At 38.1% G+C, this 72,089-nt stretch overlaps 1 protein-coding gene, 1 non-coding gene and 1 pseudogene across 2 annotated transcripts; 2 read left to right on the top strand and 1 right to left on the bottom strand.

Annotated features, from left to right (window-relative positions):
• The first annotated feature begins 14,885 nt into the window (after positions 1–14,885).
• On the top strand, positions 14,886–53,609 carry LOC139727829 (ATP-dependent 6-phosphofructokinase, muscle type-like; annotated as a pseudogene).
• A 7,015-nt stretch (positions 53,610–60,624) lies between these two features.
• LOC139727842 (splicing factor 3B subunit 6-like) lies at positions 60,625–67,050 on the bottom strand. The gene is made up of 4 exons (XM_071638815.1): positions 67,017–67,050; positions 64,943–65,061; positions 61,619–61,757; positions 60,625–61,246 (listed from the first exon to the last, which is right to left on the bottom strand). The coding sequence occupies exons 1-4, from the start codon at positions 67,044–67,046 to the stop codon at positions 61,157–61,159; spliced, it is 378 nt and encodes a 125-aa protein (XP_071494916.1). The 5' UTR covers positions 67,047–67,050; the 3' UTR covers positions 60,625–61,156.
• LOC139727861 (U6atac minor spliceosomal RNA) lies at positions 62,841–62,966 on the top strand. The gene has a single exon (XR_011710772.1). It is a non-coding gene; the product is annotated as a U6atac minor spliceosomal RNA (small nuclear RNA).
• Positions 67,051–72,089: the final 5,039 nt, after the last annotated feature.

Here is a 72,089-nt window from a genome sequence, read left to right as displayed (position 1 = left end):
GATGCCGGAGGCATTATGTTTTCGGGTTGTCCGTCCGTCCGTCCGTCTGTCCTCCCGTCCGTCCGTCCGTCTGTCCGTCCGTCCGTCCTTCCGTCCTTCCGTTCGTCCGTAATGAATTTTGTGGACAGGGTAACTATCAAAACCTTTTGAGGTATCCTAATGAAACTTGGCATGTATGTGTATTAGGGGGTGAAGTTGTGCCTATCAACTTTTGGGTGCACATGCTCAAGGTCAAAGGGCAAAAGGTCAAGGTCAAATACATAAAATTTAAGTATTTCCAATGCCTGAAGATAGTTTCTTGAAACCTAGTGTACACATGTATTACCCAATTAAGATTCTCTGGTGAAAGTTTGGGTCATGAGGTCAAAGGTCAAAGGTCAAAAGGTCAAGTGAAAATATTAAAACTTCACCTTTTTCTCTGTACCTTGGAAATTGTTCAAGGTATCTTCATTGAACATAGTATATAATTATACATGTACTGACTGGCAGTTTAGGGTTCATGGGATCAAAGGTCAGGGGTCAAAGGTCAAGGGAAACACTTCAAAATTTTACTATTTCCGTCATGTTTATGCAGTGCTGGCTGGATTATCATTTTTTGACACTTGGTGTATGCATGCATAACCTAATAGAGATTTTTTGGAAAGTTTTTTGTTTCTTTTATTTTTGCCGCAAAGGTCAAAAGGTCAAAGATCAAGTGATAGTGCTGAACTAAGCTTTTCCTCCATAACTCAGAAGTGGCTCAAGTTATCTTGAAACGTACTACATATTATTTATGCATGTTCTGCCTGACAGTGATTATTTTATGAATTTTAGGGTCAAAGGACAGATGAAAATGGTAACAATTTACTATTCAATACAGAAATTGCACTTTTTCTCCGTACCTTGAAAATAACTCAATGGATAAACATGTGGGTCAAAGTCAAGTTAAAGTCCTTAACTCCCAAATACATGCTCTCCTATTCATCCAATTAAACCTAGGTCAAGGAAGGTGAACATTTAACACATTTGTGACAAACTTGTCGTTTTAATATTTTGCCAATTTTGTGAAAATGTAATCACACATTGTCCACATGTACTATCTGGACCTATTAGGAGAATCATGCATTATGGCCGAGGCATACCAGTCGCCATGATAGCGACATTTCTATTTAAGCTCTGCTTTTTGTGCAAGTTCCCTCCATATCAATATCCCCATATTCTTTATACGAGGGCTATTTAAACCCACAGTGAATTAATGATGATTATATAGATATGCAAATCATGTGTATTTATAATGTTAGGGAAAATTAAAATTGTCTGGAAATACCGACTTGCTAAAAATTAGACTCGCAAAATTTATGTCGTATACATAAAGTACTTTTAGTCCTGTTTGATTCTATTCATGTCAAAGACGTCTTCCTTAGTCGTGGAAATAAAATTCAAAATTGAAGAATATGAAGGCATGATTACTTTAGTATAACACTTACTTTTCTGAATGTAGGCCTACTGGTACCGCATTAACTTCCAACTCTCCCTTTTGAAAAGGTTCCGATCACAAGTGACAATGACGGCCACCCCCTGCGGATCACCTAACTTGTGAAGTCTCACCTATATATAAGTGAATAGTTTTATGTTTCGTTATAATTGTATATGCTTTGATTCATTTACCTCTTCTTTTTCTTGTTTGTTTTTTGTTTGTTTGTTTGTTTGTTTGTTTATTTGTTTGTTTGTTTGTTTGTTTGTTTGGGGTTGCCACGGGGAAGATATTTCGAATTCAATACCTGTTATCTCGGCTGTGGTACAATCTAAACAATAAGAACACAGTATACGTACGTACGGAAGAGTATTGTGTTCGCGCTTATGAAATAAAATGTGAAATCATACGAAAATTAAGCAGGACAGTGAATTATTGGGTATAGTGACTGAATCAATTGTCAGCGCATTCCGACCTATAGGCCTATGCACTGGTTTTATAAATTTCTTCTGAGCTAACTTGCAACAGGATCTGTGACGAGTGAAATCACGTCCAAGTTCTTCGGCTGGTGCAGTGAAAAAAAAAATCTAAAGTTAATATTTCTGGTGGCACTTCTGGGTTTCATTCACTATCATTGGCAAAGAAAAATACATGTAAATAGATAAATTCAGGCCTTCAGTGCAACTTTCTGGTGCCACTTCGGATTTCTTCAGCTGACACACGCCAAAACAAAACAACAACAACAACAACAACAAAAACAAAAACAAGAACCTATGGTACACCGGCATGCAATCACCTTCGAATCGATAAACAACGACAAACAAGTTAAATAACAAAAAAAGTCTTTGTTTTTGGTCGGGTGACACTTCCAGTGTAAACAAAAACTACAAAAATATAAAAGTGGGACCCCAAGTGGTTACACCATATTCCTATGTACTGGCATTGCAATGAAAAATCCCCCTCCCCAGAGCTACCAAGTCTCACGCATTCTGCGTGAGACTCAAGCATTTAGGGTCTGTCTCACGATCTCACGCATGGCACCCATTTTTCTCACGCATTTGGCGAAGTCGGCAACTTGAGCCTATAATATGGAGCATATAGCTGAAAAGATTAAAGTGATAGTTGCAATTGAAGGTATATTTCCCTTACGTCTTTCAAAATAAGTAAAAATTGATCACTTTAATTGAAAAAGCTCCCTACCGTGGGAGGCCACAGGGGGAAAAAACCCCTCCTACATCCTCGCTTGCGCTCACATTCGCGCGCCGAGATGCCGAGCGATGCAGAGTCATGAAAATCTCACTCATAATTTTTTTTTTGAACTTGGCATCCCTGCCTCCCTATTGCGCTTCGAGTCCTGATTGAGGCCCGATTAGTCTATATTACAGCAAATCCGTTTATAATGTTAAAACGATTCTAACATGTAGGGAAACATAGGAGTGTCGTTGTTATGATAGTACATTGCGGCATATGGACAGTAACTCATTATTTTCCTTTAAATTAGAATTGGAGTGGTGATTTTGCCAACCCAGCCCCAGTTTCATATATGCCCAATATTATGGGCACTCGAACTGATCGAGTAATCAGCTTCTACGGGGCGGCATCATCATGCCTACTAGTAGGCCTACGATAATTATGTGTAACAAATCTATGGGTTCTGATGTGAGAAAATCTACGTAGTGTGAACTGGATGAGGAAGTTTGTTTGGTGTTTTTTTTTTATCAGCAGAGTGGTTGACATTGTGATATTCTCTTCCAGAAAATTTAGTGTCATCATGCTCTGTCTATGCCTTTAAGAATACCAGGTAAGCAATTAAAGGACAAGTTGCACCTTCATAGACATGTGGGTTGAGTGAATGCAGCAATATTTGTAGAGCACATCATTGAGGGTTTGAGGAAAATCGGACAATCCGTTCAAAAGTTATGAATTTTTGAAGTTTCTGCTCACTCAAGGCAGGATGAGAAGACTACTATAGCTTGTGATGTCACATGAGTACAACGATATAAAGAAAGAATTCAACATATTTTCACTTTTCTCGCATAACAAAAGAACACTTGACTTCTCTCTTTCAGAAGGCAGGAGGAATAATATTACCCTTAACATATGTCAGTAACAAGTCGAAGAAATGTGCACTTTATTCAAAAAGTCAAATTTTGTGAAATTCTCTTTTTATTTTCTTTATTACGGTTGTACGCATATGACATCATACACTGTAGAAGTCTTCCCATCCAGCAGTGACTACGCACATACTTTAAAAATACATAACTTTTGAACGGATTGTCCGATTTTCCCCAAACTTTCACTGATGTGTTCTACTAATATTGCTGCATTCACTCAATCCACATGTTTATAATGGTGGACTTGTCCTTTAAAATAAACACTGGTCGGCTCACATAACACCCCTCCTTGCAATGTGTAAGTTCCGTAATTTTAGGATCCTGAGGATTAATTTATTATGCGAAGTTCTGTATTTGAATGTGATTATACATGTATAGCGCATAAATTGGAAGCTATAGGATCGACAGGATTACTGTAGTATACCCCAAACTCATCGATGAACAGGCCCTTTCCTTTACCATTATGTCGGAAAAGTACGTGAAGTATAACTACGTGAAGTAGAATCGTCAATGATGATCCTGCTCTATAAACACAGTAGGGCCTACCAAGAGCGTAGGCCCCTGATACCCTGCACGCTGGCTGGCTCGCTCCCGCGCTTGGGACCGAGGCGAGAGTTGGTATCCATTTAGCTGTATGGAGATCAGTCCAAGGGTGGTTATTACAATGACCTCTCTGTGTGCGCACAATGTTCAAAAAGGCCCTGGGGGGCGTTTCATAAAGCTGTTCGTAAAGTTACGAACGTCTTACGAGCGACTGGTGATCAGTTGTGATGTGCTATACATATCAGAATTGCCATAATTCAGCACAAGAACTGATCACCAGTCGCTCGTAAGATGTTCGTAACTTTACGAACAGCTTTATGAAACACCCCCCTGGTATAACAGCTGTATGCATCGCTGAATGGCGAGCGCACAATCTCTTTTTGTGCGGCTTATGCTAGACATTCGAGTCGCGGGGCGCGGCGCAAAGCTGAAGTGCGCTGCGGCGTCAGCAGGCGCAGGCAGTGCCACAAGCCAGTGCATGTACCATGTGGTGTACAGCAGAAGGAAAGGTTCACATCCGTTGACCCATTTGCGAGCTAGCCAGGAGAAACGACCTTCTTCAAGCTCCCTTTTCACAGAAAATATATTCCACCTCAAGCTGCAGTGTATCGTCTTGAATCGTACTGTTGTTGGCAGGTATGGTATAAACGTGTATGTGTAGACGGTGCATGCAGAATGCCACTTTTCCGAGAACTTTGTGCTGACTTAATTGGATTCATTGTTGACTGTGGGTGATATGGGAATGTGACTCTGTATAAGGTGTGAAGGCTTACGGTGTACTGAGAATATCCACAACCATACCATGTCCATGATCCAAAGAGATCATACCAAAGAAACACCAACCGGAGAAAGCTATAGTTGCACTATACACTGCATATGACGACAGGAAAGCGTTGTTGTTGTTGTTGTTGTTGTTGTTGAGTTTTTTGGCGCTTTTCAGTCAGACTTTACTATTTTACGCCACTCTGTCCGTACTGGTCCGTACGGCCTACGGTGCGTTTTTTGTGCTTGTAGTGCAGCTAGCTATGCAGAGCGAGCGCGCGCAATGTGCAGGCGCATGGCACCGGCTGAACATGACGACTCGACTGGGCTGAGCTATGGGCCATGTAGTCTGGTTTCCAGACCCCTTGCCAACTGGACTCCGCGGCGACGAAGTCGCCGCCCCTCGACGAAGTCGCTGCCTTTGTCAAAGGCAAAGGCCTCTGCGGGACAAAATCAACACTTAGATACACTTGGTTTGCGGTTTACCATGTATGTATAGTCCTTAGAAGGACTGTTGAAACGACAGGAGAAAGATAGAAAGAAAGGTTGGATGAGAGGTGAGAAATTAAGTAAGAGTATTCATTCTTTCTGGAGTGAGTATAGTCCTGAAAAGGACTGATATACTTCCTTGGTTCACGGTCCTTTTCAGGACTACACTCACTCCAGAAAGAATGAATACTCTTACTTAATTTCTCACCTCTCATCCAACCTTTCTTTCTATCTTTCTCCTGTCATTTCAACAGTCCTTCTAAGGACTATACATACATGGTGAACCGCAAACCAAGTGTATCTTATATACATGTACCACGCCATGCAAACACCTTCTCTCAAAAATCATCTGAAAATCAACACTTTAAACTTTTACTATTTCCCTCATATTTATGCAGTGGCAGCAGGATTATTATTATTTTTGTACACTTGGTGTATGCATGTATAACCTAATGGAGATTCTCTGGAAACTTTCTTTTTTCTTTTTTCTTTTTTTTTTTGCCTCAAAGGTCAAAAAGGTCAAAGATCAAGGGAAAGTGCTGAACTAACTTTTTCCTCCATATCTCGGAAGTGGCTCAAGTTATACGAAACTTACTACATATTTATGCATGTTCTGCCTGACAGTGATTATCCGAGATGAATTTTAGGGTCAAAGGCCAGATGAAAATGGTAACAATGTACCGGTGCAAAAATATAATCCTGAGGTCCAACAAAACGAAGCATGTAATGTGTAGGGATGAATTTTGACCAGATTTGATCCCCTGAAAGCACAAGACCAATCAAAAATTCGGTCACGTATCTGTGGTAACGTATCTGTGGTAACGTATATGGTCGATCATGTTATTATGAGAGCGATATCTACCGAATATTTCTCACTTGTACTAAACTTTAATGTTGAATCGATACGTCATTCCGAGGAGTATTGTATAATATACAATTTGTCTGACATTGCAATATCTGTCGCAGTGGGTGGCGTGAAATGTATGTAACGTATCTGTCCAAATAAAAACGTAGAAAACCGGTATTTCAAACATTGTATCGTATTCTCAATAAAAAGCTGTTGCACAAAAAATGTAAGTACTTGCAATGTATGAAGTATATCCTCATGGTTTTATATACACAGGGTCATTGCATAGTCTTGTTATTTTCGCAATGCTGTAACACTAAAGAAACTGGTGACGTATCTGGCGGTGAACTTGGCGACAGGTGTCAAAAGGCTATAAAAAAGAAGTCAATAAAAATTTTGGAACTTTTCGAGTATTGTGATTACCACATAATTATGATATGCTCATCGTCCATGCAAATGGTACAGTGTATTTGGAAAGTGTGTTTGTGGACGGAGAGGAGCAATAAAACATACTAGTAATTCTAAAATAGCCGGCGACACTGCGTTTTGGGGGTCTTAACGAAGTTTAACAGCAAAATTTTTATACAAAAAGGCAGACAACCGCATTTGATCGTGTTTATTTTTAACAAATAAAGTCTTCGTGATATATTATAAACATTTAAATAGTATCTAATAGGTTTCAGGGGACCGCACACTGGCGTAGCCGGGGGGGGGGGGGGGGGATGGGGGCGGTCGCCCCCCCCCCCCCCCCCCCCCCCCCCCCAAGATTTGGACCGGGGATTTGGGAGGCGGAAAAAAAGTGCGTGTATACTGTATGCATGCACATGAAGCGGGTCTCCTTTGCAACCTTTCATCAAATAAGATATTTTTTTTTAATATTTCACTCAAAGTGTGCACCAGATCGTTGAATTTCAATTCAAAAATATGCAAAAATCTCTCGTGCTTGGGAGGGGGTATCCCCTCCCCAAACCCTCCCCCTCTCTGCCTCTTTCCCTAGCTTAGTACACTTTTTAGATTTACAAAAATTTGTTGAATAATTCTGAGTGCACAAGACTATTATTAAGATATTCCGAAAACTCAAGGTTCCCTCATGTATATGGGTCATTTCCCCTTTTAATCGACCCTTTCCTCCCTCAGTCCCCCCCCCCCCCCCCCATCATTTTTTTTTTTTTTTTTTGATTTCCCAAATGTTGATTCCATCAAATATGCGTATACGAGATGTCTCAATTCAACCTTAAAAAGGCAAAAGCTCCATCGGAAGGGAAGGGTGGAGATAACACTCGCCACGCCTTCTCCCTGCTCGCCCGCCCCTCCCCCCCCCCCCCCTTCCGCCATGCATAGAAGTAGACTGTGGCTATACCCAGATCGCTTTATTTCGATTCTAAAAACGCAAAAGCTCAGCGAGCGGGAGGGGGAATCCCCCTTCCCCTAAGCTCTACCTCACTAGACTTTATACATACACACAGATGGTGCACATTCGGAATAAGAGCTAAATTCTTTGATTTTAACACTTCGATGAAAAAGTATTGTACCAAAAATTTGCACCAGATCGCTGAATTTCAGGTCTGAAAATGCAAAATCACCTTCGTGTTGGAGGGGAAGTATGCCCCTACCTACACCCTCGTGTGCATGCTTTTTCTGTTTGATTGCTGAACAGACAGTGTTCATGATAATATTCAGTGTAAGAATTACAAGAAGATTATTTAAATGGCCATTTTATAGGCAAATTGTTCAATAATAATCTACACCAAAATATACTGCAACCTTAATCAAGTGGGACTGTTTCAACTCGTTAAAACATGCAAAAACATGCAGCATTGCACCATTTGCAACATCAAAATGCAAAATTCTCACGTGGGAGGGGAGACACCCCCTCCCACCCCCTCCCCTCCCCCTTCGCTCGCTCCGCTCGCTCGGGTTCAGTCGCGTTCATGATATTCAGTGAAAAGAATTTATACAAGAAGATTATTTAAATGATACAATATTTTATAGGCAAATTGTTCAATAATAATCTACATCAAAATATACTGCTTCCTTAAACAAGTGTTACTGTTTCACGTCGATAAAACGCGCAAAAACATGCATCAAATTGCACCATTTGCAACATCAAAATGCAAAAAGTTCTCACCGTGCCCCCTCCCTTACCCTCCCCTCCCCCCTCGCTCGCTCCGCTCGCTCGGGTTCAGTCGCGTTCATGATATTCAGTAAAAAGAATTAATACAAGAAGTGTATTTAAATCATACCATATTATACGCAAGTTGTTCAATGATAATCTACATCAAAATATACTGCAACCTTAATTAAGTGGGACTGTTTCAACTCGTCAAAACACGCAAAAACGTGCATCAAATTGCACCCTTGCGTTTGCAACATCAAAATGCAAAAAGTTCTCACCCTGAGAGGGGGACACGCCCCCCCCCCCCCCCCCCACACCCTCCCCTCCCCCTTCGCTCGTTCCGCTCGCTCGGGTTCAATCGCGTTCATGATATTCAGTGAGAAGAATAAATACAAGAAGTGTATCTAAATTATACCATTTTATAGGCAAATTGTTCAATAATAAGCTATCTAACCTGCTACCTTAAACAAATGGAACTGTTTCACGTCGATAAAACGCGCAAAAACATGTATCAAATTGCACCATTTGCAACATCAAAATGCAAAAAGTTCTTGCCGTGGGAGGGGGGACACACCCTCCCCCCCCCCCCCCCAAGATGAAAAAAAACAAATAAAACAAAAAAAAGTTCTTACGGGGGGGGGGGGGGGGGACACCCCCCCCCCCCCCCCCAAGATGAAATCCTGGCTACGCCGTTGGAACCGCAAACTGCCATGGAATGTCGGCGACACTTTTACTGAGAATGGGCCTTTCAGTCTTTTTTCCCTAGCAGCATAATCCAACGTTCTATAAAGTACAGTGTACTTGGCAGGTATTTCTACCAGTGTGATGGAATATGTAAATGGACACCATGCCCCCATTCTCAAAGCTATACCCCCACCATAAGTTTCCAATGTTCTCAGGTAAGAGTCTGCAAGAATGCATGGAAGGTGAACTTGCGATATACTCAGGTGAGCGCGGACCCCCGGGTCTCTTGTTGAAAATCGGTAAGATATTACTATATGTAACGAGTAATTTGAAAGTGGAATATGATAAGTGATTTTATTTACAGAATCGTAATATATAGACACAGGGAGAAGGATAAGAATAACAGATAATTCTATAGGAGAGCATGCATTGCAGGGACCGAGACTGGCAAATAGAGTGTATGATTCTATTTTTGGACACGATTGATGCATTTACTGGGTAATGCGTGATTATAACATTTAAAACAGACAACGATAACAAAATGCTCCCATTCAAGTCGTAGCATTTACTATAGGCATTTCAGGATCATCTTAACCCTAACTTACCTGGGGGGGGGGGGGGCATAATGCCCCCCCCCCCCCGACACTTCGCGCGATATCTCCGCAACGCGAGAACCCATCCACACGGCGATTGGTGACAATTTACCTTGAAGCCTTGCGCAACTTTTAAGACCAAATTTGCGACGTCCGGGTAGGCGGTTCCGAAGTTACGCAATCTTACTGGTGCATGTCAGACCGAAAATTGCTCAAAAACGTGATTTTGTGTAAAAAACCAACGCAAATTAGGTTTCTATCTCAAAATCACCATTGTATCATTATTTTTACTTTTAGTGATAAAAAGCAATTAATTTTTTGTTTCTTATGATTGAAATGGTGTCGCCAAAGATTCCCATTGAAAAAAAACAATAAAATACAAAAAGTGAAAAAGCAGGGAAATACATAAGAAATTATAAAAACAATAAAATACATAAGAAATGAAAATTGATACACTGCAAAAAGTCCGATGTTAAATATGAAACACGGAGCTTGTGTTAAATTTTCGATGCTCATTTATGGTGTCAAATTAACACCCCCGGGTGTCATTTCAAAATATAAAACTGTTTTTTGAAGAGTTTCTTAGCAACTGCACTTCTTGTTCATTTTGAACTTAAACAAGACGATCAAGAATTTCCCGATAAAATACTTGATTTTTGAAAAAATGTGTGAACACATTTACACCACAGTATAAACCTGTTGGTGTGGTCTCCTATTGAAGCTGGACGGGTGTTATACCATTGATATTAACACCAGCAATATCAAATCAACACCATGCGGTGTCACTATTGAATAAACACCAGTACAGTGTCAAAATATCACCAGATACAGTGTCAAATTAACACCATGAAGTGCCAGGTGAACACTTTTCAACACCATCACAATACATTTTCTACACCTGTGGGTGTGGTCCTGTGTTAACACTTGGTCGGTGTTCATCCACACCCATGGCGTTAAATCTGACACCGATGTTTTACAGTGTACCAATTTTTTTTTTCAACCTAATCAGAGTTCACCAGAGTTCAAGCAAAAAATTTAGAAGTTTGGGGGCTTTATTTAATGATTTACAGCCCAATTCTAATTTCATGCATGAATTAACATAATTAATTCATATAAAATAAAATACATGTAGAGTGATTTATTGAAATTTATCCTCACAGCGTAGTAGATTGCATCATGAGTGACTCGCGTGCCAATTTTCGTAACGAACGCGCGATCCGCGGCCGAGATCATAGGGGGGGGGGGGGGCATGATCCCCCCCCCCCCCAGGACTTTAAAGCTCACAAAATAGCCCAGGTAAGTTAGGGTTAACGGAAGGTGAGCCATGAACACCAACACTGCTTCAAAGGAATACATGAATACGAATCGAAGACAGTTGAAAAATTATTGAATAGTTTTCTGTGTTGCACCTCAAAGTATTGGCCAGTTTGTATTATTTCATTTCGTATTGGTGTATGACTCCGTCGCAGCGAAATGAGTATACACAATTATAACAAAGGACGTTATAGAACAAACTATAGACAACTGCATACAATCCATGTCCGATTTGCATGTCCGCTTTCTTACCTTTATACTGTTGCTGAATATTATTATGTGAGCTTTGACACAATGAGGCTAACAATATAGACCAATTTTTTTTGTAATTATCATTTCAAGTCTTTGCTGAAATGTCTTATAGCCATTTTGTTTTTATCAATAAAAAAGAACAACTTTGATGACGCATTATGGCTCATTAAAGCTTAAGTCGCATTGCATATTAATAAAAGCATCCTTTGTTCTGTATTCGTCGGACGTCTCTGATAACCTGTTTGCATAATAGAAGCAGTTAGGGGGGTACATGTATAAAATATACTTTTGTTATAAGTACATTTAAAAGAGAGATTATATACCATTCGTTCCATCTGATGCTAGACTACAGAAATTCTTCATCTTCTCCGCCCTTTCAGTTCAACCAAGAAACACAGGCAGCATGACGAAACGATCTTTCTCGGCAGCGTTCAAGCTCTCGATGGTAGAGTACGCAGAGAAGTTCGGAAACCGTGCAGCTGGACGTCGCTGCAGGATCGACGAATCTACGATCCGACGATGGCGCGCCGATAAGCCCAAACTTGAGTCGATGCCCAAGCATATGAAGTCGAGAATGTCGGCCCGTTGGCCGGCATTGGAGGAGAAGCTCCTTAGATGGGTGAAGGAGAGACAGGCGGCGGGACATGCAGTGTCTACAAAGGCTCTTCGAAATCAAGCTATGGTGATTGCCAAAGAGACGAATGCGACGAAATTTCTTGGGAGCGTTTCGTGGATTTTCCATTTTGTGCACAAGTACAACCTGCCCTCCATCGGCAAGCATAGCCACAACATTGGCAAACCACAGCGCAAGTGCGGCACCGAAGATGACAACAGTGAAGATGTCGCACCCGACTCTGATGACGACCCCAACAGTGACGAGGATGAATTGGCATGTATGTGGAGATGATTGAATGTGCTTGGTCTTACGTTTCCTCAGAGTTAGCTATTGGGTGAATTTAGTCTCCACATAGTTGGGTCATTCTTTTGTAGGACAACACAGGTAATTTTCATGAAGTAATATGAACATCAATACATTATTGATATGCATGGCTCGACATTAGATGTGGCCCGTGGCCACCAGAAAGTGCCGCCAGAAAAAGTTGTGGAGGCTTCACTTTCATAGAAAGATATGTTTCAGTGAGTGACGTGATAAGGCCACCCAAAGATTCATTCAGAATAAATGAGAATAAGTCGGCTCAATCCGTAATAACTGCAGGCACATTTCAGGTTAGCCAGATTGCTGCTAGTCTTCATAAAGCCACACAGTGCATAGTCAGTCATTTTCTGCCACATTTTAGTCACTCTATTTCTTTTTCCTTACGGCAAAATTTTGTCTATCCTTCAAAAAGAACTGGGTATACATCCATATATGCTAGATACATTGTATAACTATTTCATGAATATGTGGTGTCCGGTGGAAAATAAGGTTATACCACTATTCAATTCCATTGAATATGTCAAGGCATATAATACAGTTACATCAGTATGATGATGTGGTATTTGAAGACCTTTGTATACCTCCTTCCAATTTTAATGTATAATTACCATGTTTTTAATTATTTTAGGCTTTTGTTTTGCTTTTAAAAATGTTTCTTCTTCTTAGTCACAATGTGTTTGAGATATTTGAAGAAACATGTGAACTTTATCTTATCTGTCAATTTTCTGATAATTGCATTGCAAAGTTTTATTAAATGATTAATCTTTCAAAGCTTTTCTTTTGGGGGGAACCAAATAATATCACTGTCGGGCTTCCAAGAATAAATGAATAGTGTCGAGCGTAATTGTTACATGAATAAATCACACACGTAATAAAAGAACATTGATCCTCTCATCCCTGCACTTGCACTGTAAACCTGTCTTTTCTCTACTTCCACTAATTACTGATTATGATATGAACATTCTTCTGATAACAGCATTGGCCATACAGTGTATATACTGCTCACACACGTTCCCTTAATCTCTAGGGTGTACTTTTCGTGCAACGGAATTTGAACCGAGACTATAAGGGGTTTGTTCGACTTCTCTTTCCCTCTGTCTTTCGCTTTGGACTGCTCAGAAATGTTTTAACATAGGTCACAAAATGTCTTTTAAATCCTAGAGATTTGATCGAATTCCCGGGATATCCTCTGTATTCACAATATGATTCAATTTTGAAAAGTGGAAACATTAACCCGTCTCAGTCTCTACCCTATAACGCCCGTACCTTATCTGGAAAGAACGAAATAAAAACAAGCCACAAGTAAATTACAGACTAGCACTATCGTTTTATGCACCGTTTTATCAACAGATAAAATTGATTTTAAATGTCCTTACCACACAGGCTGCCATAGACTTGCAGTTTAAATCAACGATAATCAATTTTAACTCCTCATAAAACAGGGCCCAGCCCTGTCAAGCAGTATTATGCTGTTGAAATTATTTTCTATGAACGGTTCTGTAACTTCTGTTTTCTAACGAGTAAAGTTTAAAGTTAGTGCATTGTGTTAAATACCTGCTTGCATGAGATGGGGGAGAAGCGTTTGCTCTGATTAAAGCTCACCTTCAGGGGAGGGGAACGCCCGGTGCGCTCCCCTGGATCTGCCACTGCTCTTGTGCTTTGTGGTCACAATGATGCTGCTATACAAAAACTTCCTTCATTAAATCTTTGTACACTTTTGACGCTGTTTCCTGGTTCGATGGATCGGGGCATGAGTTATTGAGTATAGATAATGTAACGATGTAGGCCGGTATTGGTCATGATACAACTAGTCTATCAGTACTTTGTACTGATAAAAAAAAAAACGCGATTATTTCTGTAAGATGGGTTTAAAGGAATCATACAGTTTTGGTTGAGACCTAATTTCAGGTTTCTAACACTTTTTGGTGAAATAGAAATAATGAGAAACCTCTTCTAAAATATGAAAGAGCATGTAATTCTATGAGGAATTCAACGTTATTTGATGAAAATTGGTTTTGAAATGGCTGAGATATCCAAAAAAGAGCGATTCTAATAAAGTGTGGGACCCACCCTTTATTACGATCGCTTTGTTTTACTTTGTTTTTGGATGTTCAGTCATTCCAAACCCGATTTTCATCAAATAAACCTTGAATTCCTCTTAAAATGGTATGCTCTGTACTGTATCATAAGTGTTTTCTTGGTATCTCGCAAAAAGTTAAAAGCTCAATTTTCATCTCCACCAATACTGTACCATCCCTTTAAACAACAATGGAGAGGCACAACAACAATGTTCCCATTCACGTTGTAACATTAACTACGTGTATTTATTCAGGATCATCTTAACGAAAGGTGAGTCATGAACACCAACACTGCTTCAAAGAAATACGAATCGAAGACAATTGGAATTTGAATACTGCGTTACGCCTCAAAGTATTGGCCAGTTTGAGGTTTGTTTGTTGTTTTCTCATACACTATACTTTATGACTCCGCCACAGCAAAATGAGTAAATATCCCAAAAGAATCTGGAACAAATTACTACGTATATATAAGTGCATACAACCCATGTCCGATTTATTACGTTTATACTGAGGCTGAATATTTGTGTGAGCTTTGACACAATGAAGCTAACAATTAAGACCATTTTTTTTTTTCATTATCATTTCGAATCTTTGCTGAAATGTCTTATAACCATTTTGTTTTGATCAATAAATATCATGGAAAGAAACATAAATGACACATCTCGTCCAAGCTATAGTCGCATTGGATATTGCTAAAAGTATCTATGTTATTCAATTATGCAACGGAAGTCTCTCATAAGCTTACTACTAAGTGTTACTTTGCCTAGAGGCAATTAGGAAAGTTTAAAAGAGAGATCACCATTCGTTCAATTTGGTGCTAGACTACGGCAATTCTACTCATCTTCTCTGCCCTTTCAGTTCAACCAAAAAAGACAGGCAGCATGACCAGACGATCTTTCACGGCAGCGTTCAAGCTCTCGGTGTTCGCGTACGCAGAGAAGTTCGGAAACCGTGCGGCTGGACGTCGCTTCGGGGTTAACGAATCTACAATCCGACGATGGCGCGGCGATAAGGCTTTACTTGAGTCGATGCCCAAGTATAAGAAGGCGAGTAGGGGCAAAGTGGCGCGTTGGCCGGCATTGGAGAAGAAGCTCCTTAAATGGGTGAAGGAGAGACAGGCGGCGGGACACGCAGTGTCTACAAAGGCTCTTCGAAATCAAGCTATGGTGATTGCCAAAGAGACGAATGCGACGAACTTTGGTGGGAGCATCTCGTGGATTTTCCGGTTTGTGCACAAGTACGACCTGTCCTCCATCGGCAAACATGGCCGTAACATTGGCAACCCACAGCGCAAGTGCGGCAACGAAGATGACAACTTTGAAGACGTTGTCGCACCTGACCCTGATGACGATGCCGCACCTGACCCTGATGACGATGCCGCACCTGACCCTGATGACGATGCCGACTATGACGAGGATGAATTGGCATGTATGTGGAGATGATTGAATGTGCATGCTTTGTCTTACGGGTCGTGAGAGTTAGCTATTGGGTGAAGTCTCCACTCACCTGGGTCATTCTTTTGTAGGACGAACAGGTCATGTTCATAAAGTAAACGTCTTTTACATTATTAGTGGCGGATCCAGGGGAGCGGATCGGGTGCTTCCCTCCCCCTTATTTATTTATTTTTTTTTTTTTTGGCAAAAAAAAAAAAAAAGGAAATGAAAAAAAATTGATCCGCCCCTGTTTATCAATATGCAAGGCTCGGCATTAAATGTGGTGTGGGGCCACGACAAAGTGCCACCAGAAAATGTTGTGGAGGAACCACTTTTATAAAATTTTATGTTTCAGTGACGTGATCAGGCTACCCAAAAATTTACGATGCCAACATTCCTTTTCTCATTCAGAATAGATGAGAATAGCTCTTGGCTCATTCAGTCAGCAGCCATTTCAGCTAAGTGCTGCGACTCGTCAGGTAAGCCAGATTGCTGCTAGTCTTCAAGCCACACAGTCCGTAGTCAGTACATTTTCCGCCACATTTTGACCAAACAGTATACAGTATATTAAGATATATACAGATTTGATACTGCAAATATGATTTTGTTGTTGGTATTGTATGATTATCATACATTTTTGTGTTTATTTGTATGTATGTGTTCATGCAGGGCCTCCAAGAACAACAGTGTTTAACCCACTGATAGAGCCACCCTGTGAAAATAAAACATATAAATAAGATAAAAATAAAAAAGCTATATTTCTCTTTTCTTACGGCAAAATTTTGTCCATCTCCAAAGGATGCACATTCTGAAGCTCAAAAGGTAAAGGTTAAATGCTCAAAATTTTACTATTTCCCCCATATCTATGCAATGCCTAAAGATATTTTCTTGAAACTTAGTTTATACATCTTCTACCAAATGACGATTCTCCAGAGAGAGTTTTCATGGAACGTAGTACATAGGCCTTCCATCCATACGTATTGACTGGCAGTGATTATCAAGGGAATTTTGGGTCATGGGTCAATGTCACTGGGGTCAAGGGTGAAGGTCAACTCCTAAAAAATTTCATTGTTTCCCCTCATATTTATGCCGCAATGCCCGCAGCATTTTTGTTGAAACTATACCCAACAGAGATTCTCTTGGGTACAAGTTTCTTGCTAAATGGTCTAAGGTCAAGTGAAAGTGCTAAATCTCACTTCTTCCTCCGTATCTCGAAAGTGACTCAAGATATCACCATGAAACTTAGTACATTGTACATACTTATGCATGTTCTACCTGACAGTGATTGTTAAGGAAATTATAGGGCCATGGGATCAACGGTCAAGGGTTAAAGGCCAGGTTAAAATGCTGTCATTTTACTAATACTGAAATTACATTGAGTTTTCCAATGCCTTGAAAGTCGTAGACATAGAATAACCATTCGTCCAATTAAATCTACAAGCTGTAGTTCAAGGAAAGTAAAAATTCAACACATCTGTGACAAACCTGTCATTTTGCTATTTTACTAAACATGCGTAACTGTTATCAAACATTGTCAAGACGTACTATAGACCTATTAGGAGAACCCTGCATTATAGTGGAGGCATACCAGTCGCCATAGCGACATTTTTAGTTGTTGGCTGTTTTTTGTTTTGTTTTGTTTTGTTTTGTTATGTTTTGTTTTGTTTTGTTTTGTTTTTGTTTTGTTTGGGGTTTTTTTGTGTGTGTGAGTGCAGGGATGCCAAGTTCAAAAAAGTTTTATGAGTGAGATTTTCATGACTCGGCATCTTGGCGAGCGAATGCGCGCGCGAGCGAGGGTGTGGGAGGGGTTTCCCCCCCCCCCCCCCCCCCCGTGGCCTCCCACGGTAGGGAGCTTTTTCAATTTTTCGCTCTTAATGATGCGACCAGGTGCATACTTAAGTGACTATTTTCTACTTATTTTGAAAGACAAAAGGAAAATATACCTTCAATTGCAACTATCATCTTAATCTTTTGAGCTATGCTCATTATTATAGGCCCAAGTTGCAGACTTGGCCCGATGCGTGAGAAAAATGGGTGCCATGCGTGAGATCGTGAGACGGCCCCTAAATGCTTGAGTCTCACGCAGAATGCGTGAGACTTGGTAGCTCTGTGAGTGGGGGGGGGGGGGGGGGGGGGATGTTCGGGGACTGAGGCTCCTAACGGTGGTCTGAGATCTACGCTTTGCAACCACGGGAATGCGCTTGTCATCGGCCGCGGATGGGCCGCCCTCTGGATCATCACCTCCCTCCCTCAGGATGTGGTCATATCTGTGCCGCATGCGCATTCCTAATTTTTGCGGGAAAGGGGCATAGGCCTATTTCAGGAGCTCTAATCACGAAAATTCGCTGAAGTAGGGGTAATTAGAGGTGATTACCACAATATTCCCCAAATATTCCTGAAATAGGGTTCCGAATGTGGGAGTGTTTCAAACCATTTTTTTTTTTTTTTTTTTTTTTTTTTTAGAAAACCGAACATGCATTCCTATTTTTCTGTAAATATCTTTTTTTGTGCCTCCGCCACGAAGTGTCGCCGGAGGCATTACGTTTTCGGGTTATCCGTCCTTCCGTCCGTCCGTAATGAATTTTGTGGACAGCGTAACTAAAAAACCGTTTGAGGTATCCTAATGAGACTGATAATATGTTTATACATGAGTGGACAGAGTTGAGCCTATCAACGTTTGGGTGCTCATGATTAAAGTCAAAGGTCAAGAGGTCAAGGTCAAATGTTTACAATTTCACTATTTTCCCCATAGGCCTATCTATGCAACGCCTGAAAGTTTTTTTTTTTCCTTGAAACTTGGTGTATATAATACCAAATAAAGATTCTCCACAGAGTTTCCAGCCATTAGGTCGAAGATCAAAGGTCAGAGGTCAAGTTAAAATGTTTTAATTTCACTTTAACTTTTTTTTTTTCACTTTAGCTCTCTTTAACTGGGCCTTTAAAAAAAAATGTATAGTAGTAGCCAATATAGGCTTCTCTATATTGTTGAAAAGGTTGAGAAGCACTGATCTATATAGGGCATAATACCTGAAGTTCCTGATCTCGTGGCGTCCAGATGCGGACACCTGAAATCTCGACATTTAATGAGTTTGTACATGTTATGTACTTTTAAGTTTGTTGTCAGATTTTAAATGTTTCGGGAGTTTCTCTCAAGCAGTGCTCCACTTCGTCGTAGTTACTTCCGTTCAGTATTTTTACGTTTTTTCACTGAAACTGCTGTTCTTCAGGTCAGTTCTTCAAGGTTATGTCCGGATCCCGCTGTACAGCATCGTCGTCCAAAGGTAGGCTTATACATCTGTAGTGCTTCTTCTGATGTGCATGCTCCGTGTATATTATGAAATGAGATGATTGTTTTTTTAATGTTAATCGATATTAATGATAGTTGATCATAATGTTTGCAGGGCTGTCAACTCTCACACATTGAGCGTGTGAGACGCACACAATTCGCCGAGTTCTGACTGCCTCAATGTGCAAAAATGAATTCTTACGCCGAATCCCAGGAAGCATAAACACAAATATCCTTAAAACTTATACCAGTAATAACAATGAAACGTGAATGCATGTATTTTTTTTTCCAAATTCATTTTAGTACATCAATGTTGCTTCTATGTCAGATGTGTGTTGAAACCATGCATGGCTTGATACTCGTAGTATACCTAGACTGCACCATTGAAATGTAAGTTTGTCAAAGCTCCCTGACCTTGGCAGGGAAAAGCCCCCTTCCACACCCGAGGTCACCCTCCACACCCGAGGTCCCCCCCCCCCAAAAAAAAAGAAAACAAACAAATAAAAACAAAACCGAAAACAAAAACAAAACAAAACAAAACAACCCAACACAAAAAACGGTCGCTTCTCTCCCTCGCAAGGGTCTCACCAAGGTTGGCAGCCCTGTGTTTGATGTTATAACCGTTATTCATTTGACTGAACGAAGTCACATTTGGATGTGTTACATTTCTTACTATCTCCAGGATTTTGTTTACATCATTGAGCGGACGGTCCTGCAGGGCGGTGTTGTTACATATGCCATGGCATTATGTAAACCTAAAAAATGTATAGTTCTCTTGTCGATATTTCCCCACTGAAAACAAAACAGACAGCAACATTGATTCTCGGTTTCGAGATTAACTCCCATCATAATATTCTCGTGCATAACTTAATAAGGGTTGAAACTTATCTGCCATCCATCTGCCTTGTTAATTGGGCTTTATGATGTCTTCTTGGAGTAATTTCAAATTGATGAAATTTTTGCGTCGAGGTGCTACAGCTTATTAAAGTGTATCTTTCTTTTTGTTGTTGTTTTAAACAATATATTTCGATTCCATCATTCTTCCTTAATTACAATTGAACATTTAGTTATTGTTTGCTAGCTGTGTGACATTTCAAACATATTATAGAATGTTACAAATTCAATGATTCTTGGGACTGTCGTGTCAAATTTCTAATCATAAGGTCTACAATACACAAAATACACAGTAATTACATTCATATTGGCCCCGCAATAATTATTAAATGTTATATGTAATCAATTCTTGATAATATGTACAATAAAGGCCCTACAATACAAAAATAATACCCGTAAACTGCATCCATACACTCGTGAAAGTGGTCAACAAAAAGCCTACAAAATGTACATGATCAATGTCTGTACAAAATGTCCATACCTATACAAAACATTACCCCTTCAACGCTCACCCGGACCACCTCACCTCATCTTATTCCCACTCATAAGGAATACTTCACTCTATTCAGCTCTTTGGGTTCTCCGATTGATAGAAATACAGTACATCACATGCATCTGCAAAAAGCTTCACACGGGCGCTACGTACTGTAGTACACGTACTGTGAACCATTTCCCCCATATCGTTAATACAGGGTAGAAACATCAACATCTGTAAACTATTCAACTAAACAGAACAAAGACGAAAAGGACCATTTTTCGTCACTTTTCGTTTGTTTGAACATTCTAGTTCAGGTTTGAGGACTGAGATCAACGTCTATAGAACACCAGCGCGTTCGTGTGTACGTGCATGAACTCTCCCTGCGCTTGACCCGTGAGGAGATTTCCAGGTCAGCGCCGGGCCGATTTTATAGGCATGCGTACCGTACGCACAAACAGTTTGTTGTAGCTGTGTGTTTTCATCGCGGCGGCGACTGTCGGTATCAAAGGGTTCGGCGAGAAATATCAGCAAAGTCATTCGAAAAAATCATGCGATGTTCATAATATACGGCTTTGTGTATTCAACCACTTGATTTTTGCTAAACTTTATTTGAATTCTAGCCGTTTTTATCTCCAAATTGAAGATACCATGTCCAGCTTTCAGTCGCCGAACAAGCGGGTGAGGGCGGATGCGACACCCGAGGGTAGCCCGAGTACGTCTAGTAGTAGTGCGCAGTTGGCTGGAGGGGGCAGCGACGTGTTTGCCAGCCCGGGGGCAGCAGGGAGTTCGCCCGCCTACGACCGCGCCAACCAGCATGCCTTGCTTCAACGCCGGTTCACGATGTCGGGGGAAGAAATGGTGGATTCTGTCAGTAGATTGGCAGAAAGAGGTGAAGGCTTTGGAATGGTTGGAGAGGGCAAATGTATCGCCGTGTTCACAAGCGGTGGTGATTCACAAGGTGAGTGGAGCTAGAAGTCTAGGTGTAGGCAAAGTGGGGTGGACCCCCATCATCATCATTATCCATCAATCATCATATCATTATCATCATCAGTATACAGAAGTAGTCTAGCAGTAGGTAGTCCTGTGAAGACTTTCAGTCGTTACGTTCCTTCATATCGTGTAGAACATGATCTCATTCACAGTAATACACACTGCATTTATAATACAGTGTATATTCCTACTTTACTGTAAAATTTAATAGTGATCGTATACGGTACATAAACATGATTTTAAAAAGGCATGTGAATTATAGTTTCATACCATTACTTTAAAGCATCAACTAGTATTCAGTAACACAAAGGAGTATGTAGACTGCTTTTCATTAAAAGCAAAAGATGAATTTTTGTGGAATTCTCTTTAGATTCTTTTTTGTTGTCTATCTGTGACATCACCAAGACCGTGGACACTCCAGTGATGGGATGGAGTGGGGGCACCAAAATTTGTAACTTTTGAATATGTATTGTCCAATTTTCCTTAAACTTCACCAAGTGATGTGTTCTAGATTATACTCGTAGTAGTTTATACCAGTACTGACTGTATTGCCACATTCACTCAATCGATTAACATACACTTTGTACCGGTGTTGGATTTCATTTCAGGGGTGGGAAGTATAGAAGAGTTGATTCATCTTCCATCTTGGTCGTATAGAATATACAGTGTACAAGAATGTAATTGTGTTTGTGGTTGCATATTATTATTTTATCAGGTATGAATGCGGCAGTGCGAGCAGTGGTTCGAATGGGTATCTATGTTGGCTTCAAAGTGTACGCCATACATGAGGTGAGACAATAAACTTACTTCAACTTGGTCTTGGGTATACATGTAGGCCGATACATGTGTACATTTGTGCCTGCAATATGATACAATGTCACTGCAACATACTATGAATTTCGAGGTGTGTTGAAGGATTGCATTGTACAGTTTACTGCACTAACAAACAGACTCTACATTCTGTAACAAGGAATTGCTTAATTGCTCAGGAACAGGCCTACATATGTGCTTGTTGGGGATGTTACATTCTCAAATCATCTACCTACAATTAGCTGATACTTGTACTTTGCAGTTCATCTGGCCACACACAAATTACGAAACTGTGTACATATATTGGAATTGATACTGGATTGTCAATGGATTTTATGGAAAAAAGCTGTTGGGGATATTCCTAAAAAGACAGAAGACAGACACAAATCAAGTTTGTTTGTTTGTTTTTTTAACATAGAAATCTGATAATATTGGTAACAAGATTACATCATTATCCATTTGTGACTGATTGCAGTAAGGAAGACGAGCGTTATTAGACGTTGATTGGGAATGACCACATTCTGTGGATGTAGTTCAGCCCTGGACATGAACAATGTTGTTGTTAGAACTCTGGCTCTTTGATGTTTCAAACTGGCCAAATTTCATTCATTAGATTTTAGTCATGCAAATTCTTTTTGATTAAGAATGACCAAAATATAAAAACAACTGCAAAAATCTTGCTATATATATATATATATATATATATATATGTATATATATATTGTATATATGAAAGCTACATCCTGTTCAGCCATAGATACAGATTGTGAGACAAATATTATGTTACAGACTTGTGTTGCTGGTACCACATTTTTTTTTTTTTTTTAAATTCTATATTAAAAAGACCTACATGTAATATAATCGTACATTTAGACAGAAATCCCATTCAATCAATACACCAGCATTTACTGTTTTTCTGTTTTCTGTAAAGCAGATATTGTCCTTTTGTACCATTGTCATTGTCTTGTACTCCAAGATATTTTCTGTGCAGGATTCAGATATGCCACAGTGATTCCAATTCACATTATATCAAGATGCAGATATTAGACTCATTACCAGGCATGCATTCTGTGATGTCTCAAAAGTGTGAAAGATAGCACAGTATGTGGGTCTTCATTACAGAACATAATATATTGCACTGCACATATCGAAGCTACCAGCAAATGTTCATTATTGCAACATCATTATGTTGTCTCCTCCAGTTTGACCTAGGTGACATGTATTGATAGTTTTCGCATGACACCTAAAATTTGGGTCTAGGGCAATTACCTCCATGTGGGCAATTACCCCAGACCCTTCCCTTGGCCCTAATCCTAATCCTGAACCTAATTCTACGTAACCCTAACCCAAATTCCTTACCCTAATAGTGTCAAAGACCTACAACTATGAATGACCTCGATGGGTGTGGTTGGTTATAAGGAGTATCAATACTTCATGCTCTGCACTGTGCCTAAAAGTATTAGGAATGGATCTTACTTTTGTACATTCAAACCTTTATATGCGTTCACATATACAGTCCGATCTCTCCTATCCGGACATGTTGGGACCGGTGCTTATCCGGATAACGGATTTGGCCGGATATGGGATTACTCAATGTTTCATACACGCAGCTGCCTATCCATTGGTAGCTACATGTAACCTATTGCGGGTACCTATAGCGTGCACTGAAACTCTTTCTTTGGCGGTAGTGAATGTCTAAATGAATATCTGAATGCATGCTATTTTAGATGGAAATTCGATATGGATGTATTGTAATTATGTTGGAAATAATTCATTAGTGGAAAAATTAGCAAAGAAAATGGGATTCCATTGGGATTCGAACCCGAGACCTCCGGATTGCCAGCCCGGTGCTCTACTTTGCTCATTTTACCACTACTAGATTATATTTATTTCTGGTCAGTTTTCTTCTGTTTGCGTTTATGTTGGAAATAATATGTAATTCATGTGAGTTTGTGTATTCATTTCATTTGAGTTTGAAATCCCCCTTTCCCCCGTAATTAGATTCAAAACAAAACAAAAAAATCACAGCGAGATCGCGTCCGGACAATAGAGAGATCCGGATAAAGGGAGGCCGGATAGGAGAGGTCGGACTGTAATTGTTCTCTTAATGCCAGACCATCACAGGTTTATGTACAGTGTAGTTGTGAGGTTTTAAGCATTTTGTAGTGTGTGTGTGTGTGTGTGTGTGTGTGTGATATCACGTGTTTGATTCTCACAAGAAAATTAGGTTTTGAACAATACAAGAAGTTGTATTCAGTTGAAAAAAAAATGATAATTGTTATCTAAGATTTCATTCTAGTCAACATGCATCATTTTTGTCTGTGTATGTGGCTTGTGATTTAGTGTCTTGATTTTTTTTTTTACTGTTTGCTTGAAGTTTCCACTTGTTTACATTGACATGTAGCCTGCCTGAATTTATATCCACTCACAAGTAACTTGGCTTGATGGAAAACACTTGCCCTGATAGATGTCACCAACAATCATGTAAATTGCCATCACAAATGACCACCAGTTGAACTGATGATTGAACTTGATTGTACTGATTGAAGCTGGCCAAGACTGGTGTCCACTTGTAGCTTGCCCTGACCTGTGTTCACCACACATACCTTGCCCTGATTGCTATTCACTTCTTCTCTCTTACACTTCCTGTATAACTTCATGGTAACCCAAGTAGTTTCCTATTTCCTTCCTTTGTTACGTGCACAACGTGATCAAATTTTCTGGATTCTCGAAATGTCACCGACCTTTATCCCATTGGACAGACAAGAGTACATGTATTGTGATGTCATAAAAATTTTTCACTTGTATTTTCCTGATGTCTGCTAACTATGAATCGGAAACACATTCTCTGAGGTAGTTATGATTTTACAGGATTTGGAAATGCTGCACTATATGTAGGAGAAAGTGTAGCATGACAACAACAAAGAAAGGGGGAGTATGAGAGTATACAATGTATTATAATCATTACGCCCTAATTCCACAAGCTATCATAATTTCTACTCTGTACTTTGTATAAGTTTTAATTGCTTCATGTCGTATTCTACCACATTTTATTTCATATCTGCTGCTGCCAAGATCACAATCCATGTAAATTGTGTCATATTGATGTTCACCAAAATCAACCAGGTTACTAATAATTTTCTTTATTCTGTGGTCTTTTCGTCAATTTGTGTTCCTCACTGTGACAGGGTTACCAGGGAATGTGTGATGGAGGTGACCACATCAGGGAGCTGTCTTGGTCTGATGTCTCCAACATCATTCAGTTGGTAAATACATTTAAATGAATGAAATCTAGTGCAGCTTTTCTAATATTTCCAACCGTATTAAGACCTACACAGGCTTCCCCCATCTGTCTGACATTCATTGTATCTATGTAGAGCTCCAGTCATGTGAATCCAAACTTGAATTTATTAATGTAATTTTAACACTGCATAAAAGCAGTAATGGACAGGAAATACCATAGATTCTAACCTTTGCATTATGTATGTGCATTAATTACAATATTTGTCACAATTGGAGAATCCTAAGAAATCACAATGACAAACATTGTAACACCATACATTATATTGTATAGCGAGTCTAATTATTTTGCGAATCGGGACTTCCCAACAATTTCGCGAGTGGTTAAATTCGCGATTGTGGAGTAAAGTACCGGTACTAAATGAAGAAACTCATGCGTGCATGTCACATTCATGTTTGGATGAGAGTCAATATTTTCACGTTGGGCAAGTCCAAGATAAGGTCCCCTCAGAAGGCAAAATTTCATCTTTGCTCAATATTGACATGTTTGGTATCATTTTGAAGCTTATGAGTTGAAGTTTTGATTTCCATGGAGGAAAAAATTATATTATGTAAATTTATGCAAATTTCAGGGGCTTCATTTGCATAAATGTGAAACACAGCGTTACGTATGGGACATTTATAAAAATTCATATTAATTCAAAGGAAAGCAAATGATATTTGATTAACATGTGGACATAAGAAGTTCATCAAATAGTTTAACTTGGTATGAAAATTTAGGGATTATGCAAATGATTATGCAAATTAGCTCGTGTCCTATCATGAGATGTCCCATACGTAACAAATTGAGGTCATTTTTTTAGGTTTTTTCTGAAATTGCTAAGGTTATTTTAATTCCCTTTTGGAAAGTTCTAATTTATTGTTTAGAGAAATTAAATACCATAGAAAAAAGAAAAAACAGCAAAAGGAATATTTTTTATGAGGCATTGAAATAATGTTACGTATGGGACAAATGCGTTACGTATGGGACATCCTCATACATAATGCATGTGAATGCATGTAGCTAGCTGGGAAGGTCTCTCAGTACACAAATGGTCAACCATCCTGAAGAAAGCATCCCAACATTGTAGCTACTTTTTGAGTTATAGACACTTTAAACAATACATGTACTTGACTGAACAATTTTCAGAAAGGGGGAGTGGAAAATGGCAAAATACACAATGAAAAATCAGCATTAAAGGGATGGTATAATTTTTTGTAGAAATGGGGATTCAGTTTTCAACATTTGATGAGATGATTGGAAACCAATCATATGAATTACTAAAGAGCATACAATCCTAAGACAAGAGGAATTCAAAGTTTAGTGATGGAGATCCAATTTGAAATGGTTGTGATATAAATATAAAAAAAAAATAAAGTAAAATGATTTTTTTTTTTATTGCAAGTGATACAAAAATTGTCCTTATTCAGGTTTCAATAATAGCCATGACAAAATTCATGGGTATACATACTGAGGTGTGACTCGAATCAATGACCTGACTGCTAGACAGACATCATATATCTACTCGATCACTGAGGTTCCATGCAGCAGGTATTGCTTATTTATAAAAATTAATATTTCTTGTGTCAAGTTTTTTTTTATTGAAACGAAATGGCAAACTGGCCATCATCAATGGAAGTAAACACTTTAAACTATTCAATTTTTCAGTAGTAACTATCCTGATAGAAATAGGGCATACACGTGTACATACTCCGGTTAGTCATAAAAATATAGAATATGATTAAATATGATTATGATGGTAAATATTTGGGGAATATTGTTCCCTTGTCAATCTGAATCAGTATTTGAGTAGTTTCAACTGATTCCATTTCAATAATTATGCAAAAAAAAAATTTATATGGGTATTTTGCAAAATTATTTTGCAAAATACCCATAAACATGTCTCTCCACACACTAAACGAATGGGGGACAAAGGGCATGCATACTCAGGTTGGTCATAAAAATACAAAAATATGATTGAATATGATTAGGATGGTGAATATTTGGGGAATATTGTTTCCTTGACAATCTGGATCAGTATTTGAGTAGTTTCAACTGATTTTACTTCAATAATTATGCAAAATACCCATAAACATGGTTCTTCACACACTAAATGAATGGGGGACAAACTGTCCCATACGTAACTGTCCCATACGTAACACGTCATGTCTGTCTTTAATTAGAACCTGTAATTAGAGCTTTTTACCTAATGACACGAAACTTACCTGTGATAATCTTGAGTGTTGTGACTTTCATCACAGTGAGTTACAAGTTGTAGAATGAAATACTTTCAGAGAGTTTTGAGGTTGAAAAAAATGTTCAAAAAAACAAAATTTTTCTGGTCCCATACGTAACGGCACTTATTTTCTCTTCTAGAATATAATTGTGAGGGTCATTTTTCTCAATTTTTTGCATGATTGTACTTCTCCTAGATATCAATCACCATGATAAAGTTTAATATGATCAAAAGCCATTAACACTATTTTTCAGGTCATAAAAGTCTCTGAATGTCCCATACGTAACGCGCGTGTTATCTTGGACTTGCCCCGTTTCTAAATTCGTAAATAGCACCCAACTAGCAAAATTCAGAAAAATAAAAACCTCGCGAAATATTTGGCGTATACAGTATACCAAAATAGCATTACACATGAGCTAATGCCAGCTTATAGCAGATTCAGATTATGCATTTAACTTAATTAAGCATAATTACACATTTGCTACTGATGTAACTCTAAATCATAATAAAGTTGTGTTTCACAGGTACAATCAGTGGTACATGTGGACACCAGGGGGGCGTTTCATCAACGAGTTCGTCGGAGGTTTTCACCGACAAATTTGCTATCAGCCAATCAGACGCAAGGATTTCAGTAGCTTTTAACAGTTGTCGGTGTAAGTCACCGACGAAAAGTTTCATGAAACGGTCCCCAGGGGGGCGTTTCATGAAGCGTTTTGTCAGATATTTCGTCTGACAAAATGTTAAAAGCTACTGAAATCCTTGCATCTGATTGGCTGAGAGCAAATTTGTCCGACAAGTTGTCGGACAAAAATGCTTCATGAAATGCCCCCCTCGAATGCCTCGAATTAACCGACGGCCACCGACGGCCATGGCCGTCGGTGCCCCTCTCGTTGGCCGCAATGCCTTTTGTTTTTTGATCAAAGTTACGGCCAAAAAAAAAAATGTGCCCTTTTTCTTGGGGCCGTGGTGCCCTTTTGGAATGAAAGTTATTATTTATGACGTATGATATGCCCTTTCTTAAAGTCTCTTTAATAAGCTTGAACAACTTTCCTGATCTCAAATATCATACCTTCAGTTCACTCGCGTCCCGATGTATCTGATTCAAACTCAAAGTATCTTTCCGAGATACGAGACGACGTGTACGTACATGTACGCCCGACCGGCTTTTACCGTCCCGACTGCCTCCGCAGCGCAGCGGCTGCGAGTACAATGTACTAGCTAGGCAGCGCATATTCAGATAGAGTAGAGTGAACTCGCAAGTTCTCCAAGAAAAAAGAAAAATCCCACGATGCCAAGGGGTACGTGCCAGACTGGGGAATGGGGAGGGGTGGAGAGAGAGAGAGAGACCAATCAACAGAAGAAACCGCGCGTACTGGCGCATTCTTGGAGGTCATGAACTGTCTGTCACAGACTAATCATAGCAATCTCTACACGCGCACGCAAATTCCTTTGCCATGTGGTTTTGCCAGCCAGCTGTCGGAATGTGCTTTGAAGTTTCATGGCAGCCTGGCCTGGCTGGCCTGAAAGGGTGTCGAGTTTCAATCAATACCTACTGTTGTTTTATTCCTGTTTTAAAAAATGTTGTTTCACCTGATAGAAACGCGGAGATCGGGAATGTGTTACAGCTGTAGGGAAGAGGTTTTTGTTGTGTGTTGCACTTTGTGTGTGTGTGTGTGTGTGTTTGTTTTTCTCGGTTTTTTTTTCTTCTTTCTTTTTTCATAAACACCAAACATGCCCTTTCCAATGTGGCCTTGGTGCCCCTCTGACTGACTTAAGTGCCCTGGCCTCTTGGAAAAAGTGCCCTTTTCTAAATGGCCTTGCCCCTCCAAAATCCTATTTCGAGGCCTGGGACACTGTACATTCGTTAACATTGAAGGCATTTGAAGAAGTATAAATTTAATTTGATTGATATAACGCCAGTACGAATATTCTTGTTATAGAATAGAGACTTAAAATTCTCAACTATTCATAGTGAAAAGAACCCTGTAAAATATCATCGATGAGCAGTGATTTGTCTTAACAACCATACTCATGCCATGATATCAAAATCACTAAATCTATTCTCTGTATAGATCACACTTATTCATCCGTGAAAGGAATGTCTTTCTGATGTGATTGTAAATAAAACTTCAGGGAAAAGTACTGATTGTTGATATACATGTATAATGATTTTCAAAAACATTTTTAGGGTGGAACTGTCATTGGCAGCGCTCGCTGTAAGGACTTCCGTGAACGAGAAGGTCGCAAGAATGCTGCCCTCAACCTGGTCAAGAAGGGCATCAACAACCTGGTGGTGATTGGTGGTGATGGCAGCCTGACAGGCGCTAACATCTTCAGGCAGGAGTGGGGAGAGTTCATCACTGAGCTGCAGAAAGAGGGTGCTATGTCTGTCTTTGGAAAATATGTTTGCATTGTGTGATCTCTGGTTTTGTCTTTGTTTTATTAATCATATCTTCTTTAATTCTGTCGCTGTTGATGAGTTTCCTAAACCAATTAGGCCTCAAGATGAAATTAACTGGTTTCACTTTTTCCCAGACCAATGATTTCTATTTGTCATCAATGTGGAGCTTTCAGGTTTGATTGATCTCTGAAAATTTTGTACTTCTTGCTTTTTAGCATAGGTATTCACACACACACACACACACACACACACACACACACACACACACACACACACACACACACATTCATAACTGCACATTCTAATGTAACTTGAGATGGAATCACTCAAGTTCCTGGTTTGTAGGGAAGTCTTATGCCCAGTACGATGTCTCGGACTAGGCATATGATTCTTGGGAAATGATACTTTATGAAATGTTGGTTGAAGATGTTTATGGGATTACAAGAACTTTATTTACAATTAAATTTGAATGTATATTCTCCATTCTCTATAAAATCAATCAGCCAGGGAATATAAACAGGGCAGACAGATACCACATACTGGTACTAATTGTAAATTGTATGCATTGTACACTCCTCTCTAACACTTTCATCAGCACATGACGCATCCCTCTTGTTGGTAGTTCTAAGCAGAATGTCATGCTGCAAAGAGATGCTGATTTTAAAGATAAAATAAAAAATGATTGTGTGTCTACAATGTAGTATGATGCAAAAGTGTGAAAGATTAGCACACCCAGTCTCATGTCTGGGGTGTCTTTCCTATTGAATTTGTAGAAAAGATCACAGCAGCTGAAGCTAAGACCTGTGAGTACCTCAACATTGTTGGGATGGTGAGTTCACATCAACAAACATGCTGTCCTTCCGTAGCTGTACAGATCAACAACATATGATATGTGTGTATCAAGTGTATGTATCACAGGTGTACATCATGTGTTCATGATACGCTGTATGTTGTAGGGATTGGTTTAAAGAGTGCTATGAACTATAAGACTTTTTCTTAAAGAATGACCCTACTGTGAATATTACAGTCATATACACTGTAGATCCCATTAGAGGGAGATTCAACAATGGTACAAGATATTAGTCTTATGTTATTCCTATTCTATGAATGTCCTTAAAACATACATGGAAAATTAGTTTCCTTCCAATTTCGTAAACTGAATACCTTGCACATAAGGTAATGATTTTTAGTGTACAGCTGTACTGGCTCTAACATCATACGCTGTATTTTTTCCTACAGATCATCAAGGTTCATTTTTGTATGTAGGTCTTTCTATCTGAAGTAGTTTTGTGACAATCATTTATCCCATTCAGTTGATATATTTAATTCAGGGGACTTTTCAGTGATATCTCTGAAGAAGTAAGCTAAAGGTGTTGACAATTTTAAAATGTAGCAAGAGGTTCATAGACCTTCAGCACCATATCCACTGCATACTGTTATTTGCTAGAAATAAATATTTCATTACCATTGCTTTCTTGTGAATTTTCTGTAACCTTACAATGTGCTCTGAAGAAAAATCATAAATGAAGTCGAAGTATGCTGAACACATAACTCACTAATGATCTCTCCATGTTTATACTACTAATTGTGTCATCTTTGCTTTCGATAACAGGTTGGGTCCATAGACAATGACTTCTGTGGTACCGACATGACCATCGGTACCGACACAGCACTGCACCGCATCTTGGAGGCTGTGGATGCCATCAGCACCACAGCATCTAGGTGAGTCCGGGCTCGGCATTCTGGGAAGCCAAACTTATCTTATTACAGCCTCTTAGACTTTAGACTTTTCACAGATGACAGGACAACAACCGAAGAACAAAATTTCTTGCCTCGTGCAGTGAAACCGCAGGAGAGAGCAAGGGGTGCAGTTTTAAAAGACGCACATTGAAAACCTTGTGCGGGTAGGTTACCCTAGCAACCTTCTCGTCCATGCACCGAGGGTGTGATGTTACTATCCATGCATTGATCGGCGTGGGATGTGTCATTCTGGCCATTGAGAGTATCATCGAATGTTACCACAAGAGCCTCTTTAACAAAAGGGTTGTTGCGGTAATGTTGGGGTGATGTGGGGGTAATTACCCTCGCTGGGTAGGATGGAAAAGTGAGTGACCATGATCACGTCCAAGCAACATTTTGCATAGTAAAGAAAGATTGTGCTGATGTTGTCACATTAACTCTTGTTTAAAAGGCTTCAGTCCACTGCATTCAAGATGAACTACTTACTCATAGATAGAACACATGGTACTTCCACTTCTTATAAGTAAGGGGTTGAGGTGCAAGAGTTTATAGACTAGAATTTCCTCTACCTTTTTTCAGTCAATGTATGTTCTTCACGCTTGTAAATGCATTTGAAGTAAAGTTGATGTCTTTAGCACGTTTCCCCATTTGCTGATTTATTATTTCTGTAAACAACATCTATAAATGATTTTTAAAATGCTGCAAATTCAAGTTCAACTTATCAAAAGGATTGACAATCAAAGAGTGAGAGTGTTCTTTGATTTTTTTTTTTTTTTTTTTAAAGGGGGTAAAAAATATCCTTTGAAAGCTAAGTTTTTGTCTGGTGTTCAATCCCTTAGTCAACCAACTTGCTGCTAGATTGTTTTGAGTCACGACTACCCAAAATGTGCCATCATTGATATACTCTACATGACACGATCTCATGTGCAAAGGAAGAATTCTCTTCAATGTGGGAGACACTTTGAATTAAGGCAAAGAAAAACTGAAGGAATTAAGTTTCAGGAAACTGCAGTCATAAGTATGGTAACAGTATCAGGCACCCATTTCTACACTTTGGTCTAAGGGGATATAACACAAAATAGGCAAGATTTTACCTGAGGACTGTGCATTTATAAGCTAGGGGCTTATGTGCTTCTCCACAGTGCTCCATATAGTACACATACTTTAAAAAGGTTACATCATGTGAGTGATGCAGTTCAGGTATTTTGTGATTTCATTTCAGTCAGGCATTCTTCCTGTGAGCCCTCCTTCGAAGAATCAAATGTTTACTATTTGTTTTTTGTTTTTGTGTTTTTTTTCTACCATAGCCACCAGCGTTGCTTTGTAATGGAGGTCATGGGTCGTCACTGTGGTTACCTGGCCCTGGTTGCCGGCCTGGCGTCAGCAGCCGACTGGATCTGCATCCCAGAGATACCACCTGGTGAGGACTGGGAGGAGAGGATGTGCAACAAACTTGCTCAGGTAAACCAGGACTCTGCAACTTGTAGAAACTTGTACCAGACCCCTGCAAGTTTGTCTTCTATAAGTCTCTTTTTGTGGCAGACCACAAAATTTAGGGTCTGGAAGTTGTTGATTCATTTCCCTGTAGAAGGAGTAGAATGAATCATTTCCTGAATATTCATATTGTACGTAAGGAATGAAATACTACTTTGCATTATTTGAGTATTGCTACAGTGGAGTATATAAAGGAGAATATCGACTGAACCTTTGTCATTCCTGCCATTCTTTAAAGTACAAAGTTCATAGAAAACTGAATGATAAGATCTTTCATGATGACAGCATGTGATATGATCAGTTTCTCCATACACTGTCTATAATAGCCAGTGGCAGGTTTTTGTTAGTTTCACATTCTAAACCATAGATTTGTAGATGACATGGCAGTCAATGTGTGTGCTGATTTTTTTTTGTCACGATCTTGCTTATCAACAGCCAAGATCTGGAGAGGGGGAACCTCCCAGCCCACTCCCCCCCCCCCCCCCCCCCCCCCCACACACACTCCATCATCTATCTAATTAACCTGGCCTGTTTAGGGTTAAAAGTCTGCAAAGGATTTGAACCCCTACTCATAGCTATTACCTCCAACATAGCCCATAGAAATAGGCTCAGAAAGGTGTAAACTCCTTACTACTGATGCTTTGTTAGGCACAGTAGTCTCATACTCACTGCACGTACAAATATATTTCACTCATTTCTTTGCAGACGAGGAAGTTTCGCAAGCGGCTGAACATCATCATAGTGGCGGAGGGTGCTATGAATCAGGATGGTTCACCAATCACAGCCAATCATGTCAAGGATGTAAAGTTTGCCACACATTCTTTCCTTGTCCTTATCTGGTTATAGTCAGGCAGTCTTTTCTTTCTGTTCATGTCATGCATTCTTCTGCCTGAAATTAAATTCATGCTGTGATGTCACATGAAGTTGGTCCAATTTCCTCTTGTTAGATTCCCATTGTATTTGTCTGGTTACATTTATGTGTCATTCTTCATATCTGTTAGGTGTGACAAGAATGCAAGCATGAGAAAAATATTTTACTGTAGCTCTAGAAATGTGCATTTTATTTGAGAGCAGTAATTATGTTTCATTTCTGAAGTCTATGATGCATAGAGGCTTGTGACATATATGTACCTTTGCTGTCAGGTTCATTTACACTTCAATTATTCTATATTACAAAGAAGAGTTATAGGGGGAAATATATGCAATAGAAAACAGTTGCTCTTTTTGATTTATTTATTTTTGATTTCTTTTTTTTTTTTTTGGGGGGGGGGGGGGGGGGACAGCACTGGTTGTAAAATTGACAATAATTGGCAAAGAAGTGTGAATATTAGATATTCCAAATAAAACTATTTAAGTTTTGTATGAAAGCATTGTTGCATGTGTTCATTTTCTTATACTCACACAGCTCATCGTCAAACAGCTGGGTTTTTTGACACAAGAGTGACCGTCCTTGGACATGTCCAGAGAGGTGGAAATCCATCAGCTTTTTGACAGGATCTTGGTGAGTTTCACTGGACTATAATCCTCATTGATAAGATGAAAGGATTGATTTATACATTGCTTTTATTATACAAAAAATGGATTTTTGAATTTTTATGTCTGTCTTCCGTAAAAATGCTGACTTTCAAACGTATGTGTGCTGTTGCTGTTGCTGTTGTACAACAAAAAGTTAATTATGATGATGGGCATTTTCATGCGACATTTCACAGGAGAAGGGGAGTTTTTCCCTCGGCTTGTGGAATTCAAATGTCATATTGTGTGATCCTATTCGTAACTGAATACTTGTATTCCATTTGGTCCACCCCACCCCAGGGGCTGTCGCATGGGAGCTGAAAGCTGTGTTTATCCCTGGTGGATACTAAGCCTGACATGCCAGCCTACGTCGTCTCCCTGGATGGTAAACAAGGCTATCAGGGTGCCTCTCATGGAATGTGTTAGGAAGGTGAGGGAGAGTGTAGACTAACAGACAGACTGATTGACAGACTGACAGATTGACAGACAGGACTGACTGATAGGCAGACTGACAGAGAAAGAAAAAGGGGGAGAGAGAAAGAGAGAGAGGGGGGAGGGAGAGGGGGGGGGGACAAAGAAGCTTCATAATTTTCATCATCAATATTTTTTCATTTTTTACAGAAGTGGACATATTACTTCATTGTGAATGGCCCCATTAGACAGGGGTATTATTAATATAATTGCTTTTCCTGTTGTTTATTTTTCAAACAGCTTTTCTGTCACAGTTGTGTAATGTTTTTCTCATGAAATTTGATATATTACTATTGTTTGAATGACCCTTTTGGTAAGTAGGATGCAGACCATAATAGTGTTTTATCTTATTGTCTTTGCAATACAGCATTCATTATAACTTTTAATCTTTTTTTTTTTCTTTTAGAAACCTGGCTTAAAAACTGAATGACCCCATTTTCAAGTGTAATGATGAGTTTGTATTTAATATTGCAAAACAGCTTTAATCAAAACCATGTGATGATATAGTTTATTTGATTATGTACAAGACCTTATTTTTGCTCGTAATAAGATTTATCCCATTGGCTATAATGGGCCCGGATGATTGTAATAATCTTCCATGATCCTTTTATGCTATTTCCTACACACACAGACCCAGGAGGTTGGAAAGGCACTAAAGGCCAAAGAATTCACCAAGGCTTGTGAGCTGAGAGGAAAGTATGTAGTTTGTATCTTTCTCAATAGACCCACATAGCATAGACACAGCAGATGCTGTTAAAGAGCATTATCAGGGGGTGTTTCGTGAAGAATTTAAGTTGAACTTAAAAGTTAAGATCAACTTAGAATTGTGGTTTGCCATTAGTTTCTCTTTTCAGTTTTTATCTAATGTTTTCAGAATCCACTTTAAATTGTTGTCAAAGTTTACAAAAAACTTCTTTGTCCCTTTCTTTATTTTGTCAATCAACACATGTATGAAAAAGTTTCCAAAATATTAATTGCTATTGTGAAAGTTAGAATATAATTGAAGTCACACACAGCATACCATAATTTTAAGTTGATATTGAAATTGATGATCGACTTTAATTCTTTTGAATATGAAACACCCCCTGGATTCAGCCAGGTGAATGCCAGAGACCTAGGAGCTGAGAGATGGGCTGTAAAGAACTGAAAATATCCAATTTTATTCACAGCACCTGTAAAATAACAGTTCAAATAATAATTTTGATCCTCTGCAACAAACATTGATAGAGTTGTGATTTCAGGTGTGAGCATTACCTTGAGTATTTATTAATTGTTTTTAGTATAAGTGGATGATTTGATAGTGGCATTAAAGTAATGGAATACAGTTCACATATACTAGCCAAACTCATATTTCCACTTGGAAAATTGATCATTGAAACATCTTGCTGTTGACCATGTAATGTTTGTAAACTTTGCATTTAATATTCAATGTTAGAATGCTGTTTAGAGCACATGAACTGTGTAAAGTGAATTCCACAGTCTTGATGTCCATGACATGGATATTATATGAACATTCGTGAAGACTTATATGAGATTTGGGAGTGTTGGAAACAGACAGGTGAAAATATGACAAAGATTTTGTAATGCAAAGACATCGTGACAGTAGAGGCAAGATATCAGAGAGCGCTTGATACATCATAACAGAAATATACATGCATTTGACAAAATATATTTAGGAATGTTCGCTGTGTCTCATGCATTTCGGGACCAAGAGTATATGAAGAGAAATATATATATATATATTTCAATGTGTGATATTTCATTCTCTGTATGTTGCTTTGTAGGAGCTTTGTCAATAACCTGCAGACATACCTGACCTTGTCCCGTGTGAAGCCTCATGAAAATGTGTGCAGTCTGGACGGCAAAACTTGTGCTGTAAGTACAGTTTTTAGGACATCATATCATCTTTTGAGCAGGTGCAAGCCAGTTTATTTTTAGTTGCTTCAGCATATTGATGTTTCTTTTTTTTTTGTGATGCTTTGTTGGTTCTTGAGAATTGTAGTGAAATCACCATCCAGTGAAGTGGGGGTATTAGTAAATTGGTAACTGGAGGTTCAAGTTTGTTTGTGAAATTGCGTGTCCAGTCACTTTGAGACTGTCTGTCATTCATATTGCCGAATATTTACTAAAGAAAGCAAGTCAGTCTTCCTGGACACTATACACGCAATGCGCACATCACTATGGACAAAACATTTTGTCTGCTGAGAATGGATAATGGAAGATCTCTCTGGACGATTTATTGTACTCTTCGCATGTTTATGGAGATAGTTTGGGACATCATTTTGTAAATTTATGAGCGCGGCACTCGCTCTCTGATTAAACTTGCAGAGTAACTTCAACTTTGCTGTGATGAATGTCGGTGCTCCTGCAGCCGGGATGAATGCTGCCGTGAGGGCGTTTACCAGAACCTCTCTCTTCAATGGTTACCATGTCTACCACATCAACGACGGCTTTGAAGGACTCGTCAATGATAAGGTGGGAATTTTGTTAAAACAAAATATAAATTATGGCAGAGCCGCAAAAAGTGTGTGCAACACAAGTTTGATAACTATGGGGACATATCTATCAAAATGTTATCTGTAAGTAAATGTATAGCACATTTGACATCTATTCATAGTTTAACTAATAGAATCATGAGAGATATAATCTCTTTTAGTAATGCTCTGCAGTCTTTCTTCTTTTCTTTTTCCTTCCTCCGGAGTCATGATACATGTTTCAAAATTGAAATGGGGACATGAAGTGGGACTTTCTAAAAATTCTGCTAAGCGCAACAAGTTGTCAGTTCATAATTTGATTGAGAATCATTGATGTCTTGAGAGTTTGTATAGTCAATATGCTACTGTGATTGTAACCAGTCTATGAGAGGGACTAAACCATTTGTGATTCTAAAACTTATCTGATTTTCCTTCTAACTGGTGTTATATTCAAAATAACCTTTCCATCGTCCAGAGACTCTAACTCCAACCATCTTTAAATTAGTAGATTCTCCTGCCGAGACCCCCTAGCAAAGTGAACACTTCACTTGCACAAATGTGCGCACAATGTTACGAGTGCATAGGGTACATCACAAGCTCATTGTAGGGTCAAAATGTGATTAAAATCATCTTAAATTTTATCATTGTAACATAATTAGACAATGAATTGAAACCCAAGTATGTGGCACCAAAGTGATGGGGGAACAGTGACTGATGTTATGATGATATTTATTTCTGTCTTTACTTTCATCCACTTTTCTGGCAGGATGAGGTAAGGTTTTCATTCCCTGTCTCCCATCCCTTACCCCACCCCCATGCTGTCAGCCATTTTGTCTGTGTGGTTTCTTTATAGTGGCATGGATGTAAATCTAACATAAAAGTATCATCTGACTAATTTTTGTCTTTCCTGGCTGGCCCTGTAACATTCAAAACATATTTGATTAAGTTTCTGTTTTTAAGCTTCCAGTTTAAAGGTATGCCGGTAGTCTGGTTGTACAACTTTTTTTTTCTCTTTCTTTTTTTTTTTCCGCTGGATTGTTAAGTAACTTTTTTTCATTTATTTATTTAAATCTATTTTTCAGTTTGGTTCATAAAGCTGCGGTGCATGTGTGCTGGCTGTGTTTGTGTATGTGTGACTGCACACAATATGGAGCATTTGTCTCTCTTAAAATCAAAGGCAAAAAGCATGGCAAGTTTTATGATGGAGAGATTGTTGAATGTACATAACGATATTTCAATTTGTCCAAAATATTCGTCAACCAGGATGAAAATGGCAATGTTGATCATTAATGTTTGTAACATGCATAGTGGCACAAGTCATTCAACAGAGTATGATGGTGTCAAATAAATGGCAAGAGAAAAGAAACACACAGTGTCTGGAGAGAAAAAAAAACAACGACGACCACAAGTAACGAATGATGAATGCATCAACAAACAAAAAAGCAAAAAAGAAAATCATCAAGAAGATTGTGTCCTCATGAAATGTAGATATCGTTCTTGTTTTTTCCTGTGTAATCATTTCAGTGTATCCCACAATTTTCTAATTTATTGTGTCACATACTTGGTACATTTGTGTTATACAGTCAACCTCGCCTAAGTCGAATCTATTGGGACCGGCGAAAACACTTCGACTTACGCGAATTTCGACTTCCGCGGAAGTCGAATTTTTCTTCAACTTGTATTTCCAGACGAATTTTCATAATGCAGCGTCTTATTATGTTTTTAGTGGCCGTGAAATTACAGTAGACGGTGGTATTATGTTGTAATCAGTGTTTTTGTTTTGTTTACGTTTTAAAAAAGAATCCTGGAGCTCAATTGGACTGTGATAATCGAAATGCGTTGCACGTAATTTCTGCAAAAGATCGCGAAACGAACGCGGGAGTTCGGGGCGCCGTTATTTGTTTGGGGATGTTTTTACTTCATTAGAATTTGAATTAGATATATATATATATATATATATATATTTTCAATGAACTTTTCCGCACAATGCGTCATGATTTGGTCGTGATTTGTTTTTTAAAATGTCTTTACTGTCTCGACATAGCGCTTGACCTTCGTCAGACGTGCGCGATGTTCGCAAAATCTTCGTGAAACCTCGAACAGACTCCGAAGCTTCTTCGGAGAATGTCTCGCGCATGTTTCGCGATATTCTCCAATAAATTTTTATAATGCAGTGTCTTTTTGTGTCTTTATTGGCAGTTGAAATACAGTAGACGGTAGCAGTACGTATAGTATTTAGTGTTTTTGTTTTGTTTTGAGTTTTAAAAAATCGAGAAACTTAGTTATTGGACTGTAATAATCGAAATGCGTTTCATGTACGTCAAAGGGATCATTCGACATTTTATTTAAGCATCTTCCGCAGCTGAATGTTATTGCTATTTATTTTCGAACGTGAAAGCAAACATCCGGCATTTATCTTATCATCGTACGGAGTTGAATGCTATTGTTATTCATTTCCGAACGTCAAAGCAAACATCAAACGTTAATTTCCGCTGCACCATCGAACGCATCATTTCGAAATTTAAAAGCAAACTTTCGACAGTTATTTTAGCATCGTATGGAGCAGAAGATTACTATTATTCACTTCGAAACGTAAAAGCAATCATCTGACATTTATTTCAGCATCTTCCGGAGCCGAATGTAATTGCTATTTACTTGCGAAAGTAAAAACAAGCATCGGACATCTATTCTATTTAATCATGGTACAAATACGGTGTTGAATATCATTGTTATTCATCTCCGGACGTATAAGTGACCATTCAACATTTATTTTAGCATCTTCCGGAGCTGAATGTTATTGCTATTTATTTTCGAACGTAAAAGCAAACATCCCGCATTTATTTTATCATCGTACGGAGTTGAATACTATTGTTATTCATTTCCGAACGTCAAAGCAAACATCAAGCGTTAATTTTACCATCGAACGCATCTAAATGTTACTGCTCTTCATTTCAAAATTTGAAAGCAAACATCCGACAGTTATTTTAGCATCGTATGGAGCAGAATATTACTGCTATTCATTTCCGAAGTAAAAGCAATCATCTGACATTTATTTCAGCGTCTTCCGGAGCCGAATGTTATTGCTATATTTACTTTCGAAATTAAAAACAAGCATCCGACATTTATTAAATCATGGTACAAACGGAGTTGAATATTATTGTTATTCATCTCCAAACGTCAAAGTGACCATTCGACATTTACTTTAGCATCTTCCTGAGCTGAATGTTGTTATTTACTTTCGAACGTAAAAGCAAACATCCGGCATTAATTTCATCATCGTACGGACTTGAATATTATCATTATTCATTTCCGAACGTCAAAGCAAACATTCGACATTCATTTCAGCATCTTCCGGAGCCGATTGTTATCCTTATTCATTTCCAAACGCAAAATCAAATATCTGACATAAATTTCAGCACCGTACGGAGCTTAAAGGGTGTGTACAGTTCTGGTCGAGGTGAAGATTTAGCTTTTAACATTTTGCGAGATATTCAGAAACCACTCTATGAGATGTCAAGAGCATGCAGTTCTAAGGGGTATCAAAAGTTTATTCGATGAAAATCAGTTTTGAAATGGCTGAGATATCCAAAAACAAGATGAAACAAAGAGATCCTAATAAAGTTGTGGCATGTCGCCTTTTATTATTAGCACTTTTTGGGATATTTCAGCCGTTTGAAAACCAATTTTCATCAAATAAACGTTGAATCCTTCTTAAAATTACATGCTCTTTCATATTTTATAAGAGGCTTTTCATTATCTCACTTAAGAATGTTCAAAACATGAATCCCTACCTCAACCAGTACTGTACAGTTAATGGCAAACATCCGACTTTTTTTCGCGGGCCACCAAACTGTTGAAAACGCATTATTTCTTTTAATAAAAAAAAGTCCCAAAATACACTTTAGATAACTCCCAATGCACGCGGAAATTATGTTTGAAACTTAAGATAATGTGTGGGGGAACCTGGGGGGGGGGGGGGAAGATGCTTGTGAGTTGTGGGGTAGCACTCACGGTCTGCACACACATACGCAACGGAGAAATGAAAGGGAAAGAAAGGTAAAAATTCTAAACTCAAGACAGTTATCAATCTCCTTGAAAAAATTCTCCAATGATTAATGAAAAATTTGCGTGGTTGTATTTCCCTTGCGTGTTTTTCGTTTACGTAACTGGCTGTATTTTAGCAAAAGTATTCACGCGACATTTACACATAGGCCTACATCATGGGAACTTGGCATAAACTGCACAAGAATGTGTGTTTTTGTTTTTTGCTTCATTTTCGGAACACATTCGGATAAAAACTTCCGAATGTTTGATTTTGCCGTTCGCGTCCTTCGCAAATCGTTCGTGTGCTCCGCAAAGTCTCACTGAGTTCAGATGTTTGCGAGCGTGGCGAATAGGCTCCTATTAGGGAATTTCAAAATTCTTCAACAGTTGCAATCAAATTCGTAAACAATTGCAGTCAAACTCGCACACTGTTTTTATTGTCGGAAGCGGTTTTTGTTGTCCCAAAGACGCTCGCAAACAGAGATTGGTGGCTTGTACCGGATTGTGAGGACCTTTTCTTCTTCCGTTTTCTCCCCAAACCCCGCTGCGCTGCCCGCACATGGCTCGCCTCTACCCTGGTACATGTGATTATGTTCTTCTCAGCTGGACATCAAGGATACAAGGGATATTAGGGTTAACTTGTATTCGACCCTTGGGAGTATTATATACAAAAGTAGTGTTTTTTCCTTCGTTATTTATCGAAGAATGGAAGAATGCTTCACTTCCATGCTTGAATGACGTACGGGAAAAAAAAAAACTTCGACTTGTGCGATGAAAATCACATGTATTTACACAAATTTGGACTCGAAATTATCTTGACTTAGGCGAAATTCGACTTGTAAAACTTCGACTTGTGCAAGATTATTTTAAAGAAATAAGTAAAGAGAAAATCGGGACTTTTCTGGAGCTTCGACTTGGCCGAGTTTTCGACTTATGCGAGGTCGACTTAGGCGAGGTTGACTGTATTTATTTCAAAAAACATTTACTATTTACTCCTCCAAAATCATAATTGATATATGCTCTAAATAATATCAAGCATTACATGTATTTGTGTGCTACGCTTATTTGCATTTTATGTGATATCCAAAAGTCTTCTCTTTTTACCTGCCATATGTATACAATACGGTTAAACCATGGTCTTAAATCTGCCATGCCCACTTGCAATACATTGTCACATTCTGAAAATTGGTATAAATCATGCTTTGAGTTGGAAAATGAAAGAAACAGAAAACATATTCAGACAATCATCAAGCTAAACACTGTTGCCAAATATATGGATATGTTTGTACTCAGTATTCAATTACATCCATTGATATTATACGTAGTTATATTACAATATTTAGCATTCAGTCTTTAGTATTAACTTCATTCAGACTCTTTCACCAACATATGACACAACACTGGAGGGCATTGGGAATGTTGAAGGTTTGGGTTTTTATTTGATTCTTTGTGTGTGAGTTTGTGTGTATTTTTTCGTTTCTTCACTTGTCATTCTTGATGACATTGCTAAAATAATAGAGACAAAATATCTCCTACTAAAGATGCACTCAGTTCTGTCAACGTGGGAGCAGCAGTGTGAAAGGTCAAGTCACTGCTACAGGGGGTATGTGAGTCTGCCAACAGGGTCTAGAGAAGATGACACCACAGCAGATTATTTGTTGTTTTTTTCAGTGGGGGGGGGGGGGGGGGGGTGAATCCTGAAAGGGGCAGTGCAAAAAGTCAAGAGCTATTTTTGTCATGAACTCAGGTTGTGGAGGTTTCTCTCAGGTAATCTTTGTATTAAATCCACAATTCCTTTCCCTGCCTTGTAGTTTCGGTGAATCTGCTATTAATGCACAAGTCTAATAAAAAGTTGCATTTCGTCGGGTGCCCGTGCATTGGCCGTTAATGCAATACAATTTGTATTGCGTTAACGGCCAATGCACGGGCACCCGACGATTTACAATTGTTTCTAGGTACTTGAATAGTATTTAAGAAATGTTTTGATTTCACACTGTGCACAAATTCAGAATTTATAACAAAGCACTCTTCTTAAAGCATATGTATTTATATGTATATCTAATTATAGCATGCTTTTCTTCTGTTCCCTCGTATTGTGTTTATAATGTACATTTGTAGTGAAAGAAAAATATGCTTGTGCAGTAGGTAGACAGATACCAGCCACAGGCTTTTGAATAATAAATAGGTCAAATCACATACCCCCAGATTAAATCTGTGCTCAAAGGTAATCACCTTAATGATTTAAAGAGAAATTCTGTCCTTATATTATGATGCTTTGTATGAAAGCTGTGATTTCAGCAAAGTAGTGAAAATTTTGGGATGGGCGAATCAGACACACATAAAGATGTTTATGATGAACCGATAAAGTTTAGAGATTGAGGGAAATTGGCAACTCTTTGTGATGTAGTGCTCCATTTCTGTTGTACACAGAAATTCACTTATTTTCATTTTTGTCAAGTATTTTGGCACAGACAGAACTTATCCACTGGGTTAACATGCACACTGTGCTACTCGTGTTATATACTAAGAACAGGTCTGAGAAAAGTATTGGGGGGGGGGGGAATCAAAATTGCAGAATTTTTCTGTAAAAGTCTGTCCCTTTTTACCGTAGAAAGGCCTGTTCTGTTCTCTAGATCGTCGCATATTGTGTATGTTCAGATTACTGTAATGCACTGTTGATACATGAATGTGCTTACACTGCAAGTGTCATATCTCTGTATGATTTCAGAGCTATTCAAACCAATGTACAAACCTGGAAATCATGTGGAGGGTGATGCAATATGCCTGTACATTCTTTTCTGCCAAACAACATTTGGATAATTTGGAACAAGTTTTTGCAAACACTGTTCTTTTTCACCATTAAGCTGCACAAATGTCTTTGATTGATGCAACAGATAACCAATTGTTATGGGGGGCTCTTTTTAATTTTAATTTGATTTTGCTTCTTTCTGATGAATAACTCTGGGGTTAATATTAAATTTTGGTATGTCTGCATAAGTTTATATAATTTTGTACAAACTCATCAGAATGGGACATTTAGGGTTGTTTTTTGTTTTTTTGTTTTTTTATCCTGCTACTTTACATAAACTATGGTTAATTTTTGTTGGCTTGTTAGTTTGTCACTGATGCTGTTTGTGTTGAAGCTGCTGCGAAGCTAATAGCTATATGAATTTGTTTTCTGTATAAAAAAGAAAAGATGAACTTTAGGAAGATGCATGAATATGTGTTGGATATTGTGTTTTGAGTTTAGAACATGAAATTATTTTTTTTTAATTATTGTGCATGTTTCTTCTACTATATTTTGTGGGTTATTTGCGTGAACGTTGGTATTTTTAGGAGGCTGAATGCAGTTTACTTTGATATTTCCAGAAGGTTAATATTTTCGTAACTAAAGGCTGTACAAATGGAATAAAGAGTCCGTCAAAAACAAGATCCATTATAAGATGATGTTTGAATGATTAAGTATGAATTTTGAAATCTTGTATGAGGAGCAATTTCACCTGATCTTATGTTAATTGTGATGTCACTGTAGTTGCTAGGGAGTTGAATAGGGGACTATTAGTTGCTTTAAAAAAAAAAAAAAAAGCTGCAAACTTGAAATATGACAAACATGATTTCAAGTGCATAACGCTTTGATTTCCCCGGCTTAGTAATCTTTTGTTGGATAGTTCTTTTATTGCTGGCATTCTCTATCTCAAATTTTTGGCTTCCTTTATTAACACATGTTTTGAGTGATGACTGCATGGTTTCAATTAATAAATTGTGTGAAAAGCTATGCTAATTATTTAGCTAGCTATTTATGCTAACTAAAATGCAAATATAGACTTTATCACCAGAGTGTGTTTATAAGCAAATTAACAGCCATGTGACAATTTATGTGATTACTCATGTTTTAGCTTTGTATTGTCAGAAAACTTCTGCTTTAAATTTCTTGATTTCATATGAGTTAGATCAAATATTTACTGTAATAGATTAAAAGTAAATCTTAGGTAATGGTTTAACTGCTTCACATATCAGATCACATTCTGTTTTCTTTCTTGCACTCCAAATAACCTCTAATCAAGTATTTGCAAAGTATGTGTTATCTAAAATCTCATGCCCATATTTAACCATATTTTTTCCTTCTGTGCAGGTGAAGCTGGCAGGTTGGATGGATGTGAGTGACTGGGTGAGACAGGGTGGATCTCTGCTTGGTACCAACAGGTAACACTGAAGACATGCTACCCCTTCACATAAACACCAGAAGACATGCTACCCCTTCACACCGCTAATCCTATCAAGTATATTTCTACTCCATACAGAAGTTTACTTCAAAGGAATAGATCAAAAAATTATGGTTATGAAAGTGTAAACATAGTATGGAATTGCACTGGCATAATATTGGGCCAAGGGGATGGGGGCAGAGTCTCAACTTGAACCGGGTAAACTTGGAGCATGGTTTAGTCTTCAGGAGTAATGAAACATGATGTTTCAGTCCATTTCAAGTTATGAAATGTTGATATGCATGTAGATTTAAATTGAAGTATTTTTTTTTTAACCCATTGAGGACGAATCCCGAGTATACTCGGGCAGGTGTCTATGGAAATGCGTGTTGTAGCAAAATCAGTCCGTCCTCAATGGGGTAACTTACGCCACATTGGGCAAACTTTGACAAAAAATGGACAGACTTGCAAAATGAGCTTCTGGCTCCAAACAAGGATTGTGTGTTGTCAAAAGAGCAACATTATGTTTAAGTGGAGTAGAGAATGCAGTTGGTAGACAAATATTACAGCAAGCACTCTGTGGCTGTGACTGTCGCTCTCTCTTGAACAATCTTTTCAAAAGTTTTGGCAGGTAGTGCCAGAGTTGAACAGTACGGTGTATATATGCAGGACTGTACACAAGTATGAGGCACAGGGGGCAGTTGCCTTTCAGAGGTCTTCATAGGTTGCCTTTTTTATTCAACAAATGATGTACTTGTAACATTTGAACAAATGATTTATGACTGTCGTTACTTGCTCCCACTTTCTCATAGGACGACTCCCAAGAAGAATATGGCAGCAGTGGCAGAGAAGATTAAGAAATACAAAATCCATGCTCTGCTTTTGATTGGAGGTTTCGAGGTTTGTTGTGTTTTTATACTGTCTGTAGAATTATTCTGGACCAGTGATCTAAGTTTGTAAGAGATGTTGATGGTGAAAGAGCAGTCATATTTCATTTTTCGTGCTACTACTGTAATACTGTCGCTATTAGTATTATTTTCAGTTTATTTTTGATTGAACTGTGCAGGAATAACTTCTAGGGGCTGAAGATACAAAGTAGTCAAATGTAAATTTCAATTATAAATATTCTTACTCCTCATTATGGTCACCATCATCGTCATCAGTGATGTTGATTTGTAGCATTGGAACATTTATAGATTGCTATCATGCTTACGATTTGTGAAAATATTTTTTGTAAAAAGTATTTGTTTAAATAAATTAAGATCGATGAGTAAAACCATCATAAATTTAACAAAGGTTGATTCCTAGTCCAACCACCAGTTGTCCTGAGCGGTGTTAACCAATTTCTCACCCTCTCCCCTCTGCAGGCATATGTGAGTGTGATTGAGATGTCCAAGGCAAGGAAAGAGTTTCCAGAGCTCTGTATCCCAATGGTTGTAATTCCTGCCACGGTCAGTAACAACGTCCCGGGAACAGAGTTCACTCTGGGAGCAGATACTGCCCTCAACGCCATCACTGAGGTAGGTTTGAGGTCTAGCATGTCAAAGTGACCACTTTTTTTAAAGGTTTGGTCAAACTAGGGGAAAACAATGGCCTGTTTTATGAGAAAACAGGTGCAATTATTCTAAGTAAGGAATAATTGGACGTACTGTGGCTATGATATAAATGCTTGCATCTGATAGGTTGTTCCTGCTCCCATGGCAACTGCAATAATTTTTGAGTGGCAGTGACTGCAAGCTCTCTACTAGGCCTCAGTGCTCCAGTAGGAACTATGTCACAGTTTATGACAGTGTTCGCAGCCAAATAGCAATTATTTGGCCATAAAAATACAAAATCTCTATATTTTGTTTATTTTAGATTGAAATCATAACATTTATTAAATTTCAAACTGACATTTTCTCACTTCAATCAAAGCAATCAATTTAACTGCAGCTGCACTACAAACAAATGAAAACTAAGTATTTCTTCCAACTTAAAAGGAAAAACTGTGTACCTAGTCATGATAAAACACCTACAAGATGCAGAAATTGATGTGCTGAAGGTGACGTAGCATGCATAATTAAGTGCTGAACAGGCATAAAGTGTAAATGTGTAGGAGAGTCGTAAAATGCGTAACTTTTACAGTTACCATGCATTTCTGCCTTTGCTATGCAGACACTACCAACAGTTTGTTATTCAATGGTCTGTTTTTCCTGCAATCATTCAGATCTGTGATCGCATCAAGCAGTCTGCCAGTGGGTCGAAGCGCAGAGTTTTCATTGTAGAGACCATGGGTGGATACTGCGGTTACCTAGCAACCATGAGTGCGCTGGCTGGAGGAGCGGATGCAGCCTACATCTTTGAGGAACCATTCACCATCAGAGACCTAGAGGTTGAGTTTTTGTTTGGACTACATATTGAAAATTGAGTTTTAGTCACCATTGCTTTCAAATGTTCCAGCCCTGTTTGACATGATGTTCATTTTGATACTTTGATTGTATGTTGATCTTTTAAATGAGATGTTTCATTCCTCCGCAAAGCTTCTATTCAAAATCATAACATGTCAATATAAATGTTTAGTGTCACTTTCACAGGCATATATATCCAGGGCTTAGGTATTTGATGTATGCTATGTAGGCTTGAGTGTGGATACAACTGTGTATTGTCTATACCACAGGGTCATGATGTTTGTCTAATGCCAAATTTCATGAGAATTTGAATAGTTACCTTTTGTTATTTTTGTTTTCTTTTAGCTTGATGTCACTCACTTGGCAGCTAAGATACAGGACAATGTGCAACGAGGACTGATTCTGAGGTGATTAATATTTCTGTAACTTTAAGAGTGTGTCTATTGGACACATTTGGGGTAACCATGGGAATGAATGACAGTTGATCTAGCATGGATGAAGTTACGTGCAATATGTGGAGTGGACTATTCTGTCGAGTGAACATATTAGCTTTTCTATTAGTTGTATGCTACAATTTAGGTGCTAAATGATGATCCTTCATTGTGATGAGCTTTACTGTTGGTGTTGAAATATGACTGATAAAAAATAAAAAAAACAACCAGTAATTGTGCCAACTGTGAATCCTGGTAATTGTGTTACTGTAACTTGCCTATGTTTCTCAGTGAGCTTTTCTGTCAAATGGAGAACATTTCTTTTTTACTACAAAATACAGGCTGCGTTTTTGGCACACATGCAAGTCTTACATGTTGATGGATTTGACTAGAAAATTTATTGGAAGTAGCATTTACAATTTTTTCTAAAATAGATTTGAAATTTAGGTACAATAAAACAATATTAAGTACAACTAGAAAAGCACTCTGAGAGCGCAGACCTCCGCCAAGTGGCTACTTTCCACCGATGATCTTGCTCTTTCATAGAGATCAGTGATTTCCATCTATACTATGCATGCTGAAAAATCGGCCGATTTCCTAATATAGAAGCCTTTCTTGCGTCATAAACTCTTGGCTGCGCGGCACACCTCGCCCTAGCAGAAATTAGAGCACGCATTTTAGTGCGTGTATGAAAACCTCAAAATGGCACAGCTTGAAGTCCCAAGTTCATTGAATTTCTACCTGCCAAAATATCAAAAATCGATGGTAAAATCCATAAAAATTTCCGGATCACTACCAAAATTTAATCATCTGTTACTTGTGTAATCATCTGTTACTTGTGTCATTCTCAACCTTTCCTGCAAGTTTCATCAAAATCTGTTCACAACTCATTGAGTTATTTTGCACACGGACAAACAAACAAACAAACACTGATGAAAACAGAACTTCCTTCCTTGGAGGAGGCAATAAAAGATATTTACAAAGTCCTTGGGTAATAGATTAACTGATTATCAATTCACATTGTGGGAATCTAGTCTAATTCTCGGTGGTAGAACAAACTACAGGCTGCAGCCCTTCACATTGTAACTTCATTTTATTCTCCTTTCCTCAACGTGATCCCTTCAGGAATGAGAATGCCAGCAAGAACTTCACCACTGACTTCCTGCAGCGGCTGTACTCTGAGGAAGGCAAACACCTCTTCACCACTAGGATGAATGTCTTGGGCCACATGCAACAGGTGAGATGTGGGGACTGGCTGGACCCCTGCAGGCTGGACCCTGCTGGCTAGGTCTTAGACCTGTCTGAAAGCTTATTAGTAGTTTTCATCATTCCTAGCTTGTCACTGTATTCTGTGTCTGCCTGTCATGGACTATTAGGAGTATGCTAATCTCTTGTTTTTATATGACATGATGTGCCTGCTTGGACCATTTGATTACTATTCTTAGTCACCTTTTAATAGGAAATCGCAAAAGGGCAGTATCATTTGCTTGTTTTCCAAAGTGTGTCTGCGTGTGGACCAATTCACCAGGTTTCCCCCCTTGCTCTTCCTCAGAAGTGAAGTAGGATCTGTTATACTTATTATTCCTCCTGTTCCTTCTTTTCACTCTGTGCCTTCTGCTCATCATCACAATATTTGTTCATATCATCTTTAGTTTCTGTGATTGTAGTAGGAGTAGAAATAGTAATAGTCCTCACATGCATACACTTGGTCTAAGTCAGGTTGTGTCAATGTCATGCCAGACATTTCTACGCCGAGTGTTATTTTGTTTTTCCTCTTTTCAGGGTGGGAGCCCCACCGTGTTTGACCGCAATCTGGGAACCAAGCTGGGTGTCAAGGTCTCAAACTTTCTTCAAGAGAAGGTCCAGGAAAACTGCAAGGATGGTAAGTGAAGCATGCTTGACTTCCAATTTCAAACACCGATATACAAATGAGCTTGTCTTATGGAGTTTTAAGAACATATGAAAACTTCTGTGCCATTACCAGATTCTAAGAAAAGACACAATCTCCAAATGGAAATGAAATGGATGTTGCCCATTTGAATATCTGCTCAAAGTGTAATCGTACAGCCAAACTAAAATCTCTGCATTGTACATTAAGAAGAAATGCGTAATTACAGATAGAGGATGAATGAAGTGTACTAAGTAATATATCAATATATCAAATATATGTGCTGAATACCAATGCTGGATTATGGATAGAGGATATATATTATGAAATACTTAGAATATGTGTTATACACTAATGCTTGATTATAGATAATGTGTAATACGTTGAAAATTTGTTATACACTAATATTGACACCCCTCCAATATTTTTGTTCAGGTGTGGTGTTTACGGATTCAGCCTCCACAGCATGTCTCCTCGGCATTGTGAAGAGAGTCGTTGGTTTCACACCAGTGGCTGCCCTTGAACCAATAACAGACTTTGAGTAAGTCATAGCATTATAGAAAAATAAACAGACTTTGGTCACTCAAAGCACTTCAGGACATAAATATCAGTTCGACTTAAGAGCAACTCAGGGAGAGGAAATCCATATTACTGTAAAACATGATTTATTCGCGGCATGAAATTTTCGTGAATTGGAGCCCATGGCCTTTTTCGTGGCATGAAATTTTTGCGGATTGCCTCTGGCATTCAATGCATATAGTGTAGACAAGAACTTTCGCGCGCATTGTAATTTCGCGAATCTTGGCACTCGCGAAATTCGCGAAATTAAAATGCACGCAGACATTCCACGTTTTACAGTATTCATGAAGTACCAAATGAAATGATCACTGAAGTCAAGTCAAGTGGTATAGATATATTATTTAGTAGAAATTAAGTCTCAACTCTCTATGATGTTGTTTATGTATTAAGTCACATTGTTTGTTGGGGAAAGTGGATAGCAGGTCAGGGATTTCTTATATTTGTTGCAGACATAGGGTTTTCTTTTTGTTTTGTTTATTCAATTTGAATCTTATTTTCTTGCAGGCATCGCATACCCAAAAAGCAGTGGTGGATTAAATTGCGCCCTCTTCTGAGGATTCTTGCCAAGCACATGGAGATCTACGTAGCTGAGACAGAAGACGTTGCCCAGCCAGTGGAGTAGATGCCATGACAGCTATCAGCCATGGTGCTGTCTGCTGTGTGTGCTGCAGTACATTAGGAGTGCTATTACAATAGACACGTACAGTATTGAGAAGTGTTGGTGATTACTTTGTTCCGTGAGGGAGCTACAACCAGTGTGCAAACTCAGCTTTAAGTGTGATGTGATAATCATGGCTATTGGTACTGACCTCTTGTATTGCCCAACCATTGTCAGTTGCAGCAGCCTTACCCATGCATACGGACACCTCCACCTTTCACCAACGAAGCACAAAGTCTTGCCTAGCACCTACATCTTTTGTGTGCCAATGCAGCAGCATTAGTTTGGTCAAACACTGGGGCTGCCTTCTGATTGGGCTTTGCCGTTTTATATTTGCACCGTTACAGACTAAGAGCCAGGTTCAGACTTTATACTCCATAACATGTTCATTCCATCTTTCCTTTTTGCGACAATTGTTCATAAAACATGTCTTGACTTTTTCACATCAAATCACTCCTATGCATGGTGGTGAACTGGGCTTGCTTACTGATAATATCATAGCTCTCTGCAATGTCCCTCTTATGACACTGATTTTCACAGCATAAGAGATGGCTTGTTATGATTTTTAATAGATTGTGATGCAAATTAGGTTGATGGTATAATCAAAAGCTGACTTTTGTTTGCAGTGATATAGCAGCATACAAAATTTGAATTGATGTGTTGCTTTAATGAAAATTGAAGCCATATCATGTGGGTTTTCCTTCACATAAGTTTGGTTTATTTGTTGTTGTTTTTTAATTTGAAAAGGGTAGGTGTATTTTGGAATGCATTGATGTTGATATTTTCTTAGAGAAGAATATGTATTATGATATGGAATGATACATAGATCTCTAGAACCAGTTGATTTTTTCTCCCATCAAATGTGTGCATGTTGTTTGTTGATTTATATTTGTTTTATTTCAAATCAGATGCTCTCAAAGAAGTTACAGTTTATGTTATGCCCATGACAAATATTTCTAGGAAGTTTGAAATCACTTTTTTTTTTTTTGTATCATTATCAGAAGGTGAACATTTCCCCCATTTTAAATCACTATGTATGATACGGTGTCTCAGCAGGTTAGAAAGGCATTAGAGCCATTAGCGTAATGCCCTTATAAAGTGGATACAAAGAAAATTACTTGTTCTCAAGCTGTCCCTCATTTTAGCAGATGACTGGTAGAAAGGGCTTAGACAGTAGAATGTAAGGTGAATGGTTGTCCCATGGTCAAAGTTGCTCAGTATGATGGGAAAGATTTTAATAAATGTGTACATCATACGTACGCCATAAAGTGCAATGGATAAGTCATTACTCATAACCAACCATGCAGACAAGAAAAAAAAAAATCTCTTTTGAAAAATGGCATTGAAATGTGCTGAATTTTTCAATTAGAAGATGGACCGAATTACAACTCACACTAAGGCTTATGAAATAGAATCTTGCTGCCAGGTATTGAAAGTGTATTTCTCTTTGTAGTGGTAATCATTGAATGCATGTTTATATATAAATCTTCAGCCCTTTCAGGAGCTTTATGCATGTACACTTTCGATGATGCAGTTATTTATGTGGCATGAATGCCAGATTATGGTGTCTATGTTGTATTTACAAGATCCCCCATTTCCCAGTACTCTTCCTATAACAGGCAGTTGACTGTTGTGAAATGTGCAAATCTGTTTTGAAGTTATGAAATTCGTGCATGTTATTTATTAACTGTAGCCTTGTGCAAGTATTACATGCTTTGTAAGTCAGATATACATTAAAAGGAACAGGCAGTTGGTCACTATTGCATCCAATACAGTAAGTTGCATGGTCATACTTTGTGTTATTAGCAAATGTGCCTGTTGCACATAGAAATCAAAAGATATACCAGGTAAGACCTAGTGATGTTTTGTGTGCCAAATGTATTTGTATATATGCAGAGAAAATTACATTTAGGAATTTACACTGTACCTTGAGGGTGTGAACTGTTTTCTCCTCCACTTCTGGGACATGTTCTTTAGTGTCACATGACTTTCACATAGCAACAGTTAAGACAAATGGGTACTATTCCCTGAGTAAGTCTTCTGACTTAAAACTGTTGAATTTCATCATTCCTGAATGGGAGGTGATCCTCATTGATGACTGGGGCAAATGTGATGTGAAGAGAAATCAAATACAGCCTTGAAGGGAGACTACTCTAAGTCCCATTGTTTCTTATGAATGTCCAATGTGCATGTCACCATGGCAAACAAACCATCTCCTTGTATTTACCGTGTGTGAAAAGGCAGTTCATGGCAGAAATTGAATATATGTAATATAGCAGAAAACTGAATGCACCCACCTAGGTATATTTTGCTCTTTTCACTGGTTGGTTTTTATATTTAAGTGAGTAATTCTATGTATTGTGAAGAGATAAGAAAGTGAACAGATATTTGACACCTTGCGTACATGCATCTGTCCACTTCAAAACTGCCGGCAACAGAAAGAATCTCAGATTTCTTCTTCTTTTTTTTTTCTATATTTACGAGTTTGTATTTACTTACACTGTAGATTCATGAGATTCTGAATGCAATGTACCACTTCCCTCATGTGTAAAGAATTCTATACTGCTTGAGTGAAATAGCATGGATTGCATTATTTGTACTACTGCTTTATTGTTCGTTTATGTTTGTACCTGTAGTCTACTTTGATTTTGTTGTAGGTCTTTCATAGTTGATTGCAAAATGTTGTATATTACACATAGGTTCCATGGTATGTTAAATTTTTCATTGTAAATCTTTTAAAGGAACTGAGAAAACAAAATGATATTGAATCTAAAGTTTCGTGATTGTCATAGGGAGAATCTACATTAATGTAGCAATGCAAATGTAAAACGATACTTTCATAGTTGCTTTTATGTAGATCTATGTATTTTCTGATGAAATGTGGTGAAGTTTTTGACCATAGAAATATTCTATCTATGCAGGAAATAAGACAAGAGAAAAAAAAAGAGAGCTGTAGAGCCATCCTGATTAGTATTATGGCAACTTTCATACTTTCATGACTTGTTGCTGGCATACCTAGTTCTGCGACTTCAATTCATTTCCCATTTCATTACAAGTAATATCAGTGAGAAAATGTGATTTTCATATGTTCAACCATATCTCTTACATTTGTCAATTGCACAGCTCCATTGATGGGTTCTACCAGTTACTTGAAGCATAAATAAGGTTTTGCTATATACATGCATGCCTGAACAGCACTCTGGCTATGATGTAATACTTATTATGTTGACATTGAAAGACAGGAATTTTGACATCAAGGAAGATATAGAATCTCCTCCAACAATTTATTCTTGCTCATCCTAATAGAAAAGCACAGGTGTGATGCATTGACTTTCCTGTTTATTTGTTTTCATTGCATGTTGCTACCTTACCACGATTTCTCAACCAGCAATTTCATGTATTTACTGACACATTATTTATATTAGATATGTGTAGGTCTAAGTTTTATTTGATGCAAAGAATGGCCGTACCACCATCCTATTTCAAATTTTCTTGAGATTGTATGTTCAGTAGGAATATTTAGACATTCTCGAAAATTTGCTCTCCTATGTCTTCCTTTACAAGCAACATGGCTGTTTATGACAAATGTATCAAAACGATTGACAGATATATCTGATATGTACTGTGAATGACTCACACCACATGTAAAAATGTCAGAACATTGTAAAGCATATAGCACAACACCTAAATGCATGTTTGGTAATATGACATCCCACAAGTAATTGAGAGAAATGCTTTTAGTCCAGGTGTGCTGTTATTGCAATATGCTGTGAAAAAGTAAGCCATGTGAAATCAAAGGTTAGTTCAATAATACATACAGCAAGCTGACAATCCCACTTGACTTTGTACTGTGTGTTAACTGTGTGTCTTAAAAGCTTTGTACAATGTACTGAGAGTGAAAGTGAATTGTGCTCCATGTGCAAGACAACTGTAATGAAGTGAGAGAAATCAGATTAACAGGAAAAAAGAAGTATCATTACAATCAGACAATTATTTGTTACTTTGTAAGTTCAGAAGTTTAGAAGATTTTGCATATTTTTCAGATACTTGTGTGCAGCATGCATCTAATAGGCAGCAATAAACCCCAATTCAAAGATGATTTTATATCCTGTTGTCAAGACATGCCGAGATAATTCATGTTTTCTGGAAGAGTTACGAGCTCTTTGTTGGTATCACTACTTCATGTCTCCCACCTGTGTGCACCTAGCCTATAATCTAGGCGAGGGGATGCAGCTATTGTCTTTGCTGTTTCGTTTTAAACGTCTGATGTGGCGAGACTATTGTCTTTACTAAGCGATACGTCTGATGAGGCAAGACTACGAACAGTGGAAACATCCACCACCTACAATGTATATCCACTTGTCTGGCTTTAGTTGATGTTTTCTTATTATCGACTATGAATCGATGGCAGTTTTTCATCTGAAAAAATGTAAACATGCATACATATAAAACTAGAGAAGCACTCTGAGAGCGCAGACCTCCGCCAAGCATGCAGCTCATTTCCACCATTGATCTTGTTCTTCCGTAGAGATTTCAGTGATTTCTACCCATACGTACGTATAGCATTGTGTGCTGAAAGTAGCCCGATTTCCCAATATAGAAGCCTTTGTTATGTCAAACCGTCAGCTGCACGGCGCGCCTCGCCACAGTAGAAACTAGAGCACGCACTTACATGTAAGTGCGCGCATGCAAACCTCAAATGGGTAATTCCATAAAATAGGGACCCACTTTGTGACATGCCTATTTTGCCAATAAAATTAGAAAATCAGATTTTTGTTCAACATAACTTTAAAAAACATTCATAGTGAGTAAGTCCCTTGAAAACTGACTGAAAATTAACATTCCAAACTGAAATTGAAGGAAGTCAGCTTACCAAATTGCAGTGTATGGGGAAAAACTGGTTCACCGTGTAAAGGGGACACCACTGGTGTCCCCCTTACACGGTAACCATCCATTTTGGCATCTTACTACATATTTCAAACTAGTTCTATGTTTGTTTCAACAGAAGTGATTATTTTGAAGTAAGAAATTAACTATACTATTGAAAAAATGACACAACCCCTATTTTTGGCCAGGAAAAAGATTCTTCAATGTTTCTCGTGTAAGGGGGACACCAAATATTATTTTTGCATTTTTTTTTTTCAAATTAATAAGAGTGGTCAATTTTTGATACCTGTTACAAAGAAACCACAGCTACATTGTAAAATATGCCAATGAGGAGCAATTATTGTTGTGATAAGACACAAAAAATTAGCTATCATTGTGCCCCGACGTAATATTTAGGGGGACACCAAAGCCACGTGTGTGAAAATTATTATTTGGTCTTTTTTTCAAATTTATTTATTTTACCCCAATTTTCTCTTGAAATCTTTTAAACTATGTGACTGCTACCAAAATAACAACAAACAGTTCAACACTGGTCCTTAATATGGATTCCACACTCATAAATTAAGGTTTCTCATGTAAGCAATTATGGGACACCAAAACTTACACGTGAAATGTCTTTCTTGGGATTTACGTGCGCAAATGTGTATCAATTGATGCATGAATTATATTTATAGTGTTCAAAATTTGCTCGTCTTTTATCATTTTTGACCTCTTAAAATAGAGTTTAATCCACAAACAAGCTGTATATCTGTAATTGGTGTTACAGTAAAATGTCACACAATTTTGCCCAAAAACGTGATTTTGCACTTTTTGTCAGAATTCATGTGGAACTTTGAAGAAGCAATTTCTATATTTTACTTTGAAAAGGAAGATACTTACCTGAATAAGAGTATTCAGAAGTAAAATTGATTTAAGGTATGTAATTTTTAAGCAATGACAATATGAAGCAATGTAGAAGGGGCATTTAACTAGTGGGACTCTCTTTAATGGAATTACCCAAATACGTGCAGCCTTAACTCCCAAGTACATTGACCCTACCTGGCAAAATATCAAAAATCCTTCATAAATTCCCCCAAAATTCTCAGATCACTACCAAAATTTAATTGTGTGTTATTTGTGTCATTCTAAACCTTTCCTGCAAGTTTCATCCAAATCCGTTAACTACTTTTTGAGTTATTTTGCACAGGGACAAACAAACACACAAACCAACGGTAACGAAAACATAACCTCCTCCCTTGGTGGAGGTAATAACCACACAGTGTCACGTCCGCACGAGTGTTTTGCAATGTATAGAACAGTGGAAAGCTTACCTAATTCTTCTGGCCTGTAAGTCTGAATTTCCTTTCTAAATGACAGACAGTATGAGTAATATTATTTACAAATTCTGCATACATATCTGTGTCTGTATTGTACAAGGTATGTAAATGCCTCGCCCGATACACGATCTCTAGCAAGGCTGTTGTTTTGCTTGTTTATAATTGCTGATTCAGAGTCCTACATCAGTATTGAGTAATTGGGCTTTTAGTACATGATCTTGAGTGCACAATACTTGACTATTTGCACAACAGATGCATAATTAGCCTATGTTAAATTTTATTTCATGGAGGCTTAAAGAGGAAATCTACCCAAAAAAATAACTCCCAAAGAAAAAGAAAAAAAAAATCCCTACAGAATGTTTCAAATATTACAACAATCAGCCAAAAAATAAAGAAGATATGACATTTGAAGTTTCACATTTTTGTGGAAACATTTGACCAGTCCTTATGAATATTCAAATGAGCGAGATGATAATGTCATGCCCTCACAGTTTTTCATGTATGTTATTTATGAAATTCAGAAAATATGTAATTTTAAGCTAATACAGGTAAAAGCATATTCCCATACAATGTACCAAAGTATATCAGCGGACACATTTTTTTTTTCATACTTTCAGTGGTTTAAGGCAAGTTTTATATTTATACAGCTGAAATGAGATTTTTGTCATTTCTGTACATGAAATGGATCAGAAATTGTGAGAGCATGACATGAACTTGCTGATTTGAATACATGTATTCATAACGACTGGTCAAGAAGAAAAAAAAATTTCAAATTTCCGAATGTCGTAACTTCCCTATTTTTTATCCAATTATGATGATTTTGGCACTGTTCTGCAGGGAATTTTTTCTCTTTCTTGTGAAATTTTTGACATTTTGGAGTGGATTTCTTCTGTAAAGCAATGGAATTGCACAAGGCCTATTATGCATTTGGAATGTGTATGGGCTAGAATAGTGGATGAAAAAGCATGTACCATCTGTAATTGTAAAAAAAAAAAAAAAAAAAAAAAAAAAAAAAAGTGAATTTGTAACATTGATTTGTCTAGACTATGGGGATTCCCCATGCAAAAATCAAGAAGTATACATTGTAGTTCACAAGCATGAACTATCACAAAATCGATGAATGTCATGTGGTATTAATGCGACCTATAACAAATCTTGCTCTAAATACACTACTATTCATGTATTAAGTACATAATGTATATTCCACAATATATCTCTAACTTTCCATGTAATTTTACATCACCAAAAGTGTCTGCGTACATGGGCTTAAGATGGAATGTTCACATTATGTGTATGACCCAAAGGAAAGTGATCCTTGAAATACCATCATTTAACCTTCAGTCTGAAACGTAAAAGTGGTTGGATAAATGGCCAGGTACAATGTAGTGTCCCGACATAGAATGCCATTCCCCCTTTATGGATTGACTTTCATAAATTAAGAATAAAAGGACAGAACAAGCCAAAGTTTAAAAAAAAAAAAAAAATTATACATTTTCATGAAACAGTGGTGTTGGTCAAAAATACACATGCAAATTATGCAATACAATACTGTCAGTTTGTACATTTCAAAAAAGAAATAATCATGTATCAATTAATAAAAAATGAATCATGTATCAATAACATGTCATTCCCCTTCAAAAATCAACAAAGCTACATTCTAACAACTCCCACAATAATTTGATGCGCTGAATATATTTAATTTTCCTTCAATTGCAAAACAGAACATCTGGTAAAGCTATGTGTGCAGGTAAATTGAAGACTTGAGGCAATGACACATCTAATTTGCATGTGTAATTAGGCAACCACTTTAAATGTCTCATGAAAATACAAACTTCTAGAACTCCTTTATCATGTCCTATCTAAACAACTTGTCTAGCATTCTGTTTGTTGGATTTTACAGTATTTATGAAAGTCTAATTGAAAGTGGAGTAGCATTTCCTTTCCATGCATAGAACAAATGAAAAAACTACACACACTTACCATGGTACACAAGACAAATCAGTTAGGGATAGTCATTTGAAATATATTTACACATTTATTACAAACATATATATGTACAGCTGGGAGTTGAACATGATCAGTGCTAGTTGGATTACTTAGACAATCCAACTTTCTTTCTGACAAATTATTTCCTCTCCTTACCTCTATTTCCCTCTCCCTTACTGAAGCTCACCTCTGAGCACATGACCTGCAGGCTATAGAAGAAGTACACTGTATTTCATAGCTGCAGTACTGACGACTTAGGGCCACTTACGATTGTCGTTAAGTGGCATATGGACTTTGAGTACGCACTTCGTTTTGCAACAAAATGTACAAAATAGGGTGAATGCATAGTGCAATCACTTCAAGATGTGTTGTATGTCTACCTTCAAAGTAAAGAAAATGAGGACACATGAGTGTCATGTGATAGATAAAATGATCGTACATTATGGATGCTATGAGAAGTGAGTGGCACTCATTTCTTCATTGATTTTAGTGGTAGCAGACAACTCACTTTTTATTTATTTTTTTTTTTTGGATTTTTTTTTTTTTAAAGATATGGAAGTCCAGGGAATAAATCATGGATACATTATGATAAAACCAAATTACTATAGAATCATAACAACAACAAAAAATTAAATCAAGAAGTCTTTAGCTCAAAGTATTATTGTAAAGATGTTGAAGGTTCATCCATGCACGGTATAGTCTAGTAAGCATGGTTGGAATGGTCCTTGACAAGTAACAGCAGTCAAATAAGTTTGAATTTTAGTCAACTAACTTTTCTTCTCCAGACAAAAGAAAACTTATTGCAGATGCAGATGGACCGTCATTGTTGCAGGAATTCAGATAGTCCGACCTAATCCAGAGAATCGTATCAGGAACTAGAGAGACAGTGCAATGTAGATGCTTTTTTCCTTTGCATTAACATCCCTCCTATCCTTGCATCCAGCACATTTTCCCAACATCATGACTCCACTGTCCATATCAATCTCTTCATCATGGCACTAGAATTGATCACAATGACAATGTCCGCCTGAAAAGAAAGTGTCCAATGCCTTCCACTCAGAGAGAAGACAACAGAAGGCAACCAAAGAAGCCCATGGTTATTTCAGTTCCGGTGTACTCAATCCATACTTGGCTTTCATTTTGTCCAGCTCTGCCTGTTTCTTTGCCTCATCCATCTTCTTGAATGCCTGTGTGTGGTTGAGAGAAGAGAGGAATAAACAGCAAACCTTAATACTTCAAAACAAGAGTAGAGAATTAGGTTACTTTTGTTCTTTTTTTTTTCCATAAAACTAGCAGTATAAGAGATTTTCATAACAATGTTTCACTTTGGAAAAAAAAAAAATAGCTGCATGATTCTCAATGCAACCAGTGTCTCTGATACTGGGGTAAAATAAAGCTATGGAAATTAAAAGAAAAAAAAAGATGAAAGCAATCAGTACAAACAAATGTACATCCTGGTCTGCATTCATTCCAATATATTGTAACAACAACATAAAAATATAGAATTTGGATCCATTGTAATACAATTTAAAGACAAAGAAGAGAGAGGAGTCCCTTACTCTGTTTGACTGGTAGTAGAGAACCACGAGGTACCTCCCACAGACGTTGAAGCCAGATAAATGGTCACAGGCGTTCTTGGCATCAAAGATGTCTTCATAAACCACATAGGCTGTACCCTTTGTGTCTGGATTTATCCCTCTGTCAAATATACACAGCAAATAAATCATTGTCAGTGACAAATTTGACTTCATTCTACCAACAACTTTCATCTTCTAGCTGGTAGATTATTGATTCATCTTGTTTGGAATAGACCAAGCCAAGCATTCTGCTTCTTGCTTCCTGTATACATAGCACTTGTGCACTTGCTTCATCCCAGGGTGAACTTATGTAATTCTTGGCATCTACTATGAATAGCTCACTTGTTGCTATGTCAGGAAAACCTTTTATAAGCTTTCATGTACATGACAACAGTTCTTCACACAAAAATGTAAATTCTGTACTTGAATTTTGAAGAAAATTTTTATGAAAATTTCAAAAAAAAACACAAATGTTACAAAATCTTAGTCAGAAAGCATGTCGTTCGTTCAGTTGAAGACAGCAGAAGTATCAGCATGCCTAAGCACAAATACACAATAACAACACATGAAGACAATTCCTTTAATTAATTCTCCAGCTACACGAATCCATGGCCCTGAGAAAAATTTTTCATATTGGAGGCAGAGCCCTGAAAGAGTAGGAGTGTTCTGAGAAATTGTAAGTGACTCAACCAACGCTACAGAATTGTTTCATTGGCAAACTGAAGTCATGCACATACAATGCATAGTACATTGAACTGTGCCTAATTCCCATTGTTTGAGGTCACTGACCCATAACATTGGACCCAATTTGTGGGTCATCATAAAAGTTCAATAATAATTTCTCAAAGGGAATATACATGGCCATAATAAAAGTGCCCTTTGGTTAAGATTTGCTTGGTAGCAGAAAACCATGTGAAAGGATGGCACCACACGCTTATTCTACTGATACAATCTCATTTGCATATCATTTACATATTTTCCTTCCAAAGTACATTTCTGGCGCTAGCTTCAATACAAAAGAAGCAATCACGACGGAACTTTTTGTAAAACTCTTGTCTAATGGTCAGCTCTCTGATATTTATCTAGATGGTCATTGTAGAGAGCTGCGAGATTGTGTTGTACATGAAAGCATTCTACTAACCATGTACTAAACATATTTTCAATTTTCGGTATATATAAACATGCTAGAAAGGCACCTTAGGATGTGTTGTATGAAAGGAGAGAAGGTTAGCACTCCCCTTGACAAGGACGGAACTCGCCTCAGGGCGAAACAACACACAAATGGTTAAGGCATTGCCACTTACTTTGTGGCATCTAACCAAGTTTTTGATATTTTCAGTCACTAGTTGGGTGTACTTGCAATATTTTCTCATCCCTCTAACCAAGAGCTGACATCATCAACAAGTGAATTTAGTGCCCATTAGGCTACACATGAAATACTACCGGGGGTGCTTCATAAAGCTGTTCTTAAAGTTACGAATGATTTTAGAGCGACTGGAACACATTCTGATGTGCTATACTTATCAGAATTTCAATAATTCAGCACAAGAACTGATTACCAGTCGTTCTTAAATGTTGTCATGGTAGCTTCATGTTATTTGTGAGACTAGTCTCTGTATAATGCTTTGCATAATACGTTTTGAAGACGTATGTGATTTTAATACTTATGCAGCATATTTGAGATGTATGAAATTCTGATGTCTGCGCAGTCACTGCTGGATGAGAAGACTACTATAGTCTGTCACATGCGTACAATGATATAAGGAAAATATAAAAAGAATTTCACAAATTTTTAGTTTTTGAAAAAAGTGCACATTTCCTCGACTTGTCACTGATGTATGTTAAAGGTAATATTATTCCCCCTGCCTTCTGAAAGAGGCAAGTCAAGCGTTCTTTTATTACGCAAGAAAAGTGAAAATATGTTGAATTTTCTTCATATTTTCTTTATATCGTTGTACATGTACACATATGACATCACAGGCTGCAGTAGTCTTGTCATCCACCGGTGACTGAGCAGAAACTTCAAAAATTCATAACTTTTTAACAGGTTGTCTAATTTTCCTCAAACCCTCACTGATGTCTTTAAAATTGCTGCATTCACTCAATCTACATACAACTGTACATGTCTATGAAGGTGGACTTGTCCTTTTAAGTCATTCATAACTTTAATAACAACTTCATGAAACACCCCCCAGGACATAACATGACCACTTCATTACCAGTAAATCGGCTTGTGTCACATTTTACAGGCAACTCAAAGTAACTCTCTGGGTCGAATGAGTCAGGGAACTTTTTTTAAATATAATTTATACACAAAACTTATATCACTGTTTTTTAAATCAATATTTTATCATAGATTTTATTTCTGTTCCGATCTTTTTTTTTTCTCTCTTTTGACAGGCAAATTTTTCTGAACAAATGTGATGTGATCAACATTGCAAACAAGCATTGTATGAGGAATACTTCACCAGCACCTGCACTCATATGAGCACACTAGGTAACTCAAGGTGCATAAAATGTACTAGGATACTTCCTTAGCTGATTAGCCGACATTTGAGGTACTAGTCTAATCTGTTTATATCCTTTTCAAATCTGCTTTGTGTGATATGTATTGAAACACTGCTTCTTTTTTTTTGCATTAATCTACAGATTGTAAACCCAAATAAATTTTTTAAGGTCTCCAGTGTACCCCAGAGGTTGCTCTATATGACGGTATTGAAACAAGGTAGTGGATGTACAAATGGATATTCAAATGAAACTGGATATGTTATGGTCACTGGAATGTAAAGTGCTGGTCATACTGTTGACACCATTCATAACTTGCCCTCTAAACTTCAGTGTGATGCTGCTTGCACACACACTGTAACTCCCAAATACTCAAATGTTAATAGCTGCCATTAATTTAACTTCTTGTCTTTCTTTCTTCTAGAAACTTGCATTTCCTGCCTAGTTCTGCTAGAGGCAAATTCCTCAAAACATGTTCAGATATAGTTTGATGGATCGTCAATTCTTATTGCAATATTTGTTTGTTTGAATGTGGTTTATTGTTCTTTGTATTTTAAAGTGCAATGGTACCTAATTTGTGTTCTGTTAGAATTTGTTGCATTAGTATTGCTGATTCTGTTGTTTTAGCCATTCTCTTAGACACATACTATACATGTACTCATGTGAATACACACTGCCAATTTTCATTACAGCTACTAAAAGCTTTCATACTGAACTATCTATTCGAGATTAGTTCCAGCATACTATGGAACACCATTTAAACCTTCCACCAGTTATGCCACTGTTTGAGCCCATACTCACACTCTGATTTGTCTGATTGCACCATATTTCCCAAAGATATCATACATCTCTTCAGCTGTGATCTTATATGGCAGATTCCTGACATATAGAATGCGATTCACTTCTGGTGGTAACCGAACCTGGAGGAAGAGAGAGCCATACACAAAATACTTGTACACTTTAAGTATATGACATGACATACAGTAGACTTCAACTGATGCTATATCTTAAGTCTTCCATGCATACAAGCAATACTATGCTGTCTAATAAATCAGACCCACTGAGTCACTGCAAGGGTTGATATCTACTATGATTTCCTCAGACTCGAGCTTCCCTCACTCTATCATCATACATGGCTACAATCCGACCAGACGCTGCATTTTGGTCAGTCCATATAACATATATTACGTTCACCATCGAGTCTAGAAATGGTATAAAACAGTGCTCATTGGAATCTAAGGGCTGTTATTACCTTTTCTAATCAATATCAGGCCATTCAGTTGAAAAACAACAAATTTACCATGAACATCTACAGCTGTATCATTTGAATGTCATAGATTAGTAGATTTTACATAAGCTGCAGTCTCATACATACAAAATAGCAGGCCTGGGTATTTGTTTCAAGTTCATCATGTCACTGCACTGCCTGCAACCAGCAATAGCCTGGTGGTACTCCGTAGTGTCGCTGCCCAGAAGCCGTACAGGACAGATTTGATTCCCACTGCATTGGCAGTGGTTAATGGTTCCTAAAAATGTACACTGTATATCAACAGTTGCAATCTTTTATGAAAAGTGAGATAACTGATAAAAATCATACTACAAACTTTTTAAACAAGTTTTCCTCTCAACAGTTAAATACAGCACTGGACTTTAAAAAAAAAGACTACAGATCTACACCTTCGCGCGATGGCTTTCTCACGAATAAAATCAAAAGTATGTGTGGGACAGGGTGCAATTCACTGGAACATTCAAACATGAATGCAAAGTAAGAGAAATTGGGGGATACAGGTAAATAATCAGGGAAACAGGAGGAAAAAGAATTTAAGAAAATGCCCATTACAAAATACACATACAGCGTAACTGATGTTAAAACGTCTTTGCATTCACTGGGGCTTTTCTAGATTTACGTGCATTATCAATGGAGGGCAATCCTGGGTTTTAGGGGGCTAAATCATTTTAGGCTTCTAACTTCAGCACAGCCATATGTAATTTACCCCCACTAAAATTGAAAAAAAAATGAAGTGATATGCATCAAAGTAATAATATGGAATATGATTAATTTACAATTTAGGTGGCTTTAGGGTTTAATACTAGGTACCGTAGTTTACCCATAACTACGGTAGTCTAAGTAATAGGGTTAGACTTGTTAGACTAGTTCGGGTTTGGGTTAGTTTAGGGTGAGGTTAGGGGCTGTGATAAAGTTAGAAGCCTAAAATAATTTAGCCCCCTAAAATAATTTTAATAGCCCCCTTATATAAAAACCCAGCAGATTCCTAGGATAGCCCAATGAAGGACAGGCGGTATATTAAAATGACAAGCTTGCTCCGGTGCACAGGGACAGTAAAAAAAAAAAATGTCACTTGCGTTTGCCACCGAGAATTCCGCACGTGCGGGTACACGAGTCAACAATCGACTGAGCCCTGAAACATATGATTGAATCTGCAGTATTTCTGCCTTGAGTGAAATGAAATTAAGGTGAAACTGAGGGATATTATATTTATAAAGATACAAGGTACTCAATCAAAAATTGGTCGATGAGTAGTAGGCCCTAGGTCCTAACGTTAGATGTTCTATACGGTATGCCAACTATCCGCCTGCCTGGCGTTTTAGCTGTCTTTTATAGACTGTATGATACTCTATAGAGTTTACAATGGACAATGTACTGTAGTGTAGAAGTCATTGGACTGGTATTTATCCAGTCACTACACAGTCTAAACTTGGTAGAAAAATCTCAGTAACGACAGCGATTCTTTTAATCGCTGGTGCAAAATTATTCGTACTTGCAAACATTAGATGTAGATACATTCATTAAGAATACATTTAATTAAGATAATCATTGAATTGAGGCAGTTTTCGCATTGTTTAGGAGACTCACATTTTGTCGTCGCGCTGCTTGCATCGCCATCTTGACGTTGAGTGGTTGTACGTGATGTGACCGTAGATGGAGCTATATAACATGCATAGAGGGCTCTGTGCATACAGTAAAAACCAGTGCCGTATATATACGGCACCGGTAAAAACCAAAGAGAATACAGAAGCGTAGCTTCTAGTAAAAACTGTACTAAGTACCAAAGAGTAGTAGCTTCTATTAATAATCTTTGCTACGTACTACCCGCAGCGATGTGCAGGGACAGAGTTGGACTTAGAAGAAAAAAAAATAATAATAACAAAGTTAAAGAGGAATGATACGAAAGAAAGCAATAAAAGTGTAAAATTCATTTACATCTTTACGAAACATTGATATATGAGACGTGGACGTTCTTACTCACAAATATCCAATCAAAACTTTATTTTCAAAAAAAAAATATTTAGCAGTTATTATGAGGAAAAGGTAATTACAGCTCTGAGACATTAGTATTCAAAAGGAAGTTAGTGCTTCTTTCAATATCTAAGCGAAACTAGCCCTTTTTTCTTCCCATTGTTTCATTTTTGGTATTCAAATAATATTGTCAAACTTTAACTATCTGCCCTGATATGTTAAGGATCCCATATATATATTTAATTATTACATCATTCTCAAAACATTGAATTATATAGAGCCTAAGGCTGAATGAACGGGGCAATTTGAAGAAATTGGTTCTTCAAGCAGATCAAACTGCAAGCAGAATGTGGTTAACTCTCTCACAAAGTCAATCTGATTATCATACACCATAAAATTATCTTGGTTCTGAGGCAATTAAAAGTGGCAAATTGATTGATCATACTAGAAAAAGTATCCAGAATGAATCAGGAATCTCCGACTGTTTTTCAAGAAGTTCCTCATCTCTCTTACCCCTCCTGGAATTCGCATCAACCTACATACCCATCTAACATTAAAGAAGATGGGAAAAGGAGAAGTTACAGCAATTTCATATGGCCCGTTCATATGATGCATTTTCCCCTAAGCCATAACAGGGCCGGCGGAGCGTTTTCAAAAGTGTGTGTGTGTGTGTGGGGGGGGGGGGGGCACTTCCGGGTTTGATGAGCTAATAATAATAATAATGATAATAATAAAAGGTCCTCAGCTCATCTCTCCCCTTCCACTTCCGGGTTTCTTCAGCTGACAAGCAAAAAAAATAAAAGGTCTTCAGTGGAAATCTTTATCTATTTCTTTATAGTGCCACTTACGTACTTCCAGGTTAAAAAAAAGTGGGGGGGGGGGGGCAAAGTGATGACACCTATGTATTCCTTGTGTGGGGGGCCGAGCCCTCACGCCCCCCCCCCCCCCCCCCCCCCCCCCCCCCCCGGTTCCGCCGGCCATGTATAAGGACCAAGCTTACATATGTTGCTTTACTGTCAATATCGAGAATCGGTTTGCTATAATTAAGGATTTGAGGAAAATGGCATTTGAATCATTCTGTCTTTTCGCAAACCAATAACTCTTTAGTCGAGGATGACCAAGCATAATCAGCAGGGGCCTAAACGTATGTCACAATATGTGTTTGAAGCTCCTTGGTTATATCAAAGAGGTTCAAGAGATGGATTTACAACACTCTTATTCCCTTTGATCCCATGTATGATGCAACCACTCAAAATTGTGTGAGGCATGTAATTATATTCCAAACTGGAGCAGCCTCACAGATTGGAAGACAATGGAATCATGTGCCACTACAAATGATGACTAGCCACTCTCTAGAAAGAATATTTATGTCTTTAGTGATGGTAGTTAGGCTTTATTGCAGTCTTTTTACAAAAGATGAGCATTACATAGTACATACTAGTGCAGACAAGGAGATGCACGAATAAAAATTGTACAAAGATTGATGAAATAAAAATAAAAATCACTTGACTTTACATGACTGTCTTTACACTATATAGTCTGACATTAAAGAACTGTATTTGAAGATTATACTAGCTTCATTGATTTTGTCGTAAGTGATCGGAAAACTGATAAAACTGGATTTCCAGTGAAGGTACAGCTTCAAATATATTTTTTTACAGCATAAAGCTTAGATTCACACTTTTGCACATATTTCTTAATCTAGACGGGATTTATCTTTGTTGCATAAGCTTTTTCATTATGTGAAATTTCATTTCATTTAATGAATTAACAGCGAATCATAGCCGACCAAGGGCTGGTGGAATACATAGGGTGTAGGCCTAATCACTTTGGTCCCCCTTTTTTACCCCCCCCCCCCCCCCCCCCCTATTGAAGTGGCACAAGAAAAAAAAGAGCGTGGGTCACTTCTTACCTTTTGTTTTGTTTTGGTTTGTGGTTTTTGTTTTGTTTTGTGTGTTTTTTGTGTGTGTGTCTTTTTGTTTTTTGTTTTTGTTTTTTTTGCTTATTAGCTGATGAAATCCTGAAGTGGCACCAAATTATAAACTGCCCGATCCCCCACTTTTAAATACGTGGTGCCGCCGGCCGTGGACATTCCTAAGCGTTTTGGAAAATGAATCTTCAAATTGCTCAGAAGGACGGCGGCATCGAACCCCGACAGGGGCGGATCTAGCTTTTTTCCAAGGAGAGGGTTTAAGGGTTGAGCTGGGGTATTGCAAAGTGAGTGAGAGCAAAGCGAGTGGGGGGGGGGGGGGAGGGTGTGGGAGGGGGGTATCCCCCCTCCCACAGTAGGGAGATTTTCAATTTTTAGGATTGCCAGCTTGCAATTTTAAGCATATTAATTACTTTGCATGCTCTATTTTCTCTCTCTCTCTTTTTTGCCAAACATATATACAATGTATATATATATATATATTTTTTTTTTTGGGGGGGGGGGGGAGGGGGGTTGGTGCAGCCCCACCCGCGCCCCAAGCGCGGTGGAACATGTCTGGTTTGGGGGGGGGCAAAATTTCGACGGGGATGGGCACATTGACGTGATGGTTTGAGATCCTCGGCGAGGGAGCGAAGCGACCGAGCGGGGGGAGGGGGAGTACAAAAGTATAGAGCATTTAAAAGCAAATTTCTAGGAAATTAAAAAGTGAATAGAATCATTTGCAAATGACTATGATTATACGGGGGTATAACATTATTTCATGAGACGGTGTGAGATCCGCGGCGAGAGCGAAGCGACAGAGCGGGGGAGGGTGTGGGAGGGGGATATACCTCTTCCCATGTCCCACGCATAGGGACTTTTTGTAAAAACAGAGTATAAAAGTCGCGTTTCTAGGGCATTTAAATCAAATTCCTAGGGAACTAAACACAGTTAAAAAAAATCCCCGCGAAGGACTATGATCATAAATTATGCAAACTATTCATTCTATTATAAGTATGGACAGAGCGAGCGAGCCACTCTCACTTTGCCATTCGTCTGAAATGTATTCATTAAAAGCTAAAACGTAATCGCATTGTTTGAGCAATAAAAATTATTCTTGTATTACAAGAAAGCATAGAAGAAAAGAAAAAAAGTAGGCTTTACTAAAGGTATGTTCCACGGGGCACACTCGAGGACGCGAGGCTATACCATCTATACACTAAATTTACTCATAAAGTAAATATTAGTGTATAAAGATATGATAATGTATAGTGTATTATAATTTACGCCCCGTTAGGGGCGAAAATTTTGCATATTCAGTTTTAAAATTGACAGCTTTTACGCAAGAAAAGTGCCTTTATTGTTGATTTTGGTCTTCAAATAATTGACTAATTAGTTGTTGTTTGTTTGTATGTTCTTTTTTTTTTTACTTGGCAGCCCAAGAGGGGGGTTTAAACCCCCTAAACCCCCCCCCCCCTGTAGATCCGCCACTGCCGTTGACAGCATCGACCAGAAACCTACGCTAGCCAAGAATGAGCTGAGTCAAAGAAAAAACACTGATGCTGCCAGAGAAAACCTTTGAGAAATATGTAGATAGGGTAGGTAAGTCCGTTTGCATTGACTTATAGTGTATTTTATAGCTGCTCTTTCAGAATCTGCCGTCAACCAAATATTCATGTCAGGCCACTTTTTGTTTGTTTGTGTGATGGAGGGTCACATATGTTTTGTTATGATCCCAATACGGTATTTGCAACTTACAATGTACCAGTCATAATGTTTCACTATAATTTGCATTTACTAGTAACAGCTTTGAATCAACTGTATTGGGGGGGGGGGGGGGGGGGGGCTAGACGTAATGAGATCAGACCAGATGCCAATCTGTGAAGTGGAGTCATTCATAGTTCTAAACTTTAAAAGCACAAACGGAAAATGCTCTTTATACTTCTCCAGTCATTGTGTGGTCGATTTCTGCACACTTTTAAAGTTTGCACCTAGACTGGTAAAACTTATGCATTTATACCCATGCAGGAATTACGTATTGTGTAGAGAATTGAAGATTATGTAATTTATTTCAAAGCACTGATGCACCTCTTGTCACCAGTTTATATTGCTTTTGCAGAACTTACAAAATGTACATGTACGTGGTGGTGGTGTTTAAAAGACTATTGGCAAATTTGGTGAACAAAATGACAAATGCTAAAACAACATATTGTTGTCATAGGCAGGTATAGGACAGCAAATTCAAACCTCAGCTTTAGGCCTGCATTGTATATAGTTTACTATAATGAATTTGTTGCTCTGCTTTAAAAAAAAAAAGTGTAATTTTTTATTGACTCCCAATGTTACATATTTTAGATCATGGTTGAGGAATTTTGTTCATGCATGCTTGTGAAACTGTGTGGGTGTGGTATCCTAGCTCTTTTCCCCTTGGGATTCTTATTATCCTTCACATTATAAAACAATGTGTTCTTTTCTTTCTTTTTATGTGTGTGTGTGTGTGTGTGTGTGTGTGTGTGTGTGTTTTCGTAGGACATGCTGTAAATTGTCAGAAGTCATGATTAACCTGAATTGATACTCTTCTTGTATTTGCAGTTGTATAGATGTGTCTATGGTGCTTTCAAATTGCAGAACAACAACAAAAAAAGGTCACTAGTATACAAACAAAGATAAGTTAATTCAAGTACTCGACGTTATGAATGTGAAGTGAGGTGAAGAAGTGTAAAGCTTATCCTATCCCAAGTATCATACCAGCAATATAATGTATGTTTTCTGTGACAATA

The sequence above is a fragment of the Diadema antillarum genome, unplaced genomic scaffold, assembly GCF_040938485.1.
Source record: "Diadema antillarum isolate AM-2024a unplaced genomic scaffold, OU_Dant_1.0 seq00000156_RagTag, whole genome shotgun sequence".
NCBI classification, from domain to species: Eukaryota; Metazoa; Echinodermata; class Echinoidea; order Diadematoida; family Diadematidae; genus Diadema; species Diadema antillarum.
The sequence above is the reverse complement of the archived record's forward strand: the minus strand, read 5'-3'. Positions and strand labels throughout refer to the sequence as shown.

Bases quoted from the DNA above. Each gene is read 5' to 3' on its own strand.
- LOC139727842 (XM_071638815.1), bottom strand. From the start codon at position 67,046: ATGGCGATGCAAGCAGCGCGACGACAAAAT. The intron at 61,758-64,942 runs GTGAGTATGGGC...TATATTTGACAG, and splicing joins GCAATCAGACAAATCAGAGT to AGGGATAAATCCAGACACAA. The intron at 61,247-61,618 runs GTAAGGGACTCC...AACCACACACAG, and splicing joins TCTACTACCAGTCAAACAGA to GCATTCAAGAAGATGGATGA.